The 72,089-nt window shown below is 42.4% G+C and overlaps 2 protein-coding genes across 2 annotated transcripts; one reads left to right on the forward strand and one right to left on the reverse strand.

The window, feature by feature from the left end:
* Positions 1-19,764: 19,764 nt before the first annotated feature.
* On the reverse strand, positions 19,765-20,133 carry LOC145126410 (uncharacterized). The gene has a single exon (XM_079061783.1). It carries the CDS (start codon positions 20,131-20,133, stop codon positions 19,765-19,767), a length of 369 nt encoding a protein of 122 aa, XP_078917909.1.
* A 35,815-nt stretch (positions 20,134-55,948) lies between these two features.
* LOC145126412 (uncharacterized) lies at positions 55,949-56,788 on the forward strand. Its single transcript, XM_079061784.1, has one exon. It carries the CDS (start codon positions 55,949-55,951, stop codon positions 56,786-56,788), a length of 840 nt encoding a protein of 279 aa, XP_078917910.1.
* Positions 56,789-72,089: the final 15,301 nt, after the last annotated feature.

The raw sequence follows: 72,089 nt of genomic DNA on the forward strand, positions 1-72,089 counted from the left end.
TAATCCTCTAAGGACTTAATCCATTAAGTCCAATATTGCTTAGATTAATCTTTGCCAATGATTATTATTTAATATCTCAAGTTATTAAATAATTCCCGTGTCCCGATTAATTCCCCAAATCAGGGTTTTATTGGCATTAGGGTTTTCCAAACCCTAATTAGGGTTCCCAATCCAAATATTAGCCTATTTATCAATTTGTTGGGCTTTTAGGTCAATTAGGGTCCATTAGACCCATTAGGGTTTTCACTAAGCCCATTAGGCTTCATTGGGCCCATTAGGGCTTACAAGGCACATTAGGGTTTCAAGCACCCCAAACGAATCATACTCAACGAGGCAAGCACACCGCCACCCGACACGGCGGCCGGTGGCGGCAGGAGGCGGCAGCCACCACCCTACGGTGGTGGTTTGAGTTTCTTTTCATTATTGCATCGTTACAATTTACAACTCCATCCAATTAACAGACACGAACACTAATGACACACACACCCACTAGTAAACACACACACACACAGCCACCTCGTGGTGGCCGGTGGTGGTAAATGGCGGCAGAAAAACTATAACCGGAGGCAACCACCATGGTTGGCTGCCATGGTGGTGTACTAGCTTTCCGGCGACACAAACATCCCAAACACATAACCATTGAACTTGTAACAGTAGCACTCGGACGCTAACACAATTAGAATTCCCGGAAACCCACCCGACATGGCTGCCCTCGAGGTGGCAGCGACAGTCAGGACACGACAGCAGTTCTTCGGTCTCCCCGGAGTGACGACGATGGCGGCCATTGGCAGCAGAAGATGGAGGCAAGGAGCAAGCACAACCTTCAACGGGGAACAACGGCAGCAACGCATGATTCCTTCATCTCTTCAGCTCCGCCATCCGTCAACCGACTGATCGGTCCCTCAGTCACTGGCGTCTCCGACAGCGACGTGGCATGGTGATGGCGTAGGAGCGACAGCAGCGGGCTTGGCAAAGTAGTGGCACGACGGCGGCAGTGGGGAGGGAAGATGCGACTGAGATGACGAAGGGATCATGGCGATGATTGCATCCAGTTGCTTCGGCCTTCGAGACATCCGTCGCAACGTTGTTCGTCGCCGGCCATCTTGGTTCTTCGGTGGCCTGGGTCGGTCGGAGAAGCTAGGTAGAACGGGGTGGCGACCGGCAGTTGGGAGGCACAAGGGGGGAGGGGTGACGGCTGCTGCATAAGGGAGGGTCTAGGTTTAGGGTTTGACTAATAATGTGATTATATACCCGGTTCCTCTTAAAAGTTTGCCATAGTGGCAACATCAATCCCTCCATGCCCCTTTTCTTTCAAATGCCATCCCATATTTACCCTTTCAACCCAATCCATGGAAATCCCTTACAAATTAAGTCTCATAAATTACCAAACAGCCCCCAATATCTTAATTATGACATAATCAGCCCTTCCACCTCATTTCCTTTTTAAATTAAATCCAAATAATTACCACGGAGCCCCTGTCTTCATAAATATTATAAACTGAGACCGAAAATTACACTTTTAACCATCAACTTCCAAGTTATACCAATCAACTCCTCGAAACCCACACCCTGCGTATAATTATTGATTTAGGGCTATTATACATTCATTAATTTATTTATTTATTTAATAAATACACAGGGTGTTACAACTCTCCCCCACTTAAATTAGATTTCGTCCTCGAAATCATTCCTTACCATTTCTCATGCACCAACCCACTCAAGTAACATGGTCACCAACCTGGGCACACCCTAGCCCTTCCCAGGGTCTCCATAACCAATCTCCACAAGCTCTAAAATCATTGGATGAACGAATCTCTCGTAACAAAATCACAAATACTAACACCGCCGAAACACTGGAACTGCCCGAACACTGGTCTGTCTGAAGCAGTACGCTGCTACATAACTTCTTCCCAAAATCTATCGAGACCCTCCTGGTCTCAATTCATTGCATCAGTCGTCTGAAATACCAGGTTCCAGTCCGACTGCGGAGTCAATAGGACTCCCACTTAGTCGTCTCACATGACTTCTGAATGAAATCCTTCACTGGAACTAGTTTCCACTAGTTGTCATGCCACTGTGACTCTAACAACCTCGTGATCCAACCGATCAGGTCCATAAGTCGAATCCTGATGTCACCAAATACAGGCTAAAAGCGATTTCTACCTAACCGATGGTAGCCTTATATCACAAGCAATCTTATACAGTCCATTGCTTCCCTGATCCCACAACTGTAGTGGCACTCCTACAGTCGTATCACTGACTCGTCCCGATCCAATCCTTCTAGGTAATTCCAAAATCCAATCCGTGGATTTCCATATCCTTACTACTACACCCGAACTGGTGGGTACTACTGTTCCTTCCGCATCCTAACAACGCGCTCATGCTATCTACCAACCAAGTGAAGGCTGCGGTTACACCCACAGACTTACCTCACTCAAGCACTATCTGCTGCTAGTGAATGCTACGGCAACTCTCGCAGTCTTACAACACTTTCCACACTACCTGATCGCTAGTGAATGCTACGGCTACCCCCGTAGTCTTACAACACTTTCCATACTACCTGATCGCTAATGAATGCTACGACTACTCCCGTAGTCTTACAACACTTTCCAAACCGGGTCGAACACGCACTCGAACTAACACATCACTAAACTTGAGTTCTAACTGGAACTCTAACCTGGTTCCCAAAACCTGCTACCACGTGACCCCGCTATATCAGTACCGCACCCATGCCCGTGGTCAAAGCGTCACAGTAAACCACGAAATCATCTACACCCTCTGGCAGGGTGAGATTCGGTGCCTCGCACAAACGCTGTCTGAGAGCCTCGAAGGTTGTCTGCTGCTCGGGCCCCCAACGAAAGGCCACTGACTTCTTATTCAATCGGGTCAAAGGAACCGCAATCTCGAAGAAGTCCTGTAAAAATCTCCGATAATAACCCGCTAGACCCAGGGAACTCTGAATCTCAGGTGGAGACCTCGGAATCTCCCACTGCATATCGGCCTCTATCTTGGCCGAATCGACTAGAATACATTTCTGGTTGACATGGTGCCCAAGAGATTGCACCCCGCGCAACCAGAACTCACGTTTGGAGAACTTTATAAAAAGTCTCTCCCCCACTTAGATTCGACTAAGTCTTTACAATACATTAAAGTTGGAGAATTCTTAATCCTTCTTACTTTCGATCGATCGATCTGATGACTACCAGACCCTTCCAACTAGTACTCATTTACTAGCCAAGCCCAAATGATCACACGCTTCTAATAACGAGATGAAAACTTTCTGAATCCTAGGGAAACCAACAGTCCCTAATGCTCAAATGATCCCACACCCAAATCTTGAAGTCCAAAGATAGATTCTCCAACTAATGTCTCAACAACGAGCTACTTCCCTTGGCGCTTTCTTCTGCCAATCAATAACGGTTATTAAAACCTCTGAATCCTGACAATGCTGAATAACCATCATGTGGGACCCTGTCCGCAGACCTCCCATATCATACCCTTCTTCCTAAGGTTCTCCAACAAATCTCCCGCTCTCGGCTCTAGAAATCATATCATTCAGGGCCTCGCACCCTGACTCACTCACCAGCTCGATCATCCACAACTGAACTGCAGTAGTTGAAACAACCTCTGCCCTAAACCGGGCTATACTCCCAAGACATAGTCTACAATCCCAAAAGGGCAATAGATCGTATAATCAATCCTTATCGTCCGATACAAGAGATCCAAGGCAAAATGGACCTCCAAAATACTTATGCCACATCGACCCACCTGCTCTTACCAGCACTAAACCATTGTCGCCAATCCCGACGACCAACTAACCCCAAGTTAGAATACAACCTGATCCTGGGGTCACAAGCCTGCTTAATCCTTCGAGCTCGTAAACTGAAAGGGGGCAATCCTTTCCCTAGAAAACGACATTCCAATCCTATCAATAAACCATTTTTAATTCCAGTTGCATAACTCCAGCTGAACACAATCATTACTCCTTTCCGGAGTCCCCGCGACTCACATTCTGGCCTCGAGCAAAACCCCCGAAGCCTCAATCTAGCATCGCATGTGTTAGACTCTCCCGCATAACCCGCAGACTGTAACAAGTACAGAACACCTCACTGATCCCAAGTAATTGCAGCTCTCTGCTCCTCAGAATACGTCCCGGTAACAAGTTCCCACCAGTCCTTTGCCCCGAACCTCAGCAGGTTCAGAGCGTGCCTAACCTCCTGGTCAGTAGGAAATGAACATGTGAAGCAACATCCCTCCACATCAGATGGCCACCTCATGGCTATAACCGGGTCCTAAACCCTACCGAAGGTCGGGGCTTCGCGTTATCGAAGTCCCGATACTGGAAAGCCCGACTGGCTCCTCCCCTTGCCGACGTTACAGCTGTTGAAGCTGCTACGGCAGCCGTTTCAACAATGACTGCATAGCGCTTATCGAAATACTCAACCATGGCGGTCTTGAAAGACCCGATCATCTCCTGAAACTGTCCCCGGACCATCTCGATCACCTCCTCCCGGATGATCCCACTGACACGATCCTGCGACAATACTGGCCTATCCTGGCTGCCAGCTCTTGATTTTGACCTGGATCTGGTCTCAAAACGTCTCGTAACCACCATTCTGGTAATACACCAGAAAGATCTCAAAACTGTAAGCCCGAAGCTTAGTGAGTTACCCCCAAAATACCAACACCATACAAACATAACCATATCATATAACAAATACAGAACAACATGCATACTGAGCCTTCAACCTGACTTGACCGCCTCGCAGGCCTTCAGTCTATTTGGACCGCTCGCCGGGCCTTCGGTCTGACTGAATCCCTTTGCAGGGCCTTCAGTTTATCCGGGCCGCCCTGGGTATGTTGGCCTACAGCACAAGCAGGACCGCCTCAACCCAACCCCAACCAAAAAAACATGTGCACATAAATATCATACGCTAGCTCATTTCATATAACAATCAAACCGATCTAACAGATCACCAATCGTAGCAACATCCCCAATAACCGGGATACAGACCTAACTGGTCACTAACATAACATCATCCTATAACCAGGACAATCATGTGCACATAGATATCATATAACACTAGCATGTATACATATAACAGTCAAACCGATCTAACAGATCACAAAGCATAGCAACAATCCTATAACCAGGATATCGACCTAATAGGTCACTGTCACACCCCCAAACCAAGGATGGCGGAAACGTCCGGGGGTGGAGGACTTCATGTATAGTATCATAACAACAATTGTAATAGTAATTCAAGCAAACACAACCAACATATATATAATTGAAAAAGTTACATCATTGTATGAATTACATGTTTACGAATCAATTACAATATGTTGACAAAATATGAAATAGTAGACGCCTTAGCGTCTCATCCTCAAAAGCACTTGATTACATGTTTAATGATTTCCTGAGAATACAAGTTGTTTGAAAAAGTGTCAACACAAAGGTTGGTGAGTTCATAAGCTTTTGTTTGGTATTATTAAAAGCCTTTCGTTTGTGAAAGTAGTATTTGTGTTAGAAAATCCAATATTTTCCTTAATGTGTAAATGTAGTCTTAAAACCCAAAGACCGAAATGTACAAGTAATTTGTCATATTTATAGTAAAACAATGCAAGTTTAAATCGACATAAACTTGTTAAATTTTAATGAAGTTCCCGTAAATTCCAACGTTTATTAATACTTTATGTGAGTTATTATAACCATGCTATGACCTAGTTGGCCTGAAACGACGTTCTTCAAGCGTCGGAAATGTTATGACATTTGTCACCCCAGACCTGCCGGTCTAGCTGTTGCATGCAGCTTAGGTATGGGTTTGTCAAACCCAATATAGATCTATACACAAGTATCACGCTCTCCCTCAAGGAGACTCTGGTTACAATACAGGACTTAATGGTAATTTGAAGTAAATGTCTCACAAAGTCATTAACGGAATTACGCGTTATGAAAACTTGGTACCGTATGGCCGTACCTTGCTTAATGAAAATATCCTTTGTATAAATGTACCCTTTTTAAATGTATTTATTATGTAATGTATCATAAACTATACCTATTATAGTTTATCAACCAAGGGTAGTACGTGGTAATGTATGCAAACTATATTCAAAATAGTTTATTAAATGTTTGAATGTATCGATTGTACTTTGATTATAATCACTTGTTATTCTTTATATTTTATATGACCAAATCCATTTCTAAACTGATGTGTGTCTAAATATTAAGATAAAATGTCATATATTGCAATAACATATAATCACATAAAGATATACACCTTGCTCAACATGTTACAAGGTGAAATGAAATTAACAGCAACTTTTCGTTGAAAAACAGTTTCTGTTACTGTTCTTAGAAAATTTATAAAAAAATCATCAAAGCTCCAAATCCAAATCCGCAAATTTTGAGAGTTTGGAATATGAGTCTAGTTTGTTCGTAAATTTTACCATGATTTTTAGTGATCTCTAACAGAGGTGAAAATGTTCATAATCACAGACTGGTCCGGGTTTGCCTCTGAAATGACAGGCAGTTTTGTAAAAATCACCATAAATTGTAGAAAAATCATATGGAGATGTGCAAGTAGCCATTTTAAAGCTAAGAGTTTGAACTACTTGCACCTGGAACAGTTTTGAAAACTAAAATATTTAAGTTGACCAAAACAGTCCGTGATTAACGTCCATCTTTTCTGATGTAATCTGTTAGAAAAAGTTTAATTGTGTTCTTGATGATTTTACTTGTATTCCCCCCTTAAAACTTAAGAAAAACATGTAAATGTAGGGGTATGAACTCACCCTTGAAGCGTGAGTTCCATTGGTACGGTATTTGCATTCCTTTGAGAAACGATAATAAACATTCCGAGTGAACCGCAAATTCATAATTCTTGAACCTTGAAGTATTACCAGGACCGTTTTGTAATAGGTTTACAGTATAAGGATTGTTTGTAAATTATTTTATCCAAAGGGGGACTGATTGGGTAAACATAATTTCAAAGGAGGGGTTAATATTGACAATTGGAATCAAAGACTTGGGGTTTGGACTGAATTTGCAAATTATTTGTAAAAAGGGTTAAGTTTTGATAGTTTAAATAATGGGTTTTGTTTTTCGTTTGACTGTTGACCGGGTCAAACCCGATACCCGTTTTCATTTCGGGTTGAAGCTCCATACCCGACTCGGATCCGATATTTAGCACATTAGGGTCTTTTAAACCCATTCCAATCAGTTTGATCGCGTATCCAGATCTAAAGGGAAATCGTGTTCTTCACAGCCGACTCGAAGAACACAATGAATCGGACGGATCGAACACCGATGAATCGGACGGATCGAGTAAAATCATCGGTCGATTGGGGAAAGATCGAACACTTCGTCGGCTGATTGGGAAAGATCGAACACTTCGTCGGCTGATTGGGGAAGATCGAACACATCGAGAGGGGAGAACAAGAAGGCTCGTAGGCGCGATTTCGTCGATCGACCGCGAGAAGGTTCATCTCCGGGGTTTGACGAGGCGAAGAAAGAAGATGGGGAGAAGCAGCGAGGCTACTTTCGTCCTCGTCTGGCTTTGAGATGCGAAAGAGGGAAGGGTCCGATGGAGCAAAGCAGTCCGCGACGGCAGGGGTGGTTTGGACCTGCTGTGAAATCGGCGAAGGAAAGTGAGGACCAAGAGGGATGCGAGGGGCTTTCTGGAAGTCCATGGTGGAAATAGGGCAGCAGGTGGGGGCTTTGGTGGATTTTGCTCGACCGAAGAAGGGGATATGTGCGAGAGGTGACGATGGCTGGTCGGAAATCGTTAGGGCAACGGTGGCAGTTCCGATCAATAACGGGTAAAAGTTTCTCTCTTTTTTTTTTTTTTTGGATTTTGTTTGTCTGTTCACAGGAAAGGGGTTGTAGGGGTGGTAGTGTGCAGCAGCGATGGGGAAGATGAGTGTTCACTATGAGCGGAGGATTGAAGGGGTCGATGAAGGAGAATCCGTTGTTCTTCAGACAGTAAAATTGAGCGGGTATCTTCAAAGGATGGGAATGGGATACGATGACGGATGATGCCAGCGACATTATCAAAGCGGGAAGATAACCCATTAATGGCATGAATGACAAGATTTTTATCAGGAACCTTTGCTTGAGGGTCGAGATTCTCCAGTAGGTCGGCAATAGACTTGACAAATTCAGGTGGGAAGAAGCTGGATCGAATGGGAAGGATGAAGCAGCAACAACAATGGTGTTCAGGGGTGTTTGGCTGGTTTGATAAGGAAAAGAAATGGAAGCATCGGGGTGAGGCTGTTGGTCGACGTTCAACAGGTGGGATGATTGTATTGATTCTGTTTATTTGTATTTGAAAAAATGAAGAATGGAAGGATTGTTTTGAGTCTGTGTATGTGTATTTGATAATTGAAGAATGGATGGATTGTTTTGAGTCTGTGTATGTGTATTTGATAATTGAAGAATGGATGGATTGTTTTGAGTCTGTGTATGTGTATTTGATAATTGAAGAATGGATGGATTGTTTTGAATCTGTTTATGTGTCTTTGATATTTGAAGAATGGATGGATTGTTTTGATGGGAATCAATGTATGTAAAGGTGCTTGGGATCCTCTGATAGATTGCAGGAAACAAGGAAGAAAAAGGGAAGGAATAAAGCCATTCCCCTACAGTGTCAATTGGCTGTCAATGTTTATATTCCTATATTTGAAATTGGATATATTATTAGAAGTATTGGTGTATGCATGTGTATAAGGTATTTGGTCTTTAGGATTTTACACAATATGCAACTTTTAAGTGTATATTTATTTTGAATATATACACGTTACATATCCTTCATGTATTTGGATGTTTGCAAAGGTAATTAACACACACTCATTTATATATATATTTATATATATATATATATATATATATATATATATATATATATAAATTTGAACTTAATTATATTAACCATGTAAAATTTATTAGTTTGTTTAAACCTCGGCTGATTAAATTAAAAATACAATTACCTATACTTAAGAGACCCCAATCTACGTGCAATTGGTCTCTATTGCATCACGGCCCACGGGGGTTTGATCGTCGAACTAAGACCGAATTGTACCGGTTTTTACATTATCCCCTTGTTGAAGGGAATTTCGTCCCGAAATTTAAGAAAGAAGTACCTTAAGAGAAAAGTTGTGGTTCTTTTTTTTTTTTTGGTATCAGTTTCATTATATTACGATATTAGATACGTATGTTTAGACTAGTTTTGTGAAACTTTGCCCCATTGGGTTAGCTCATTATTTTCAAACCAAATTAATCATCAACCGTCTTAACCACTTAGGATGTTAATGATGTATACCGTCGTGGGGAACATACGATGCTTTGATTAGGGATAATCGACTACAAGATAAGTTTTGGCATGGATGAAAAATACATATGGACTTGTTTACGGTTTACAATATTGTTAGGTTTTCATATTTAGCGGTATGAAGTTGGTTGATAGCGACAAGAATGATTGATTTATTCTACTTTGCTGATATGGGAATTAAGGGTTTAATCATTTCTTCGTAAATTTGAAATGCTAAAGTATGACCTTGTTAGAATTATAACCGAGAAGGGAACTGAATACAAAACATGTTTCTCTTCCAGAGGTTATATATGTATGATAAAACTAGATTGTCTTTATACGGTTGAGGTCTTCCTTAATGAATCTGCAACTCACTAAACCTAATTCTTACTCAAACATAAATTTAAAATGCTGAAACACAAAAGAAATTTACATAAATATTGGTAGTAATGTCAAAGTATGATGTTTACAAAGAAGTTATATGAGACGTAACTACTAATGATGTCAAGTTTATTTTATTACAATGACTTGTTGTTATCATGAGAGATGAAGTAAGTTGCCCAAATGAGATGCAAATGTCATATTCTCAGGGGAAACAAAGTTTGTTGCTAAAATGTGATACAATATTTGTTGCTAAAATGAGATACAAGATTTGTTGCTAAAATGAGATACACGATTTGTTGCTAGAATGAGATACCAGATTTGTTGCTAAAATGAGTATACAAGATTTGTTGATAAAACGTGATGTAAGACTCATAGATGTACCAAGTCCCCATTCATGAGTTCATATCCCCAGCCTAATGACCGATTTATGCCCTAGGGACTACTATGTGTATCAAAAACATAGTGTATAAAAAGGTAAAATGCACTCAAGCGAATCGTGCAAGTGAGGAGTTGTCTACTTCTGGCTAGCGTTATCCATGATGACCATATACTCAAATGAGTTAATGATTAGTGTGAACTGATTCCAGGGACTTAAATGTGATAAGACCTCATGAATTTACACTAGTATACACATACAAAGCAGCTTATAGCAACCAAGTTTATACGAGTCAAATAATTATAGCGAACGTAAGTAGTTTAGCTACAACAAGTCATGTTTTCTTTTGCATGATTGAAGACTTGTAGTATGCAGTGAAAAGAATTTACTCTGAGGTATATGGGAACTGATACGTCGCTTAAAAGTCAAGGATTTGCAGGGTAGACATGTGAAGCATTAAATGCCTGCGGCACCCAAGTCAAGATTGTAGCAGTATATACTGATACGAGTGTGAATGGAAGAAGAGAGTTACGGCTCAACGAATATTTATATTTACTTCATCTTTATTTCTTATTAATTAATTCTCCCACTTCACTTATATAAATCCTCACATTCTTACTGCAACTTTTAATTTCTTCCTCACAAATGGATCCACCTGCAGATCATCAAAACCCCATATACGACCTCGATGGGTTTCCGTGCTTTGATCATCAAGATCTTTTCAGGTAAATATACACGTCACTCATTACCCTATCTTTTGCACAGAAAAGTGATTTTGTCTATATAGATCAAAACATGGTTTGGATTTGTAGTGATCAAAATGAGTATTTCATCGTGTTGGATTTGATTATCTTGAGTTTTGTTTTTTTTTTTTTTTTATTCTGACAGTGGTGACATGCTCGACCATCATAATTACGAGTTGTCAGAAAAATTGCCAGAAGGGCTTGATCAGAACGTTTCCACAGTACTTAACCAAGATCAAAACATCATTTCTATAAATGAGTTTCACGATTTGGATCCCCTTGAAGACATAAGCTTATGGGATTGTTGGGAGGATGGTAATTTACCATCGGTTAGTTTCAGGGAAGACTACAAACCCGGTGGTGATGCTACTGGTAGTTCTAGTGCTGCCACCACTGATCACGGTGGCCGTAAGGTGGCAAATAGATTGAGACCATTGGAGTTTGAAGAGATAGCGAAGTACTTTGAGATGCCGATAATCATGGCAGCAAAGGAACTAGGGATAGGGGCAACATTGTTGAAGAAAAGATGCAGGGAGCTAAACATAAACAGATGGCCTCATAGGAAACTTAAGAGCCTTGAATCCCTCATTCAAAATGCCAGGGTAAACTACTCTAATAACCTTCTATTCATTACTCATACATGTATGCATGCACTTGGTAACCAAAGTAGTTTTGGTATTTTCTAAAATTTTAATTATTAGTTTCTTTATAACATAAACATAGGCCTTAGGCATATGCCACATCGAATCAATTGTTTTACTACGATTTTTGATTTATATTTACATAAACTTAACTCATTGTAAATTTCATGAACTCACACGAAAATTGTATTGCATCTACCTAAAATAAACTAGGAGTTGGGATTAAAGGAGGAGGTAGAGACGTTAGCAGGGCACAAGAAGATGATGGAGAAATTGCCCGGTATGGAATTGACAGAAAGAACAAAGAGGCTTAGGCAAGCTTGCTTCAAAGCTATTTATAAGAAGAGAGGACTTAAAAATCCTTAGTCCTTACCTTTTCTTTTAGCCATTTTGTTATAATTAGCGGATTTTAATCTACATTGTATGTGTTTTTCTCTTGATAGATTGATACCCTTTTTAGTTTCATTGTGTTTGTCTATTGATTTTTAATGCAGAAAAGTTTGTATAATTTGGGTATTATAGTTTGTATTATGTATTTAGCTATATTCTAGATTGCCGACACGACTACGCTGACGACTCTATACCAGAGGTCTATATAAATAGACTTATGAATTTAGTAGGAATAACTTGATTATAATCTTGTGATTAGTTCCATGTCTGATCCACTCCTAAGATTCACTCGACATGCCCCCAGTTATGTGTAATTACAATTTTATTAGACTGTTGATCCTAAGGAGTCTACCCTAAGTCCACAACCAAACAAGGAACAAGTCAACTATGAGAAACACGCATATGGACTTGTGAGTTATTTGTAAATTGATTATGGAAATAAAGTTTTTTTTTTTTTTTTTTTTTTTAGATTTGTTGAAACTTCACAAACGTACTTAGGCACATACTAGTCAAACCCCAGATAATGTAGTTGATCAGGCTACATCTTCCCAGACTTGACTATATGTCTCTAAGCCCACCTGTGCTGTCCAACATTCGTAATATTTTTGTTCTGTACTTATGACCCTCGTCTTTGTATGAATGTTGGTAGGTATACTTTAATTAAGAAGAACATTTATTTTCTAAAGGTATATTTATTTGAAAAATGCACAAATCAGAGACTATTAGTCCCAATTGTGTTTATAGTTTGTATATCTTATGTGGTTTGATATACTTAATTCACTATAAACTGTGCTCTGATACCAATCTGTCACACCCCCAAACCAAGGATGGCGGAAACGTCCGGGGGTGGAGGACTTCATGTATAGTATCATAACAACAATTGTAATAGTAATTCAAGCAAACACAACCAACATATATATAATTGAAAAAGTTACATCATTGTATGAATTACATGTTTACGAATCAATTACAATATGTTGACAAAATATGAAATAGTAGACGCCTTAGCGTCTCATCCTCAAAAGCACTTGATTACATGTTTAATGATTTCCTGAGAATACAAGTTGTTTGAAAAAGTGTCAACACAAAGGTTGGTGAGTTCATAAGCTTTTGTTTGGTATTATTAAAAGCCTTTCGTTTGTGAAAGTAGTATTTGTGTTAGAAAATCCAATATTTTCCTTAATGTGTAAATGTAGTCTTAAAACCCAAAGACCGAAATGTACAAGTAATTTGTCATATTTATAGTAAAACAATGCAAGTTTAAATCGACATAAACTTGTTAAATTTTAATGAAGTTCCCGTAAATTCCAACGTTTATTAATACTTTATGTGAGTTATTATAACCATGCTATGACCTAGTTGGCCTGAAACGACGTTCTTCAAGCGTCGGAAATGTTATGACATTTGTCACCCCAGACCTGCCGGTCTAGCTGTTGCATGCAGCTTAGGTGTGGGTTTGTCAAACCCAATATAGATCTATACACAAGTATCACGCTCTCCCTCAAGGAGACTCTGGTTACAATACAGGACTTAATGGTAATTTGAAGTAAATGTCTCACAAAGTCATTAACGGAATTACGCGTTATGAAAACTTGGTACCGTATGGCCGTACCTTGCTTAATGAAAATATCCTTTGTATAAATGTACCCTTTTTAAATGTATTTGTTATGTAATGTATCATAAACTATACCTATTATAGTTTATCAACCAAGGGTAGTACGTGGTAATGTATGCAAACTATATTCAAAATAGTTTATTAAATGTTTGAATGTATCGATTGTACTTTGATTATAATCACTTGTTATTCTTTATATTTTATATGACCAAATCCATTTCTAAACTGATGTGTGTCTAAATATTAAGATAAAATGTCATATATTGCAATAACATATAATCACATAAAGATATACACCTTGCTCAACATGTTACAAGGTGAAATGAAATTAACAGCAACTTTTCGTTGAAAAACAGTTTCTGTTACTGTTCTTAGAAAATTTATAAAAAAATCATCAAAGCTCCAAATCCAAATCCGCAAATTTTGAGAGTTTGGAATATGAGTCTAGTTTGTTCGTAAATTTTACCATGATTTTTAGTGATCTCTAACAGAGGTGAAAATGTTCATAATCACAGACTGGTCCGGGTTTGCCTCTGAAATGACAGGCAGTTTTGTAAAAATCACCATAAATTGTAGAAAAATCATATGGAGATGTGCAAGTAGCCATTTTAAAGCTAAGAGTTTGAACTACTTGCACCTGGAACAGTTTTGAAAACTAAAATATTTAAGTTGACCAAAACAGTCCGTGATTAACGTCCATCTTTTCTGATGTAATCTGTTAGAAAAAGTTTAATTGTGTTCTTGATGATTTTACTTGTATTCCCCCCTTAAAACTTAAGAAAAACATGTAAATGTAGGGGTATGAACTCACCCTTGAAGCGTGAGTTCCATTGGTACGGTATTTGCATTCCTTTGAGAAACGATAATAAACATTCCGAGTGAACCGCAAATTCATAATTCTTGAACCTTGAAGTATTACCAGGACCGTTTTATAATAGGTTTACAGTATAAGGATTGTTTGTAAATTATTTTATCCAAAGGGGGACTGATTGGGTAAACATAATTTCAAAGGAGGGGTTAATATTGACAATTAGAATCAAAGACTTGGGGTTTGGACTGAATTTGCAAATTATTTGTAAAAAGGGTTAAGTTTTGATAGTTTAAATAATGGGTTTTGTTTTTCGTTTGACTGTTGACCGGGTCAAACCCGATACCCGTTTTCATTTCGGGTTGAAGCTCCATACCCGACTCGGATCCGATATTTAGCACATTAGGGTCTTTTAAACCCATTCCAATCAGTTTGATCGCGTATCCAGATCTAAAGGGAAATCGTGTTCTTCACAGCCGACTCGAAGAACACAATGAATCGGACGGATCGAACACCGATGAATCGGACGGATCGAGTAAAATCATCGGTCGATTGGGGAAAGATCGAACACTTCGTCGGCTGATTGGGAAAGATCGAACACTTCGTCGGCTGATTGGGGAAGATCGAACACATCGAGAGGGGAGAACAAGAAGGCTCGTAGGCGCGATTTCGTCGATCGACCGCGAGAAGGTTCATCTCCGGGGTTTGACGAGGCGAAGAAAGAAGATGGGGAGAAGCAGCGAGGCTACTTTCGTCCTCGTCTGGCTTTGAGATGCGAAAGAGGGAAGGGTCCGATGGATCAAAGCAGTCCGCGACGGCAGGGGTGGTTTGGACCTGCTGTGAAATCGGCGAAGGAAAGTGAGGACCAAGAGGGATGCGAGGGGCTTTCTGGAAGTCCATGGTGGAAATAGGGCAGCAGGTGGGGGCTTTGGTGGATTTTGCTCGACCGAAGAAGGGGAGATGTGCGAGAGGTGACGATGGCTGGTCGGAAATCGTTAGGGCAACGGTGGCAGTTCCGATCAATAACGGGTAAAAGTTTCTCTCTTTTTTTTTTTTTTGGATTTTGTTTGTCTGTTCACAGGAAAGGGGTTGTAGGGGTGGTAGTGTGCAGCAGCGATGGGGAAGATGAGTGTTCACTATGAGCGGAGGATTGAAGGGGTCGATGAAGGAGAATCCGTTGTTCTTCAGACAGTAAAATTGAGCGGGTATCTTCAAAGGATGGGAATGGGATACGATGACGGATGATGCCAGCGACATTATCAAAGCGGGAAGATAACCCATTAATGGCATGAATGACAAGATTTTTATCAGGAACCTTTGCTTGAGGGTCGAGATTCTCCAGTAGGTCGGCAATAGACTTGACAAATTCAGGTGGGAAGAAGCTGGATCGAATGGGAAGGATGAAGCAGCAACAACAATGGTGTTCAGGGGTGTTTGGCTGGTTTGATAAGGAAAAGAAATGGAAGCATCGGGGTGAGGCTGTTGGTCGACGTTCAACAGGTGGGATGATTGTATTGATTCTGTTTATTTGTATTTGAAAAAATGAAGAATGGAAGGATTGTTTTGAGTCTGTGTATGTGTATTTGATAATTGAAGAATGGATGGATTGTTTTGAGTCTGTGTATGTGTATTTGATAATTGAAGAATGGATGGATTGTTTTGAGTCTGTGTATGTGTATTTGATAATTGAAGAATGGATGGATTGTTTTGAATCTGTTTATGTGTCTTTGATATTTGAAGAATGGATGGATTGTTTTGATGGGAATCAATGTATGTAAAGGTGCTTGGGATCCTCTGATAGATTGCAGGAAACAAGGAAGAAAAAGGGAAGGAATAAAGCCATTCCCCTACAGTGTCAATTGGCTGTCAATGTTTATATTCCTATATTTGAAATTGGATATATTATTAGAAGTATTGGTGTATGCATGTGTATAAGGTATTTGGTCTTTAGGATTTTACACAATATGCAACTTTTAAGTGTATATTTATTTTGAATATATACACGTTACATATCCTTCATGTATTTGGATGTTTGCAAAGGTAATTAACACACACTCATTTATATATATATTTATATATATATATATATATATATATATATATATATATATATATATATAAATTTGAACTTAATTATATTAACCATGTAAAATTTATTAGTTTGTTTAAACCTCGGCTGATTAAATTAAAAATACAATTACCTATACTTAAGAGACCCCATTCTACGTGCCATTGGTCTCTATTGCATCACGGCCCACGGGGGTTTGATCGTCGAACTAAGACCGAATTGTACCGGTTTTTACAGTCACTAACATAGCATCATCCTATATACCAGGATACCGACCCAACCAGGTCACTAAAGCATAACATATCACCATCCTAACTACCAGGATGTATAAGCATAACATGCAATAATACGATTACAATCCATAAAGGGCCGGCCTTGGTGCCTTAGACCCTGTTGATATAGTGAGGAGAACTCACCTGACACTGCTGAAGTCCTGTAGACACAATCCTACACTGCTGAAGTTCCGTAGACTCAACCCCAGCTGTTGGATGACAGATTCCCGAACTGTCAACACCAAAATAACACCCAATTAATAATTGGGTCCCAACACATAACCATAAATGCATCCTTGGATAATTACTACATTACCCCAAGGTTGGATTTATTCAAGCCCAGGGCCCAACCCATAGGCCCAAATTCAACTGGGAATCAAAGCCCAACATATGGCCCAATTTTTCCAAATTGGGCCCAAGCCTATACATGGTCTTATTCTAAGGCCCAGCATCATATAATCATTAAGGCCCAAACTATGGCCCATCTATGGCCCAATTTTCCAAATTGGGCCCAACTCCTCATATAGGCCTCACCTTAAAGCCCATTAATTATCCAATCATCAAGGCTCAATAGAAAGGCCCAACAATAAACCCAAGTGAAATTAGGTTTTCACATAAAATGACGATTAGGGCTAAGTGTTTCTCACTTAACCCATTAAGGACTTAATCCTCTAAGGACTTAATCCATTAAGTCCAATATTGCTTAGATTAATCTTTGCCAATGATTATTATTTAATATCTCAAGTTATTAAATAATTTCCGTGTCCCGGTTAATTCCCCAAATCCGGGTTTTATTGGCATTAGGGTTTTCCAAACCCTAATTAGGGTTTCCAATCCAAATATTAGCCTATTTATCAATTTGTTGGGCTTTTAGGTCAATTAGGGTCCATTAGACCCATTAGGGTTTTCACTAAGCCCATTAGGCTTAATTGGGCCCAATAGGGCTTACAAGGCCCATTAGGGTTTCAAGCACCCCAAACGAATCATACTCAACGAGGCAAGCACACCGCCACCCAATACGGCGGCCGGTGGCGGCAGGAGGCGGCAGCCACCACCCTACGGTGGTGGTTTGAGTTTCTTTTCATTATTGCATCGTTACAATTTACAACTCTATCCAATTAACAGACACGAACACTAATGACACACACACCCACTAGTAAACACACACACACAGCCACCTCGTGGTGGCCGGTGGTGGTAAATGGCGGCAGAAAAACTATAACCGGAGGCAACAACCATGGTTGGCTGCCATGGTGGTGTACTAGCTTTCCGACGACACAAACATCCCAAACACATAACCATTGAACTTGTAACAGTAGCACTCGGACGCTAACACAATTAGAATTCCCGGAGACCCACCCGACATGGCTGCCCTCGAGGTGGCAGCGACAGTCAGGACACGGCAGCAGTTCTTCGGTCTCATCGGAGTGACGATGATGGCGGCCATTGGCAGCAGAAGATGGAGGCAAGGAGTGAGCACAACCTTCAACGGGGAACAACGGCAGCAACGCGTGATTCCTTCATCTCTTCAGCTCCGCCATCCGTCAACCGACTGATCGGTCCCTCAGTCACTGGCGTCTCCGACAGCGACGTGGCATGGTGATGGCGTAGGAGCGACATCAGCGGGCTTGGCAAAGCAGCGGCACGACGGCGGCAGTGGGGAGGGAAGATGCGACTGAGATGACGAAGGGATCATGGCGATGATTGCATCCAGTTGCTTCGGCCTTGGAGACATCCGTCGCAACGTTGTTCGTCGCCGGCCATCTTGGTTCTTCGGTGGCCTGGGTCGGTCGGAGAAGCTAAGTAGAATGGGGTGGCGACCGGCAGTTGGGAGGCATAAGGGGGGAGGGGTGACGGCTGCTGCATTAGGGAGGGTCTAGGTTTAGGGTTTGACTGATAATGTGATTATATACCCGGTTCCTCTTAAAAGTTTGCCATAGTGGCAACATCAATCCATCCATGCCCCTTTTCTTTCAAATGCCATCCCATATTTACCATTTCAACCCAATCCATGGAAATCCCTTACAAATTAAGTCTCATAAATTACCAAACAGCCCCCAATATCTTAATTATGACATAATCAGCCCTTCCACCTCATTTCCTTTTTAAATTAAATCCAAATAATTACCACGGAGCCCCTGTCTTCATAAATATTATAAACTGAGACCGAAAATTACACTTTTAACCCTCAACTTCCGAGTTATACCAATCAATTCCTCGAAACCCACACCCTGCGTATAATTATTGATTTAGGGCTAGTATACATTCATTAATTTATTTATTTATTTAATAAATACACAGGATGTTACATGGATGAGAAGTTGTTTCTGGATCTACTAGCTTCATTCTGAATCTCCAAGATCGTCCTTCTTAAACAAGCTTCAAAACACACAATCTTCACTCAAAAACAACTCACAAGTTCATACAAGGCACTAGGGTTTCGTGGATTAGGGTTTGGGACTTGGAGGCTGGAAATGAGGCCAGCAAGTGGGGATTAAGATGCTTAAATAGGATGCAAAACCCCGAAATTAGGGTATCATTCTGGAAGACCTACTCACCGAGTCGAGGCTCTCAACTCGTCGAGTAGGTGACTTAACATCCCGCGTCCAATCTCGTTTCTACTCGATGAATCTGCGGCTCCCAACTCATCGAGTAGCTCTTCAAAAGTGAATAAATTATAATTAAATGCGTACCAGGAATCAGGCATTACAGTGTTAAACAATTCTGGAAGAGTAGTGGGCTGTGATTGTTGTTGATTAGAAATAGGTGGGCCAAACCATGTCTAAGGTGGAGTGGATTGTTGTGGTGTCATACCTGCATAGGCCTGAGGCGGTAGTTGGGTTAGTCCAGATGGGTGCTGCAACTGAGAAGAACTGGACCAAAAATATGTTGTTGGGATGGTTGTTGATGAGTGGGCAAAGGCAGTAGGCCGACTTGCTGTTGACTTGCTGAAGCGTTGATAGAGTCGGATAAAGGGTACCACCCGTAGCCCCATCCAGACGACACATGCTATTGACCATTGTGACCAATTCCAGAATTGTGGTGGCCATTATTTAAGCCACCTCTGCCACCTCAATATCCTCTACCACCACGTACGCCATTATTGCCACCGTGATAAGGATGCTGAGAGGCGGATCCAGTGACAAGGGCCAATGGAGATTAGGCATGATCCACTTGAGGGTGATCGTGGTTTCCCTGTTCATTGATTTGGATACTTTGTTCTTCAACTTGTAACATAGATCGAGTGTCGGAAAACGATGGAAGAGGCTTTTGGTGGCAGATCATGCTAGCAACATGATCGAATTTTGATGACAGACCATTGATTGTGTATATTACAATGTTTTTCTCAGGAACCTCAACATCCAAGTTTTCAAGAAGATCAACAAAAGTTTGAATTTTGGTGCAGTATTCAATGACAATAGAGCTCCCCATGGCAATGTTACAAAGTTCAGTGTCTAGTTGCATCGCCTTTGAATCTTTGTTGGCTCGAAAAAAGGTTTTTGAGATAGCATCATAATGCAAACACATTTGGTTTTCGTTTTGATGACATATGAAGAAGAGATGGAGAGAGGGTGACATAGAGCCACATCTTGACAATGTTGTCAATTCGTTTAATTCTTCATCACCTGAAGTTGTTGCATCCTTTGGTTCTTTGAGGTGATGGGCAACACCGAATCCATAGCAATGTGTCTCAGAGAGCGCCCTCCAGGAGTCATAGTTGATGCGATCCAGATCAAATTGATGCACGGATATTAGCAATCACATATGGTTTTTCTGTGTTTGGGGTGATCTTAGGAGCATCTCATCCGGACATGATGAGATAAGGTATGGAGAAGTAGAGAGGAGATATGAACAAGAAGAAAGCCGACAATAGGAGGTACTGGTCGACAGTCGACAGAGAGAGATCGACAACTATTAGAGAGAAAATAGAAGAGTGTAATAGGATTACTCTCATGCCATGTTACGCAGATAACTTTCCCATGCATATCTCATCTTATTAAAACGCTATAAATATGTTTACATATGGGACAAAATAATACAATAATAGGTTATACAAAATACACTCATAAATAATAATAAGCTAACAATATAAACATCAATTGAAAATATATATTTTTTTGGTAAAAATATAAAAGCATCTGGAATATAATCACTTTATGTGGACTGTGGTTGTATGTGAATTCCATTCGAGTGATGGAGTTGACGTGGATAAGACTATACAATGTGTATGAGAAAGGGATGTTAGTCTCTGCACGTGGGAGTGTATGTGCACGTGGGGTGTGGTGGTTGGACTTTGGACTTGCTCTGTTATTATACAATACAACAACAACACAATCCTCAATTCCTCATTTTCCAATAATAAAAACAAAACAATTGTTAAAATAATGCCTTCTATTTTTCTTTACGCATACTTTGCCCCCCTCTACTTTCTCCCACTTGGCATCCTACCCTACCTTCGCTTTTAAGTTCTCATTTTCCACCAATTCCACCTCTTCCTAAACATTTTCATATCATACTTTTTGAAATTTTTTAATTAGTAATCTACTTATACTACATAATTTTTTTTCATTTTAATCAAAATGTTAAAAAAAATCATCAATAACGATTAACATGTTCGATATCAAATCCCACTGATTAAAAAAATAAATTAGTAGATGATTGTTTGAATATGTATAAAATCCAAGTGCCAAGTATAGCCCAACTCACAAATGATCTAAATGCTATTAATATGGAACCGATTTCAGATATATTTGACAATCAAGTGAGCCTTTTATACAGATAATGACATTTCAGTTTTTTTTCCAGATAAATATATTAAAAAAAGTAATAGATAATATGTGTATATTATCTTGAACCTCATTATATACCATTTACAGTGAATGGTTGGTTTTTAATAAGACTGGTGTGTCGGAAAAATGACAAGAGTTATAAGATAAAACATGAGTTTGAGGAGCATGGTTTGGTATATGCAAGAGATGTGACATTTGTCAAACATTTTATTCACAGTTATGCAAGATTGAAAACACGATATGTTCTTTGTTGTTATTTAATATGTTAAGTAATTAAAGACCAATGTTGCGACCACATATCGGTCAGTATTAGAAGTTACATCATCAAGATGTGAACATGTCTATTTGTCAAATTGTGTTAATTTTTAATCTTTGTTTTACATAAAGATTTTATAAAAGTTTATTAATTGAAATTGAACTAAGTTGATTAAGCTGATACTGCCTCAGATTAGTAATGTTTGTTATTCAAGTTAAGTAGTTAAAAAAAGTATGAACTTTTATCACACTTTCATTTTAAAACAAAATTAAATGATCCAGTTCTTATTATTTATTTTTTTGTTGAGTTGAAAAATTATCCAAGAATGAATTCGCTTATTGTCGGTATGTGTAGATGTTACTAATCGTGACTTTGTTCACCCGGTTCGTCATGCCCAATCAAAGAAAAACTAAAATGACTACATCTGGTCATGATTCTGCTAAAACACTAGAATGCCCAATAAAAATGAGTTATTGAAAGATGTATGTGACATTTTTTATTCAATTGATTGAAACGTCCAGCTTATCTTAATTTCAAAGGAAAATCTATTTTAAAGAATATTTTTAGTTTTTCGATGGATTCTAAAAAGTCTTCACACCTGCTTATCCGACTAGGTTTTCTGTCGTGATCAATGATGCCATAATAATTAATTATTGCATTGAATTCCTACAAATATACAAGATGTGGAGGTTTGCTACCAAGTTTTTCGGACACATCTGAATTGGCGTTAAAATCACCTGCTCTAAAAAATAAACAATCCGACCTGAGGAACTACGGACAACAAAAGAATTAGCAACAATGAGAGAAACAGTTTCTAACCTCAACTTCACCCCTTCCTTGGGATTCTTTCTTTAATGATATGCCCTAAGCCCCTTTCGGAAGACCGAAGTCATTGGTGCTTTGCATAAGGGGTAAAAAGTAAGGTCAATACCACAACTTCTTCTCAAGCATCAACATCAAAGTGCTCGAATGCCCTCACTTGAATCTAATGGAGGTCAATGTCCAGGGAATTGATAGAGTCAGACCATCACGACTCTCCTCAAACCCTACCAGCTTTCCAGACCATTCAATCTCCGTCGTTCCATTTTAGCTCACCTCAGCCGAGCATATTTGTTTGCTAGTTTCTTGATCCCATAAATCTTGTACTCAAAGTAACACATAAAGTGTGTCAGTTTGTGGATCACGATCTCACACACTAATCCCTACAGGCGTCCGTAGTAGGCAGGCCTCCGTACCCAAACCAATCATCATATCGATTCTGAGAGAGATTCTAAGCCTAAGCATAGATCTTTCTTTAAATTCTTGGTCTTGCAGGTTAGTGACCGATCAATCAGTCTCTACGACCGATTCCGGTCCGAGAGATGAGATGAGCAAGCTTTCTTTCGGGTGTGAGGACTTGACGATCAAATTCTTGGTGGGAATCATCAACTTTATATTTTTTTTAATAAATTCTTTACTATCTTTATAACATTGTACTTTATCATAATCATATTTTATTCATAAATTAGAAAAAATTATAAAGAAATTCAGAAAAAATAAGGGAAAATTACGAATCGTTTCCGTTAATGATGAACAATTATGGGCACATTCTGACCAATTTACAATGTCTTTGTCGCTGACGTTCGTCAAGCATGCCACGTGGATTGGCCAGGGTCTTCTTCGGCTAATGATTCCTCGATCCCAAAGCCTTCGGAGTATCTTTTTGATAGGTGCCTCTATTTGTATGGGAAATTCCCTTTTGATAGATCTCGCCCAGTCTCCCCCCCCCCTCCTTCTACCGCCACAAAGGGCTTCGACAGGAAAGAAGTTTCGATCCAATCCATCACTTCTTTCATACATTCTATCCGTATTTTTCTATTTGTAAATTTGTCTCGTATATATCTAGACTTTTTAATTCATCATATATATATATATATATATATATATATATATATATATAGAGAGAGAGAGAGAGAGAGAGATGATCAATTGAGAACACCAAAAAGGATGAGAACGCGAGAACAATTCTGAACCACTCAATATGTAAGGGTATATTTGTAATCATGTATTTTCATTAATTAATGAGAAATTAAAATTAAATCTATATTTCCTTAAATTTAGGATTCGTAGTTAAGTTTCCTTAAAAAAATAATTAGTTTAATAGTAATGGAAGGTAAATATCAATTTTGTCAAGTTTTCCTGAATTATTTTTCAAGTATCACATTAATATACCGTTTAATTCATAGAGTGAATAAAAAACAATAATTTTTAAATTTGATTGATTTTGGTATTTAACAATATAGGTTTGTAATCTCTTATAAAAGTGAAAAAATAAAAGTCTTTGTTCTATTCACTAATGAATAATAAATTTAAACAATAATAACGACATATTCATAATGATTAATGTATAAAAATATTTATTATACAACAATTATATCTAAAATGCAGTATATTCATAAATGATTATTGCATAAATAAAAGACTTAAATCACAAAAAACCACATACTCACAAATGATTAATACATGAACAAAAGACTTACACATTAAAAAAATACATCTTCATAAATGATTAATGCATAAAAAAAATGTATATTCGTAAACGATTAATGCATAGAAGAGTAGTGCAACAAAACATTCTTAAATGATTATACAAAATAAGCCATTATAAATGGTTTTTATTCAAAATTCAAACCCAACTATAACAAAATTTTGTAGCCTATTTACTTGAAATTGAGGGATAATGCTCTTCATAATCTTTTAAGTTTAAATTCCACTCTTTTATAATAATAAAAGATTTAAGAATAAAAATGACTCCCACAAAACCAAACCTGCAACAATACTAACAAACTCAAATTAATAAGAGAATAATTAGTAATAGAGCCCATAATGTTTTATAAGGATTTAAGCTCCAAGAGTTCTTACTTCTCAAAATTCTTCATCATTTATTTTAACTCATGGAAATCAAATGTAAAAATCTATTAGGCACAAAGAAACGCAAAGATCGACAAGTAATAATAATAAAAAAAGAACAATCGATTTTGAAAGAATCTATAGCAACCTGTTTCGCACGATAAGGTCTTCATTTTTGGAATCGGAAATATATATGTATATGCTCTGAGCAATTGTCTCTATTACCGACAACCCTGTTGTCATCGTCTTCGTCAATAACAACGCACATCAGTGTTTTGCTCGGCCAAACAAAACTGTTTCTGTTTTTTCTATGGTGGACGAAAATGTTGTTGTGCAGATCAGAGAGGCGATTTTATTGAAGAAACCCTAGGTATATAGAGAGAGAAAGAGAAATACGGTAAAGTGGAAGTAAATGGATGATAGAGTGAGAAATTGTAGGATCATCTAAAGTTGTAGACAAAATTGCAAAAATGGTCCCTGTGGTATGCATTTTTTTGGGGTTTTAGTCCAAACCACGACTTTTTTGGATTGGTAGTCCTTTTGAGCTAGTTTCATTGTACATTTGATCCCTCAGTAAACTGAAATGACTATAATACCCTTGGGATATTTATTTTTTATTTTTCTTTCATTTTTTAAACCAAATAATTATTTATATTTATTTAATTTAAAAATAAGAGGTCTCTCTCTCTCTCTCTCTCTCAAGTCAGTCAAAAGTCAACTCATGGAAATTGCTAAAATCATTTTCTTCGTCATCAAATGTGGTCATAGACAAAATGTGAAACTTTTGCTTCTTCCTAATGTACCCGCTCACCATGTCCAGCACCACCTTGATCAGTTTGGGTTACTGAACTTCCTCATTGTTCACACAAAAGTCAGCTCATACCCCTACCTTGGCCACCATTTGGCAACCAACAACCCTAACCTCTTTCCTGATCAGATAATCAACCCAACTCCATGAGTATCGTACCACAGTTGTGGAGCCACAGACCACCGCAGCCCCACCGGAAACCATCCTCTTCAATCTTGGTCGAGCCCCGCCACCATTCCCTCCCTGTTTGTGTCAAGCAAGCTGCCAGAAACCACCTCACACCACCTCTTCTTGTCACTCTCCTCCGTTTCTCACTTAACCAGAGAAATGGACCACCACAGCCAATGGTGGCAGTCCCTCCGCCTTCCCCCTGTCGTGACCCGCCACCACCATATACTCCGACACCGTTGCTGTCGCTGGCTATTGTTGTGCTTTAGTATGGCCACCGTCTGCCGCTGTAGTTCAACCTCCACGACACCACCAGGGCTCCTCCACCCTCCGCCATCACCACCCACTGCCACCATCTTCACCTCCCATTGCCTCCACTGCTGTGAAATTCCGACGTTTTTGGGTTTGTTTCACCAGAGGAATCATTGATTTGGTTTCCTAAAGAGCTTGTGTGTTTCATCATAGGCAAACCAAATCCTTGAACATAAGGAGTATCAACAATTTATTCGGAGAAGTGAATATTTGATAATTTCATGGGAGAAATTGATTTGGTTTCCAATATGCAAACGGGACACATTTTATCAGTAGACGATGAGAGAGAGAGAGAGAGAGAGAGAGAGACCTCTTATTTTTAAATTAAATAAATATAAATAATTATTTGGTTTAAAAAATGAAAGAAAAATAAAAAATAAATACCCCAAGGGTATTATAGTAATTTCAGTTTACTGAGGGACCAAATGTACAATGAAACTAGCTCAAAAGGACTACCAATCCAAAAAAAATCGTGGTTTGGACTAAAATCCCAAAAAAATGCATACCACAGGGACCATTTTTGCAATTTTGTCAAAGTTATAATTACTAACATGTCTTTCTAGCCATTTGAAAGTTACACTTAAATGTCAATAATTTTAGAATTGACATAAATGACCCGTTTGATAATAGCCTTAGATTTAAATATTTATATGGTTCAGATTTGTTCTCGCATTATAAGTATTATAATGTATTGCTAGTATTTATTAATTTGTCTAAAAAATCAATTTCTTATTTTTTTTTAGTATGTAAGTAAGACTCTCATTAATGATATAAATGATTTATTGAAAATTGAGTAATCTAACTCTTATAAACATAAACGTGGTTGTCAATAAAAATAACCACTTCATTTTTATTTTTATTTTTGTAAAAATGACCACATACTCCGGAATATTATATTCCGGATCACGTAATTTCATTCTGGATATAGGATTCGGAATACAATATTCCGGAGTATTTATGATGTTCTTCTGGATTTGATGCTGGTTGGTGAGATTTTGGTCCGGAATCTGACACCCGTACGTTCCACACTGATAAAGTATATTATTAAGTGGCGGAACCAGGAATTTTGATATGGGGGGCAAACACTGTCAATATTCAAAATAGTAAAAACAAAGAATTTCTTAATATTTAAAGTCATAAATTGTAATATATATATATATATATATATATATATATATATATATATATATATATATATATATATATATATAGTTTAAGCAAAAGTTACAACTGAATCCGCCTAGTCGTCATGTATTGAAATCGATTAATGATATTGTCCTTAAAAACTAGTAGAAACACATCTTTCTTAATAAAAGTAACTAAAAAATTGTTTATGAATTTGATCATCCATGCTATTCCACAACTTATTCTTTCTATACTTGTTGTAGTAACCGAAAAAAATATATTTTATGTAGTTATCTTATCTCAAACATTAAAAACATGATACGGTCCCTTTAGTTGGGGTACAATAACATAGATCATGTTTACAAATAATTTATTTTATACATATAAATCATTTTTTTGGGGATGTTGTAGTACCTCCAACGCCCGATGTAGCTCCGCCACTTAGTGTATTCTGGACTATAGTCCAGAAGGGTCGTACATTCCGAAGTGATATTCTAGAGATCTAGAATTAGGGTATTTGTTTGGTTTTGTTCCATATATGCAATATATTTGTGTGTTTGATACTTTCCATATACGTTCTGGAATGAGTATGTATACGTTATTTTTCAAGTGCCAGTTTCTAGTGGAGGGCAATGTCAGTGTATCGACGGATGTATGCAGTATCTTGCACCAGACTACACATGTTTTGGTGTAAATATATGCAATGATATCAACTTTGTTAGGTTAGTTACGTTGGTTGCTTCCAAGTCCAGTTTACACACTAGTTAAATCCATATATCTTTCCAATGTCCTGGATCAAATATAGTTATGCAGGTTCTTGATGATAATGATGTTAGATATTTTCTTAGTTTTGTTAGTACTATGGCTCCTAACACAGTACAATTGTTTTTGTTAATAATGTTATGGAAAGTGGTACTAATCGATTTCCTGGGGAAAATCGTTCTGTAAATGGTTCTTTTGGTGCTGGAAGTAACCAAATTTGTAATTTATTCTTATGACAACCAATCATGTTCCTTCTTATAATGACTGTATAGATAGGGGTGATTATAGGTCTAAAGGTAAGGTTGTTGTTCATGCTGACCTTACTGTTGATGTTGATGAATCTGCAAATGATGAGGCAAAACTAATGATGTTGGTTGATGATGATAATATAATTCCACACAGAGAGCCAGTTGAACATTTTTAGAGTTACATTGAATTTGATGGGTATGATCATGAAGGTGGAGAGGAGGAAACTGATCTATTACAACCCTGAAAAGCACCAGAGGAAAAGTTTCATTTTTATTTTTCCGATTCTGAAGAAACACAACCCACCCATTGGGGTATTCTTGAACCTTTACCATTTCCCAAATTAGCTCAACAAAAACGTAAAGGGGCCACAATGCACAACTATACTTCCCATGTGAAGTTATATGTAACATCTCAAAACTCATAGAAAATTTTTCATTTTTAATTAGGAAAACATTCAATACATGTATCATAAAGGATCATCAATGTCAATCAGTGTTTTAAAAGGAACATTAGAGTATCATCAAATCACAAGTGTGAAGTCTCTAGTGGATGCGATGCAATCGTGTCGGACCATTCCCTTTCGAATTGGAAGTACCTGAAAATGTTAAACTACAAAATGTAACCATGAAGCTTAGTGAGTTCCCCAAAATACCACATATCATATAAATGGGCCCAACCCAACACATAACTAAATGGGCCCAACCCAACATACATAAATGGGCCCTACCCAACATAATAATGGGCCCAGTCCAACATAAATAATAATGGTCCCAACCCAGCATACAAATGGGCCCAGCCCAACATAAACATGTAAGAGTCACAAAGACAACTGGTAAAATTCAATGGGTCGGCATTGGTGTCTTCGATCCATGAGTACAGTGAGAAGACTCACCTCAATCTGACGTTAGACTAACGAATCACACACCCAATCTGCCTAGACTGAAACTCCCCATACTGAATAACACATCATAAATCCTAATTAGAATTGGGTAACAACCCCAATCACAAGTCTTGGTTCTGATTGACCTACTTGGGTAAAAGGCCATTTTACCCTTCCATAGCTATGACTTACCCCTCCTCGCCTAACATCCATTTTGACCAAAAGTTGGTCTTCTGGGGTTACGCTATGCGTACCCCTTCACTACGCGTTGGGTAGAGTCTTCTAATGGAAAACATGGTTAAACCAAGCTACGCGTTGCGTAGCTAAGATTATGCCCTGCTTATTTATGTTGTTTGCCAACTTTCATGTTAAGACCTTAATACCTTAAGACCAAACGTCCAACTCTAAGATATGAAACTAATGGACATATTAAATGATAAAGCCACAACCTTTATGCCTTTGTATGGCTACAAAGAGTACAAAACCAAACCCTAAGTCTTAAACATGACCCAAAAGCTCAAAAGATCAAGCATGGCTGAATGGAGTGACCAAGATCCCATTTTTGTGGCTCACTAAGCTCAGAAATGATAAGAGACAGTCCTCATGAGGTCTGTAGTTTCTTAAACTTCCTAGATATAAGATTAAGGGACAAAAACTCATATAAACTCACAACTAGCTAGATCTAACAAAAGGATCAGCAAGGTTTAGACTTTATACCTTCTGGAAGATGTTGAAGAAGAGTAGAGTCTAGATCTACAAGCTATGGACTCCAAGCACACATTCTAAGTTATCCTTATTCACTAAAAACACACAAAAATATCACTTCAAAGCTTCAAGGATCACACCAAGGGCTATGGTTTCGAAGTTAGAGAAGGAAATGGTGGAGACAAAGCATGGGGAGACTCTCAAGAGATTAGATCCTTTAAATAGGGCTCACTACCCCTCAATTAGGGTTTGAAATCAGCTCACCTATGCCCTGGGTAACCAAGGTTACACCCTGCATAGGACAATAAGTCCGTGCATGCGCTTATTGATCTACACCCCGCGTAGAGAGGCCTTTTACGCCCCGTGTAGATGGACCATACTAAAAAATTTATTATTATTATTATTAACTTAAGATTGTACCCGGGAACTAGGTGTTACATTATACTAACTCTTCAAAAACAAAGAAGCGCTTAAGCTTAATTTAGGATTAAAAAGTGTTAGTGAAGGATTCCAATATAGAGTGAAAAAATCTACAAAAGACAAGTTTGAAGCTGTTTGCTATATGGATAATTGTGACTGTCGGATACGGGAAACAAAACATAATACTTCTAATCCATTTCAAGTGGTTAAACTATCGGAGAAACACACTTGCTCAAACACACAGCTACGTCCCCATCACCGACAAGCCAATAAAAAGGTATTGGGTCACTTCTTGAAAGGGCGTATTAGCTGATAGTACAGGTAATATGTTGTGGGGGGAAAATACAACAAACTTTAAATGGTCGTCTTTGTGTACATATTTCATACTGGAAAGTTTGGAATGCTAATATGTATGATATAAATCTATTGAGAGGGACCCCTGAAGAAAGCTTTCAAAGATTACCTTTATATTGTTACAACTTAGAGAAGAAGAATCCAGGGACGGTTACACATATAAAGACGAATGATGACAACAAATTTGGATACTTTTTCATGGCTATCGGTTGCACGGTAATATTTTTATATACTGAATTTTATATATTTAATGTCCATACATGTGTGTTCGCTTTAATTAGATTATTTATTACTTTTTAGGTTCGGGCGTTTCAAAGAAGTTTGTGTCCTATTATTATCTTTGACGAAGCGCACATTAAAGGGAAATACTTAGGCACCATGTTCCTAGCAGTAGGCATGGATGGTAATAACCAAATCCTCCATATTGCATTTGATGTCGGGAAAACTGAAAGTGGAGAGTCATGGATTTTGATTTTTACCAAGACTCAAAGAATGTATTGGGGACATGTCGTCTTTGGCTATCATATCAGATAGAGTCAATTCAACTAAAATGGTCATTCAAGCTGTGTTCCTGAATGCATATCACGAACTCTATTGTCGCTATTTGTTGATGAATATGAGAGAAAAGATCGGCAAGCAAGAGAGAACATACATTTTGTTTTGGGATGCTGCAAAGGCTTACCGTGAGTGTGATTTAAAAGAAAGCTTAGGTAGGCTACGTTGTACACTAAACGATGATTGTTGTACATGGTTAGACAAAATCGGTAACGAGAGATGGGCAATGTTGTGTTTTTATGTGGTTGGGTATAATATTATGACATCAAACAGTATCGAGTCCGTCAATGCATTTTCAAGAGACGCACGGAAACTACCAATAACAATGTTGATTGATTTCTTTTGAAAAACTATGCAATAATGGTGGTGCCAGCGACGTAATGCTAGAGGTAAGTGTTTCCCTATATTATAATACTTCCATGATCATTGTAGTGTAATTTATTATGCATGACAACATACACGTAAATGTTTTTTTATATCTAAAAGCAAAAAAGATGTTACTGAGTATGCTGAGAAGGTCGTCGAGAGGAGGATCAACAAATCCTCTACTTTTCGGGTATACCAGATTGATCAAAGCAGATATGAGGTGGCTGACCAAATGAAAAATGGTATAGTAAACTTGGAAAGTCGTTATTGCACGTGTGGGAAATGACAGTTGTCGAGTATAACTTGTACTCATGTTATGATGGTATTCAAGGAACTGAGATATCAACACTGCGGTGCATGGGTGTCATCGTACTTCACAATAAAAACATAACAATTAACATATGTAGAGGTTATGTTTCATGTGCCAGTTCCAGCTAAATACGAAGAACCGGATGAAGTCATGATTGTATTGTCACCATTGATGGACAAACAATAATCCGTACGACCTAAAATCCATAATCGTATCCTATCCCAAGATGAAGACCCGATTCAGAAATACAGTTGTTGTCAAAGGATCGGTCACACAAGCAGAAACTGTGACGCTCCATTTCCTGCAGAGTTAACAAACAATGAATCTTCAATTAGGACCAAGTCAAGTGCCAAAAGGAACATTAAGTCTAAGAGTAGACCTAAAGTTAATACTAGTAAAAAAGGTATCCAACAGTATGATATTGTTGATCTAAAAACATGTAGTGATGTTTGTACGATATCATAATGTTTTACAAAATGTTGTTCAGAAGGATAAACTTGTTTTTGCTATATCTTCAAAAGGAAATTGTTTTAAAACATTGACAAAGAAAACCATAACTCAAACATTAGCGTAATCTACAACATCTATCCACTGTACACTCTCAATCCACCACAAAGCAACACGCTCCTACGTAGTAGGCTGCAACAACTCATTGGGGGGACGCTACATAAAAACAATACGCGTAGTAGGCTACAACAACTCGTTGGGGGACGCTACATAAAAACAATATATAAAGGTTAATCTTAAGTTATTTATGTCATAGCAACTTATAAATTATAAGGTGGACTAAACTACATATATTAGTAACATCGAGAATACGTTGACAATCAGGCGCCTACAAACGCCTCATCCTAGGGTATGCAAGTGCCCAAGGGATAACACCAGTATATGGGAACCAACTATACTACTGTTGAGAAATGTGTCCATGATCCAAATCTATAAAATTAAGATGTCAAACAACTCACCAACTTAACAAAGTTATAATACTTGTTGCTTAAAAACTCCTATTAAACATATTGTACATACCTTAAATGCATAGACAAATCCATGTAGAGTATATGTGTGTCTACTGTCGACTCTTGGCGCATTGGGGTTCAAATGGTCCTCAATCTTATCAAATATAGTACGCATCTATTTGTAAGTGAAATCTCATATCAATCTTCCCCATGGGTACCTATGTCAAAAAATTACACTTAATAAGTATATGTATCATTTTGATATAATGTGGGTAAAAAACTGTATACCTATTAAACTCATCTGAATAGACGAGTGTCATACGCTCATTAGTAACTGGCTGTCGAGAGTATTTCCCCCAAAAACCTTGCTCTAGCATATACAGCTGTAACATCCCAAAATATGGTCCCAAAAATTTCATTTGAAAATAGATAAACTAGTATTTCTCAAATATCATCCATACATCTCAATAAAACCAATGTATCAAATGTCATAAAAATCAAAGTAAAATATCATATGCGGAATCCCAATGGTGTGTGCGATGCAGTCAACCTGAGCTCTTCCCTTTGCAACCGGAAGTACCTAAAACATAAACTGAAAACAGTAAGCACAAAGCTTAGTGAGTTCCCCGAACTACCCCATACCATACACACTAAATCGTACACTGGGCCCCCGCCCGACATCGGACCCCATCCGGAATTGATCCCCTCTCGGTATACAGATCTATTATTCTCAGGCCTCACCTGTCACTGGGCCTCGCCCGCTATACACATACAATCAATATCACATAATCATGCTAACACATATAATGATCATAAACACTAGCATATATTCCAGTCCTCAAGCCTCGCCTGGCATCGAGCCCCACCCGGTATACATAGCAGCACATAACACATGCAAAGATCACACAGACTCCTAGCATCCTAACATAATCAATAAGGGTCGGCATTGGTGCCTTAGACTCGCTAAACCCAGAGAGGAAACTCACCTCAAATGATGAATCTCACAGAAAGAAATCCCTAGCTGCTGTCCTGACGACTCCCCGAGCTATCAGTACAAAATAACACCCAATCAATATCCAATACTCCATACTTGGGGTAAAATGACCATTTTACCCCTGTCCTAATTTGATCCATGACTAAGGCCCAAATCCACAATATAAAAGGCCCAACACTAACTAATCTTCCCAAGGCCCACTTATGGCCTAATTTTCCAAATTGGACCTAAACCCCTCCAATGGGCCTTACCCCAAAGCCCAATAATTTCCTTAGTCCAAAAGCCTAATTTCAGATGGCCCACTAAGGCCCAAAGCAAGTAGGTCCATGAAATGGCCCAAACCGAGGCCCAAAGGTGCGAAGCCCATTCTGACTGAGTACGCACGGCGTACTCAGCTGTACGATGCGCTTACACGCTTGATGGCTTGTACGCTATGCGTACATGCTTATACGCCCAACATACTCCTCTATTAAGCCAACTTTTTCCATTAAGCACTTAATGCTTAGCCCAAAGGTCAAAACCACAAATCTGAGTCCTAATCAATGTCTAGACCCATAAAGCCACTGACTTGGTGACTTAGCATGCCCCAAATGAATCCAAACTCAAAATATAACATTCTACTTTCACGAAAATGGCCCTAACTCATGCATGGATGGATCTAAACCTCAAAAATGGCAACTTTATGACTTAAGGACCAAAATAACACCAAGAGTGGCAACTCTAAGCTTTAGAAACGATATGAACTCATAAGATCTCATCAATGGGACCAAAAGGGTCCAATAACCCAAACCAAAAGAGATATAAGCTAAGAAGCATCAAGTTCAAGACTTTATACCTCAAATGAGTGCCAAATGATGATGGGGTTCTTGATCTATAAGCCTTCACTCCTCTAATGAAGCTTCAAAGATGGTCACCTTCCTTCAAAGCACCAAAATGCACCTCAAAATGGCCTTCTAAGCTCAAAAACACACAAGTGTGGAATTAGGGTTCGAGTGAAGGGTAAGGAGGACAAGGAAGCTGATAAAATGAGGGTTCCAAGTCCATAAGGATGCTTAAATAGTGGCCAACCCTCGGAAATTAGGGTTTTCAAAGTCTTAATGTACGCCCCGCGTACACTTCTGTACGCCCAACGTATACCTCCGGATCCCCGATCAATACCCTCAAATGAGTACGCTAAGCGTACCACTTGGTAAGCCCCGCGTACTCGCTTCACCGCTTGGACGCTAAGCGTACCTTGTTGTACGCCCTGCGTACAACTCAAGGGTCAAAATGGGACAAATTAAATAATGCAAAGTCAAATAGAAACTTACTGAGATTCAAGTGTTACAACAGCAGGGAGACTCTCACCACGTCTTCATTACTTAATTGATGAAGTAAGTTATTAAACATGTGCATAAGGTTAGCTATACTCATCGAACGTGAAAGCGACATAAATGGAAACACACGTTCTCTGAATTATGCAAAACCAGAACTTGGATAGAAATAATCCCCAAACCGCAAGCCGGTGACCAAACATAATGTTTTCCTGTCAAAGCAAACCCGATAGTCGCCAACCGAAAATAAAAACTCTTGTAGGTCAACTGGATCAAAAGTAATAAATTCCTTACACGTAAGATAGTGACATATAAAGGGTGACATTCGACACCCATTGACATGTTCACGTAATCACCAAAACATGAGTGCCTAAACATAACCCCACAAACTGGTCGGTTTTGTAAACACGCCATGATTTCGCGCCCAAGTTCAGGCATGCAGGTTGTAGTGACAACCGCTTCGCATGTTCTATTGTGCTACAATCAAAAAAATAATTAATTAGAGATTTTTGTATGTATGTTCCGGAACGGAATTTCGGACAAAAAATCTGGAACGCCCCGGACCATATATTATGGAATTGGTTCCTTGTATTCCAGACATGATTTTCGGATTTCGTATATGTTCCGAACTAGTGAAAATTAGGATTTTTTATAATAATATTTGATGTAGTATACATGTATAATAAGTACATGTAATCTTATAATTGCCTTAACATGAATAAAGTTCACAGAAACCCTATAATACCTATATAATTGCATAAACTAAACATATTTTAACGTATAATCTAAAATTAATACATATAATTATAAACAAAACTGAAACTTACATATAAAATTGCATTTCATCACTGCTATCAGAAAACATTTTTAGTTTTAGTAATGTCCGGAATGAGATGTAGGGTAATCTGAAACAAATGGCGAAATCTAGTCCAAAACGGGTTAAAAGGTATTTATAGGAGAACGAGATTACCGTGTTGGATCTATTTACTCATTTACCGAATATTAAATCGGATCCGGAGCGGATCATTCCAGATCAAGTAGTGATTTTGCATAATAATAATTATAATAATAATAATAAATAGATTACTCAATTTCCCATGATTTACTTATATAACATTTTTGGCATATGATCGAAAGGAATGAGTAAAACCCTGATTATAGATCATTCCCTTTATATGTGGTGCCACCAACACCGAATTGACCCACCACCAAAACTATCTAAAGTTATTTTCATTAGAACGTCATTACCGATTTTACAAAATTGTCCTCCACCAAACCAGATTACAAATTTACCCCCAAAAGCAAAGAAAATTACGAACTAACCATTAAAGTTTCACCAATCGAACATTCTATGGAGTTCCATCAACTCCTCGATGACCCACCACGAATACTTTCCAGATAAAAACATGACAAAATTTCAAAAATACCCCCAAAACTATAAAATTGCATACATACACACAACGATACAATAAACATTGAAAATTTCAAAAATACCCCAAAACTATAACAAAATTACGGAAGCACCCTCAGTGGGTCATGCATATGACATCCCTATATATGGAGGCTCCAGCAAGTCTCAAGTGACCCACCACCAATACCTTCCAGAAGTTATTATCAGCTCAGCTAAACCTCTCTCTCTCATAAATACCCATCTGTTTATTTTGTATAGAGAGATATTAAGTGAAAGATGAGCAACAATGGTGGTGGTGGGCCTTGTGGAGCCTGCAAGTTCTTGAGAAGAAAGTGTGTGAAAAGCTGTGTGTTTGCGCCATACTTTGACTCAGATCAAGGTACAACTCACTTTGCGGCGGTGCACAGGGTGTTCGGAGCTAGCAACACCTCCAAGCTCCTCCTTAGGGTACCTCCGCACCGCCGTCTAGAGGCTGTCGTTTCACTCTGCTATGAAGCTTTATGTAGGGTTAGAGATCCTGTGTATGGCTGTGTTGCTAACATCTTCTCCCTCCAACAACAGGTTTAGTTTCTTCCCTCAACCCATTACTAATTTTCACATGCATATCTATAGATGCTTTGTTGCTTGTACTTTCCCCATCAAACTTGTTCTTTGCGTTCTTAAAATAAACAGATTTGAGAAAGATACGAAACCTGCAATTAATTAATTGTAGAACTAATAAGCTACGTATCAGTAACTTTTATTATTCTGTTGCAGTTAATTAATTGTATAGCCTGTTTTTTTATTCTTAATTGTCGCAATAACTGCTTGAAGGAACACATCGAAAAGCCCCCTCAATTAATTTAATAAGACTTAACAGATAAGAATAAGATTTTCAAAAGCAGATAATTAATTTTGTTGCAACATACAAGTAGGAAACCTTTTTGGTCCTGATTCCTGAAAATTAGCGAAAGCAGAAAAAATATGGAAACACATTACTAAAACGCAAATAAGTGATTACAACCTCTTTTTTTTTTTTTTTTTTTTTTTTTTTTTTTTTTTTTTTGAAAAAAAAGTTATTTGAATTTATGATTTATATTAGAAATTGTGGACAGATCTATTAATTAAAAAAGTTAACAACGATTGTACTTGTTAATCCTTTTTTGGGTTCATGTGCGACGTCTATACTTGTCAGTTTAGATTTCCTTTTGGTTTTTTGCTACTAGTAGAATGCGATCAAACATTTTTAAACCACAATAATTGGCTCCTTTTTATTCTATTGTTTTGGTTTCTTGCAAACTTTGGAGAAAGTGTGATATGATCATGTCAAATTCTTTTGTACAACTCACATAAAATAAAGAACATAACAAGTGATGTGAAAAGAGCTACCAAATATTATAAAATCAATCTTATTCATGGAAGGTGCAGTATTGGGCAGACCAATTACCCATGACACTTGGCAAAGGGAAGAAATTTAATATTTTGTAATTGAAAACTAGTTGTTTTTTTTTAATATTTTTCATATTAATAATAATGAAAATGTTATATAAAACCCTAATTTCTTGATGCTAGAATTTCAGGTTATTAACTTGCAGGAAGAGCTAACATACATTCGTGCTCGAATTTCAATGTTGCAACAATCACCTCTATTTCTTTCCACCATATCGGTTGTTCCTTTCGAACATGCTAAATCTGAACAAACGTCACTTGTATTACCCGAATGCTCCAACAATGACGACACCCTAACAAGGCAAGAACCCCAAGAGAGTGATCTAGAAATGTTAGCTCGAGAACTTTCGACAAAGTATGTGTCTACGGACTAACATTTATAGAGTTAATTTGTATTAATTTCGTTTGGGGTTTTTCTCTAACAAACCATATTAACCATTGTGTTTTGTTTCTTATTCTAAGCTACTTTCGGGTGTTGATATGATGTAAGTTGACATAATTTACGACTTTTAGCATATCGTATTGTAACATCCATGTTTTCTCGCTAGGCATTAAGAAAATAATATAATTGTAATGTTCAACGAGTGTAACTTTTATATGATAAGAGAATTATCAAGTATTATGTGTTCTATCTGTAGTTATATGTAGCATACATGCTTAAAATGATATAATAAAATAAAAAATAAAATACGCATCATAAATAGAATAACAATTAGGTTGTATATCCTTGATGAAAGAGAAAATAGTCATGATGAGGATTCTAGATATATAAGGAACGCTCCAATCTGATGTATATCGAAGAAATTAAAATTCGTTGAAGTTTCACATTCGACTCGATACGGTATCGAGTGTCTTAAATAATGAATCAGAGATAGATCGCTTATTAGCCTAAGTAATCTAAATGAAAGTCAGAGTAATCATAAAACATAGAGAGTACATATAGAGAACGCCTAAATCTCACTTCATGAGAGGAAGTTACGATTTTTCTAATATTTCAGCGTAACTGTGTTAGCACAAAAATCGAATTTTAGATCGGTTAACTTTTAGCTGAAACAATCTAAAAGAGAATCGAAGATCTCGTTAATAGGAGTTCGTCGATATAAGGACAGTAGAGAACAGACATCGGATAAGAGAGTTGTGAATTTTTAACGGATTTTAACAGTCTAAGCCTATGAAAAATAAAACTGTAAAAATAAATTCAAAATTAGCCGATAGAGTCTAAATGAAAGTTGTATATTCCTTCGAGTAAAAGACTCGTCCTTAAGTTAACGAATCCATGAACACAATGAGCAACAATAGACAATTTGCGAGTTAAACCTTCTAATGCTGAACAAGTCACTGATTCCTTAACTGCTGAACCGATACGCTACTGCTATAATTCTGAAGTCCCATAACTTGCCAGACCCACACACAGATAGAATCATTCCACATTTCGCTTTCATCAAATTCAGGTCAATTCTCAGATTTGAGAATTTCTTCTGAATTCAATTTCTTGCATAACAAGTTATATTTCTCCATTGAACTGGGTTTAATTTGTTGCTTGTATTTTTTAGTTAAAACATCTTTTAACATCGTTTTGTTTTCTTTGGACTTAATGTATTCTTCAATTTTCTCAAGTCCAACACTGTAAGCATCACTCATAGATTCATTTAATGAAATCATTGATTCGAACCTATAACATTCTGCATCAATTTCATCTTCTTTTAATTCTAAGAAAGGTAAAATCATTTTATGCAAACTTTTTACTATTTCACAATCAAGATGCAGTTGAGTGATGTTATTGTAAAGACGTTTCACAATTAGACAAAAGATATTTTTTTGTTTCGGTACAACTCTATTGTCCCTTTTAAGATTTATTACATTATCATTGAACTTAACCAAATCTAATTCCAAGGCTTCTATTTTCATTCGTCTGTCTTCATTCTTAGATGTAACCTTGCTAAGAGAATCATCTAGATTAGAATTTCTTATGCGAGTTCTCTTTAAACTATCACTAAGATCAAAAACAGTTTCACGTAAATCTATCACGGGAAGTAGGTATGTTAAGAGAATTAAGAATAGAGTGTACCTTATCAATTACATTTTTGCATTCTGTGACATGCTCCTTCACCGTCTTCTCTAGAAAAACATGCGTCTGAAACATTTCCTTCATCTGTAAAGTAACTCTGATTTTCTGAACTTGCACTCTTGACCATGAAACATCTGTCTCCTCTCTTCTTTCCATCATTCACCATAAAGAAATCTCCATGAGTTGGCATGTGAACTTCTTCGTCCTCCGAATCAGTTGACCAAACTTCCACGTTCCCATCATCACTATTGTCCTCTGTCACCACCAAAGCTGGCTTGCTAGAATTCTTGCGAAGTTCTTCAAACTTCTTTACGTAATAAGCTTCATCCTTATTCTTTTCTTTCTTCTCATTCATCTTTCGCAACATGCATTCTTTTGTGAAATGATTATTTTCATGACAGTAGTTACAATCAAAGCCTGAATCACCAAGAAGCTTTATCTCATTGTTTTCATCATTTCTTTGAGAGTTTTTGAAACTTCCATTTCTTGATCTTTCTGAATTTGAACTTCCTTGCTTGTGATTATTTCCAGCAAATTCATTCTTGTTATTTTTGAAACTTGAATTTTTTTAAAGAATTTCTTTGGATTTGTCACCATTAGAACTTTGTCTTCTTTTGTGAGATATTCATCTAAAATATCATATTCAGAATCTTCCACAACAATTTTTGACTTCTTTTGCTTTTGACTTCTTTTGCTTTGGACTTTCCAGTTTATATGACTACCGTAAGGTTGACGACGCACAGTTTATATGACTAGTTCCAGTCCAATGTCATTGGCCGCGTACCAATAACACCAGACTGGGGGGACTTGATGATATATGGTCCATTGACATGGCCTAGACTGCTCCAACGCGCCAGCCTGGCCTGACGCGCTCCTGCCAGCCCTGCCTGGCGTTCCCTTGCTAGCCCTTGCTGGGGACTCCCTTGCCAGCCCTGCTGGGGACTCTCCTGCCGGCCCGGCCAGGCGCTCCCTCGCCTGGCACTCCCTTGCCATCCTCTCCTGGTGCGCGCCCGCCAGCCCTGCCTGGGGCGCGTCCGCTAGCCCCGCCCGGCGCCTCCGGGCGGCCTTGCCCAGCTCCTTGCTAGCTGGGCCTGAATTGGGCTGGCCCAAGGCCAGACCCAATTCCCCTTGACCTAATTGTCCACTATAAATACAATAGTGCCTCCTCCTTGAAGGAGGAATCTTCCCCAGGTGGTTCAGCCACCACTAGACTTCCCCCATGGCTCAGCCGCCACCCTATACTCCGGCCGGGTGGCTCAGCCGCCACCCGCCGCCGTCAGCCACCATACACCACCACTAGCACCAAGATGGTCCTCTCTAGCTAAAGAGAGCCATCTCAGATCTTCTAGCTGATCTAACTTGACCGTCGGAGTCCGCTCCCGGGGCACAGTCCCTGGGACGGCTCCAACGACTTTGCACTGTGATATCCATATCTTCGCCGCAGCAGAAGACCAGAAGAGTCGCCGGAGTTCGATGTCGCATCATTTGGCGCCATCCCGGATTCGAGCAAGTAGCAAAAGCCTCAGTCGCTTTCAAGTTCGTTTTTCCTCAGATCTGATGTGTTTTCATCTCAGGTTTCTTCAGATCTGTTAATTTCTAGTATCATTTGCTCAGATCTGTTCATGTTTGGCATCAATTTGTTCAGATCCGTTTGGCTTTTGCCAAGATCTGTTCAGATCAATTTGCTTCTTGACAAGATCTCTTCAGATCTGTTAAACCATTTTAGATCTCAAGATCTACTCCATTTTTCAGTTCAGATCTTTAGATCCATTTTCGTTTTCAAGTTCAGATCTGTAGATTTGTTTTCGTCTTGAAGCTAAGATCTCAAGATCTGTTGATTTTTTAACTCACCTAAACATTTATGAAACTTGCAAAGACGTTTTAGATCTATCAACGTTTTTGGTTCAGATCTTCAGATCTGTTCGTTTTTTTGTTCACTTAATCACCTCTGAAGTTTAGAAACACTAGCTCAACCCCGTCTTTATTTAAATTTTCGGGGATATAGGAGGTTTTTATGAGCTTTCTTCCATTTACATTCATATTTTGGTATTTTATGGATGCAACTTGAGAGTTGAAGAACTTTTTGGTAAATACTTACTTTATTTTCAGTTTATTTTATAAAAGCAATCAACTTCAGTTTGTGATTTTCTTTGCAAGACTTCTTTGAAGTTGTTTACTCAGTGTTTTCTCTAAAAGCTTAGAGATAGAGACACAAAATTTCTTCCAGATCTGTTTCTTGCTCACATCTTGAGAAGGAAAGAAAGTTTAGGAAGAAAACCCTTTCAGAATCATTTTTTGTTTATGTTTTGGTGTTTTTCAGCAAGTCTGAAAAGAAAAGAAATTTTTGTTGTTTACTGGGTAGAAGTTTGGGAAAAGAACAGAAGTTTTTATGAGTTCTACCTCATTCCAGTTTATCTTGATGGTTTATTGAGCAAGATGAGGGGAAAATAAGCTTCTATAAGCTTTTGTTCTATTTTCAGATCATGATTAGCAAAAAAAATCTTTTAGTTCATAATTTTCTACGAACAAGACCTTCTCAAGTCTGTTTTGTTAATGCTTTGGGTCTGTTCAGTAAGTTTCAAGAAAAAGAAGCTTTTTATCCCATCTTAAGTTCATATGTTATCAGAAAATCGAATTGTTGAAATTTCGTTGAGATTTTCTGCATAGAACTTTAATCTCTGGAACATTTATTTGTAACCATGGCTGGCATGCTTGTACGTTTTACCAAAATGTTTATTTGGTGTTTTCTTCAACCTCTGAGAATATATATGAAAAAAGAAGAGAGGAAGGAGGTCTTTATGAGTTTTTACCATCCATTTTTCTGTTCATATAATATCCAAGTTCATTTCAGATATGGGTTTATGTGTACAAGTTCATTTAAGTTGTGAACACAGCTATGTTACTTGTACATTCCAAAATCCATCACATGGTGTTTTTACCTCAAAGTTTTACCTTACCCTTCTAAAAATTTGTTGCTTAGTAAAAAAAAATAAAAAATAAAAAGGGGAAGAGAGGGGTAGAGAGAAGTTCCGTAAGAAAAGTGGTACAAAAGGAACAAGAGGATGCATACAAAAATAAAAAACAAGTGTATATGCACAGGATTTACAGCTCATGCTTACAAGATATTACAACAAATCCTATTGGTTATCATCTCAAAAGCTGACAAACAATAAAAAAGGGAGGGGATACCATATACAGTGCATGCAGTGTACATCAGAAAACAAAACCATTAATGGTTCACAGTATAGGCATGGGACCCACCTGGTCCAATCCACGCACACAAAAGCTGCATAAAAGTCAATGGACCACAGGAGGGGCCCACTATGTCCATCTCCTCCGTTCAGGGGGTACGACCATCGTCGATCGCTCCATCCTCGAGAACCACCAGTTACCACCCGATTCGTTCTCGTACGAGGGTCAACATCACCGGCAATCCCAGACCATCAGAGCTCAAGAATAATCGATCGTCGGCCCCCTATGTCTTCCTGATTCACCACCAACCACCGCTCCTTCACCGACCAGCAGCACTCCTGGCAGCAACCTCAGGGCAGATCTTCCCGGTGGCCTCTGTCTTCATTGGTTCATCTCTGAGAAGTGAAGATAGCGCTCCACCGGTTGTACAACTTCTCCAACACACACAACCTAGCACCCGTGGAGCTCTGATCGCGGTCTATCCGTCGATTCCCGGCAACAGCTACCCGCCTCTTTGTTCCCCACTACCACCGGTAAATGAAGTCAAAAGCAACATCAATCAATAATGATATCTGGATTACCTATCGATCGCTGCCATCTCCGTCGGACCACACACCAGCGGACATCTTCAAGATCTAATGTCGCCGGTCCAATCGCTCTCTCGCCAGGCCGTCGACACTCAACAAGCATCACCTCCAACAGCGATCAACGAACTTTTTCCCGATCATTTCTACCAACTGAAGCCAAACCCATAGCGCCTCACGCCACCCTGCTTCCTAATCGGAGTCACCACTGGTCACGGGACTCGTGACCCCGTATACCTCTACATCCGGTGACCTCCAGGCGACGCTACAGACCCGTCATCGACGAGCCATATCACCAATCACCGATCGACCTCATCCTCCAAGCCAATGCTGCCGCCAACTGGAACCAAGAATCGCCAGGCAACCACTCCTATGGCCGCCGTCGGCTGCTTCTGTGTCGACACCGTGACCACCGGATCGCCCATATCCTCCAATCGACGACCCAGCAACTCCAAAACGAACCACCTGTTACCTTCGTCACCATCGACGAACCGGAACAATTTCTCCATCGGAGCAATCAACCCCGAGTACCGCCAATTGCTTCTGACCCAGTTGAGAAGCCTCCGAAAACAGCTATCGACGACCCTAGAAAAACGTTGCTGTCGGAGCTGTAACTCCGTTCCACTCTCGATGGTTGTTCTCCAGCGACGAACCAAAGATCGTTCGCCATTGCACTGGGTGCAATTTCAGCGAGAAGACAACCTCAAACCTGTTCGTTTGACGTTGAGTCCCAAACGACGGGTCTTCTGTTTCCAAAATTTGAACAAAATGTTGGGCATACCCTAAATCAGTATTTGGGCTGATTAATCAAATGGGTTGCCAATACTTGGGCTCACAACTTGTAATTGGGCTACTACTTCTCATCTTGGACTCATAAGCTACAAACAGGCCAAGTAATTCATTGACATTTTAATTGGGTTGTCTCAATAAGCATCAAATGGCCCAGTAAGCCCAACTTTAGAAGAGACACTGCGACCCACACCCCTTGGAATTTTCAAAAAAAAAAAAAAAAAGAGAAATTGGGCTAAGTATTTTAAATGGACTCTTAATAGTCTAATTTTGGGGTTTTTGGGGTAAGCAATCCTTTTTGGGCTCAGCAGCTTTTGGGTTTCATCAATTTTTTGAGCCTCCATTAAATTATATTTTAATGGGCTGGTTCAACAACAAAAACCAGCAACTTTACACTCGCACACCGCAAGCCCCGCTCAGCAAATACATTTTAGAATACGCTTGGTATTTTCAAAAAAAAAAGGAGGGGGAGAAGAGTAGTACACTACTACTGCTACTCGTGAAGCATTTCGAAATAGCCCTCAACAATTGTGTTGCTCGGCTATCAGCAGCTGTGTTGACCAACTTCAGACAGTCTTGCCACTCAGCTCTCACCACTCATGTTGATTGGCCCTCGCTAGTCTCGCTGCTTAGCCCTCAGCAGTTGCGCTGCCTGGCTCTCAGCGGTTGCACAGCCTGACTCTCAGTAGCGATGCGGCCCAACCCAGCAGCTGCAAGGCCTAGCCATCAGTAGTTACGTTGTTGGACTAGCAGTCGCGCTGCCTAGCTCTCGGCAGCCGCGCCACCTAGTTTTTGCTAATACTTGGGTCGCCTAGCTCTTTCCAGCAGCTATGTATCTCGCCTTTCAGCGGCTATACATCCGTCTTCGCCTCCTCTAAAGAAAAAAAAAGAGGGGGGGGGGATAGTGTTGGTACGACACTATGTAGAAGTGATTTTTATTCCCAAGGGGGAAGAGTTAAAGTACATAAAAAGCTGACACCATGAATGATGGTGTATCCCCGAGGTGACGTTGGTATTCCGGATTGAAAGAGTAGCCGCGTGGTCCAACTCTCGGTAGTACTGTTGCCCAACTCTCAATAGTCGTGTTACTCACCTATCGCTAGCAGCTCGCTGCCCGGGCCTCAACGGCCCTACTGGCCAATTCCTGACAGCAGTCTCGCTACGCACCACTTGACAATAGCTACACTATCAAGCCCTAAGTAGCACCGCCACATGGCTCTCCGCAAACAGCCAAGACAGCGAGGCATCATTTATTAGTACGACTAGCGATGCAGCAAAGCATCAGGTACCATTTCGCTTTAACCCAGACTTATCACACGAGCTAGACACACAGATTGTAGGGTGCTACGCCCAATCATGCGAGGTTCAGTACCCTCGCCTTGAGTCGCCTGGCTTCTCAGCCCGACTCCATTATAGCAGCAAGATCCGCATGCGAGGTTCAGTACCCTCGCCTTGAGTCGTCTGGCTTCTCATCCCGGCTCCATTATAGCGGCAAGATCCGCATGCGAGGTTCAGTACCCTCGCCTTGAGTCGTCTGGCTTCTTAGCCTGACTCCGTTATAGCGGCAAGCTCCGCATGCGAGGTTCAGTACCCTCGCCTCGAGTCGCCTAGCTTCTCAGCCTGGCTCCGTTATAGCGGCAAGCTCTGCATGCGAGGTTCAGTACCTTCGCCTCGAGTCGCCTGGCTCCTTAGCCCGACTCCATTATAGCAACATGCTCCGACCATTCCACGCGACGCTCTTCCGCGTGACTTATCTACGATCGCTGGAAGCCAAGCCCAAGCCATTCCACGCGTTGCTCTCCCGCGTAACATCTCCATGATCATTGGCTGCTAAACCCAAGCTACTCTCCTAAGTCGCGCAACATAAGTCGCGCATCACAAGCTTATTCCACACCATGATCTTGGTGCTTCCTCTCTCACAGTCATCATGTTTCTCTTGTGCTCGGACGATCGATGAAGTGTTATCTACATTACACCATGCAAGAAGGTCATCCCGACAGTGGCCCTGCTACCTACGACCCCACAACATCTCTGTTTCCTGGCTCTCGGAAATGGTATCGCTGTGCAACCCTACCTGTAGCCTCGCCGCGTACCCCACAGCATCTCTGTTTCCTGGCTCTCGGAAATGGTCTCGCTGTGCAACCCTACCTGTAGCCTCGCCGCGTATCCCACAGCACCTCTGTTTCCTGGCTCTCGGAAACGGTCTTGCTATGCAACCCCAACCTATAGCCTCACTGCCCATCCCTCAACAATTCTGTTGTCTGGCTATCGGCAATAGTCTCGTTATGTGACCCTCGCTAGCAACCTAATCGCACAGTTCTTGGAATCTCTTCCACTTATACTATGGTCAACAACCTTATGGTTTATTGGTTTAACAACATAGTCTGACACGGCTACCTACGCTACCCACATCAGACTGGGGGAATCCAGCTAGGTGTAGCCCGAGCAAGAAAGACCCTCAATACAGTTATTAATGCAGACTATGTAGATGGTTACTAGTGGCATCCCATCTCACATGGCTACCACAACAAGCACGACGGATAACAGTCTCAGGGACTGAATGGTCGCAGCAACAGGTACGTTGCGTTGCACCGATCAGCTCGCACTTCTCTCAATGAAGGAGTATCGAGTCAGCTCAAGCTGCATAGGCAATGTTTGGCTCATCGCATAACCCCACGGCTCTCTCGTGGGCAAGGTTCAGTTGTTCTCTCTATTATTTAAATGCTTTGGTTCTTTATCTAGTCCGATTCGATTGTCAGCAACCCAATCGCATCAGACTAGGGGGACTTGACGACGCACAGTTTATATGACTAGTTCCAGTCCGATGTCATTGGCCGCGTACCAATAACACCAGACTGGGTGGACTTGATGATATATGGTCCATTGGCATGGCCTAGACTGCTCCAGCGCGCCAGCCTGGCCTGACGCGCTCCTGCCAGCCCTGCCTGGCGTTCCCTTGCTAGCCCTTGCTGGGGACTCCCTTGCCAGCCCTGCTGGGGACTCTCCTGCCGGCCCGGCCAGGCGCTCCCTCGCCTGGCACTCCCTTGCCATCCTCTCCTGGTGCGCGCCCGCCAGCCCTGCCTGGGGCGCGTCCGCCAGCCCCGCCCGGCGCCTCCGGGCGGCCTTGCCCAGCTCCTTGCTAGCTGGGCCTGAATTGGGCTGGCCCAAGGCCAGACCCAATTCCCCTTGACCTAATTGTCCACTATAAATACAATAGTGCCTCCTCCTTGAAGGAGGAATCTTCCCCAGGTGGTTCAGCCACCACTAGACTTCCCCCATGGCTCAGCCGCCACCCTATACTCCGGCCGGGTGGCTCAGCCGCCACCCGCCGCCGTCAGCCACCATACACCACCACTAGCACCAAGATGGTCCTCTCTAGCTAAGGTGAGCCATCTCAGATCTTCTAGCTGATCTAACTTGACCGTCGGAGTCCGCTCCCGGGGCACAGTCCCTGGGACGGCTCTAACGACTTTGCACTGTGATATCCAGATCTCCATCGTAGCAGAAGACCAGAGGAGTCGCTGGAGGTTGATGTCGCATCAGTCACCAAGGCCAAAGAACCAACACTTGTAACCAAATTTTCTTCTTTTAGTACTTCATCTTCATGAGATTTTAATATACCAACAATTCGTGCAAAAGAGTAATTCTTGAATTGTTCATATGATTTGACAGTAGAAACAATTGTTTTCCATTCTGATCTCAGACTATTCATGAATGTGATCTTTTGTTTAATAGATTCCCTCTTCAACCCATGTTTCAGCATGCGACTTAAAAGATGATGAAACTGATTTACAGTTTTTACAATTGTTTCGTCAGACTTTTGCTCAAAAGATCCATATTCAAACAGAAGTGACGTTTGCAGAGAAGTAGTGAGATCAACCTCTCCAGAATACAATTCTTTTGATCTATTCCATATCTTGTGTGCATAGTCAAGATAGCTAATCAAACAAAAAGTATCAGGAGTAAGAGCAAACCTTATGATTCTCAAGGCTTTCAAGTTGCTAAGTAATTCGTCTTTTTCCACGGAATCAATTTGTTTATCTTCAGCAATGATAGTCTCATAATCATTTTTAGTTAGAACTTCCTCCTTTGTCTTATTATACTTGTGCGTTCCATTTTTTGATTGCTTTCCAGATGCTAGATCCATAAGTTTCAATCCCTAGAACATAATCTTCAAAGTGAAGAGCCCAAACTTCATAGTCTTCAGGAAATAAAATCGGAATTCTCATTGTGGAACCAATACTACTTGGAAGATTGAATGTGACAGAGTGTGAATCATCGTTCGACATTTTGAGTAAGATTTGATGTGAATCAGATTAATGAACTTGAAAAAGGAGTAGATTAAACGACTCAAACAAAGAATTAAAGATCAATCTACAAAACAATTTGCAAAATGCGGAACAAATCTGAAACTCGATGAACAGATTTGGAAGAACACAATGAACACAATGCACAGGAAGAACAGATCTGAAAAAAGTTCAAATAATCTCCCGCTCTGATACCAATTGATGGAACGATTAGATTTACAAATCAAACAACGATACCATTCACAAGAACACATGATGTAAATAAGATGGTCCATCTTGCGCCATGATGGCGCAACAGGTGTATGGATGGCGCAATAGGCTTCAAGTGTGGCGCAAGAACTTCTAGGTTGGAGCAACATCACCATCTTGGTGCAACAAGAACATGCATGGCGCAACAAGGCTATGCTTGGCACAACAAAATACTCCACGGTGCAACAAGAGTACCCCATGGCGCAAGAGGGAGTAGCTTGGCACAAGAAGGAATGCCCTTGGCGCAACAACATCCTTCTTAGCCCTACCCTTTATCAGATGGCGCAACAAGGTCCCCTTGTTTCTCCATATCACTCCCAAGTGCTCCAAACTTCTTCCAGATGCTCCAACCCCCTTTTATATGACCCGTTCCTTTGGCACTTGATCCACTCCTTTGTAAGACGATCCATTCCCTTCTCAAATGATCCGTTCCTTTGTCACATGCTCCATGAACCCCAAGTTCTCCATTGAGTTCCAAGTGCTCCAAATGATCCATGAGCATGATCCAAATGCTCCATGAGCATGATCCAAATGTTCCACGAGAATACTCCAAATGCTCGAGTTACATTTAACAATACTAGCATGCAATTCTAAAAGCTCAAACAATCAAGCATATAAAGGCATCTCTCCTAGCATGAAATCCTTAGTAGATCCTTAGCCCTAATCTAGCATGCAATTCTCATAACATATAACATAACAAACATGTATGGGTATTCTAAGAATCGCTTACTTGAGCTCGGCTGATTGCACGTACCACACCCGAGCGTATACTCGAATCCATCAAACCAAGGCTCTAATATTAACTTGTAACGTCCCAAAAATCATAACCAATTTTTTTATATATAAAATAAACCACCAACCAAACATGTTCCTCAAAAACTGTAACACTCATAAAAATCAAGCCAATTTAAAACTTTTTAAATCATTCAAAACCATTAGTTATTACAAATCTGTTTTCAAAATAGTTTCATATCAGAGTATCCTAGAAATCCAAATCAAAATATGAGGAAGTGTACGGTCACGCCTTCGCCTTCCCGCGGTCATCCGCCGTACCTGAAACAATAATCGATAAATGTAAGCTCGAAGGCTTAGTGAGTTACCCCCAAAATACCAACCTCATATAACCATAATCATATTATATCAACAAATACAGAACAACCATGCATATCGAGTCTACAGTGTGACTGATCCGCCCGCACCGGGCCTTCAGTCTACTTGGTCCACTCTCTGAGTCTACAGTATGACTGGTCCGCCCGCACCGGGCCTTCAGTCTATGTGGCCCACTCTCCCAGCCTCGACACGTCTGGACCGCCCTCTCGGGGCCTTCAGCCTATCCGGACCGCTCGCCGGGCCTTCGACCTGACTGTGTGCCCTCCCGGGTCTGCAGTCTATCCGGTCCGCCCTGGGTACGTTGGCCTACAACACAAAGCAGGACCCGCCTCAACCCAACCCCCCAATCAAAACAACCATGTGCACATATAACAGATAATCACATAACAGTCTATAGACAAACAAACCGATCTAAAAGATCATGTAGCATAGCAACATCCTATAAACAGGATACCGACCTAACCGGTCACTAACATAGCATCATCCTATATACCAGGATACCGACCTAAACCAGGTCACTAACATAGCATCATCCTATATACCAGGATACCGACCTAAACCAGGTCACTAAACATAATACTGTCCTAACTACCAGGACGCAAATCTAACAGATCAATAAACATATCATACAATACCCGGATACATATCCGATAAAGGGCCGGCCTTGGTGCCGTAGACCCTGTTGATATAGTGAGGATAACTCACCTCGTAAGTAGCTCGGAAGGTGGTGTCAAACTCCTCCAAATGTAGCTCCAACTCCAACACCTATATTCACCAATGTCCTTTTCTATAAATATCCAATTTATCAAAATACCCTCAGAAGTCAACTGGTCAAACCTTGGTCAAAGTCAAAGTCAACTGTCAAGGTTAACAGTCCATGTTGACCTTGACTCGTCGAGTACCCTTAGCTACTCGCCGAGTTCCTTGCATAACTTGCCAACCCGCCGAGTCACTCGTGTGACTCGTCGAGTTCCTAGTGTCAGTGGTCGTAACTCCTTGGCCAACTCGCCGAGTTTTCCCTTCATAACTCGTCGCGTTCATACGTGTCCAAAGGTTGGGAAAACCCTCGCCGACTCGCCGAGCCCACGGAAACCTTCATCGGACTCGCCGAGTCATTTATACAACTCGTTGAGTCTACGACAGTCTTCATCGGACCCGTCGAGTCGTTCATACAACTCGCCGAGCCTCGGGCTGGATTACCAGGCAAGCCTACGACGGTCCAATCGTCCCTAGGATGGAATACCCTCGTATCCCTCACATGTTTGGCCCAATCAACCCTCGGGTTGGAATACCAAACACATCAAGTCCAGTCAATCATAGGGTTCGGTCATCCTCAGAATGGAATACCTTAGATTTGAATACCTCCATGAACATAACTTGGGTCTACTCATAACTGGAGATCCAAGGATCTATCCTTGCGTCTCCTCCCCAATCCTCTGGTTCATCACAACCGAGTACAACTCCCATGAACCTTTACAGAACATTCATTCGAATGCGCTCCGACACCTTCAATCCTGGAATCCCGAAATCGGTCTGACTTCCTGGCAGACAACTCTACTGAACCGTTGTCACTTCCATACCACTTACACCCAATCCTGATAATTCGAGGTTCCCACCTGATGACGTGCCTAGGGCAGCACGGCAGAAGCACGAGCCGGACACGCCAACCGGCACTGGCCCAGCAGGCTTAGCGTCCGCTGGCACCCCGCGGGAGTAGAAGGCACAGGCGAAAGGCTCGCACACGCCAACCGGGCCCAGCCCAGCAGACTTAGCGTCCGCTGGCGCTCTCGGGAGCGGAACGCATAGGCGAAAGGCTCGTGCCCGCCTAGAGACGCTCCCAGCTCCAAGACAAAAGAAATGGTCAGGAGACAAGCAGGAGGATCAGACCATTACCGTCAGAGCCAATAAGAGCGCCCTAACGGTTAAAGGCGCATGACTCTCCAATCAGCGCCCCTGATCCTGTCTCCCCAAAAAACGATCTTGTCTGGTACGGATCAGGCAAGGGAGCTAGGTATAAAAGGATACGCTCTCAGACCTACGAGGTAAGCTCTCTGGACTCTCTAAGAGCGCACACCCAAAGACCCTAAACACTCTCTAACTTGACCGTCGGAGCGTTCTTCCGGGAGCTCCTCCCGGAAAGCGGCTGACGGCCTTCTTTCTTTGTGATCTTGCAGAGGCAATCGAGAATCCAAGTGAACAATACCGATCGAGCCAGACCAAGGTCGCATCATTTGGCGCCATCCGTTTGTGAGATCAAGAACACAAACTAAAAGCACGAAAGTGACAAGTGAATGGCGTCCAACGGCAGTGAGGGACAACAGGCAAGTCCCATACGCCTCATGGCAGCGTTTGACGAAACACCGCCGCCTACAGCGGTCAGCAGGGTCGCTACAGGCGAAGGAAGCTCAACGGTAATCACTGACGGTGCCCCACAACCGCCAGTTCACCAGCCAAGAACAACTCCGGTGGGGCCATTTCCAACAACGTCCTTTCAGATGCCACCGTTCTTCGTGCCGCCATTGCAACAAACACAACCGGTTCACTCAGCGATGATTCCACCAGGCCACGTCTTCAACATCCCACCGTCGTTTACAGTGACATTGCCGTACCAGGTGACAAGCGGGCAGAGTTCAATGCTTTCAGTACCACCGTTGGCACAAACCATGATAGCTCATCCGCCACCTGTCTATTCACTGGCCGGCACATGGGCCGGACCAACCATCACTGCTAACAATAACTTACAGCAGACAACAACGGTTAGCCCTATGCACCCTATACACCCTTTCCCCTCCAGTTACCCACTCCAACTACCATTCCAGCCGTATCCCTTTTACGGACCAAGCCCTGGCTACCACACGCCGCCACCATATGGCTTAAACACACAATACCAACCGTCGGGAGCGTCCACCACCCCAGGCCACGAATGCCTTTCCCGTAGTGTGACGTCTCCGTTTGTCAAAGAGTTGTTGGACTACAAAATACCAAACACAGCCAAACTACCGACGCTCAAGACGTATAACGGCACCACTGACCCAGATAGACACATCGACACATATGAATGGACCATGACGTCATTAAAGCTTGATGAAAGGTTTTGGTGCACGTATTTCCCAACTACACTCGACGGCAACGCCGGCACGTGGTTCAAGACGCTACAACCGGGCAGCATTTCCAATTTTGCCCAGCTTAAGTATCTTTTTCTTACCAACTTTATGCAATTACGCAAGTACAAGGGAGACTCTCATTCAATCATAGGCTGTAAGCAAAAGGAGGGTGAAACTGTACGGGAATACTTCACAAGGTTCATAAACGCCACGTTAGACGTACCGGGGCATGATGAGGGGCTCATAACCGGTGCCTTCACGTGGGGGCTTTTGCCAGGCCCTTTATCGCAAAAACTCATGGGAAAGAAGCCTCTAACACGGGCCGAATTGAAGGAAAGGGTGGAACGATATTTGAGACAGGAGGATGGCGAAGCAGCAAAACAGGCCTACTTGAATGCAATGACTACCAGACACCACAACCTGGGTCACATGGATTTCCGAGGGGGAAGTAGGCACTACGGCCAAGCAAGGAGACCACAGGCTCAGTTCCGACCGTTTGCCAAGGATGACAGGCGTGGCCGTCGCCCGGAGGTGTACACGGTGTCGGAGAAGCAGCAGCCAGCCAAATCGCCAAAGAACCGGTACTGCGATTACCACAAAAGTAAGACGCATGACACAACTAACTGTTCGGTATTAAAAAAAGAAATGGAAGAGAAGCAGCTTAAAGGGGACCTGGTGGAAATAGCACGAAGCTTGCGTGCCAAGTTTGACGCTGAAAACGCTAAAAACATACCTCGCGAAGGAGTCCAGCCTAAGGAGATATTCATGATACGGAGTAAGAGAAGCAGGGGAGAGCAACAAACGGAACAAGGGACCACCAGAACCCCGATGCGCACGCTCACATTCTCTGTTCAAGACCCTCGCCCGGAGGGATGGAGGGGCGACGACCCACTGGTAATCCAAGCCTCCATCAGGGATGTAATCATACACAGGGTCTACGTTGACACAGGAAGTTCGGCGGACATCATTTATGAGCACTGTTTCCGGATTCTCCCAGATCGCTAGAAAGACAACCTACGGCCCACGACGGGGAAGCTGGTTGGGTTCACCGGCCATAGCCTATGGCCGCTAAGCACAATTCACCTTCCCTTGACCATAACCAGCCACGATAAGCAGCAAAAGAAAACCGCCCTGATTGACTTTGTGGTCATCCGACATGCGGCGGAACACAATATTATTCTAGGGAGAACAGCTCTCTTAAAGCTATGAGCGGTTCCATCAACCATGCACGGAGTTATAAAGTTCGATACTCCAACGGGCGCAGCCACGGTACTGGCCACTCCACCGAAAGAATTATAATGCTTTACAATTATGAAACCAGCAGAGATAACTAAAGAGGCCAAGAAGCTGAGACGCGACCCCGCAAAAGGAAAGGAGGTGATCAACGCGGAACACCCTGACCAGCCAGTCAGTATTGGATGTGATCTCCCAAGTCGCGTAAGAGGAGCGTTGGTCGACTTGCTCAAGCGGTATAAACACGTGTTTGCATGGACCCCCACGGACATGGTGGGGGTACAAAGGAAAGTCATTGAGCACAAACTTGTAATTAAACCAGGAGCAAAGGAGGTTAAGCAAAAGAAGAGGGTCCAGGGTGGGGACCGTAATAGGGCAATCAACGCCGAAGTGGCCAAACTAGCAGAAGCTGGAATAGTAAGGGAAGCAATATTCCCGACGTGGATCGCCAACCCAGTCATGGTCCGCAAGCAAGATGGGTCATGGCGAATGTGCATAGACTTTTCCGACTTAAACAAAGCATGCCCTAAAGACTGCTACCCCTTCCCAGAAATTGACCAGAAGGTAGAGTCATTGCAAGGATTCAAGCTGAAGTGTGTTTTAGACGCATATAAAGGGTATCACCAGATCTTGATGAGCAAATAGGATGAGGAAAAAACGGCTTTTTACACGGACCATGGCACCTTCTGTTACACTAAGATGCCTTTCGGTCTAAAGAATGTCGGGGCTACATACCAGCGCCTAGTTGACTCGATCTTTGCCAAACAAAGTGGGAGAAACATTGAAGTATATGTGGACGATATGGTGATCAAGAGCCCGCACGAAGACAAGATGTTGCAAGACATCGATGAGACTTTCCAAACCCTAGAGAAGGTAAAAATGAAGTTAAACCCGGCTAAGTGCACGTTTGGGGTGGAAGAGGGGCAGTTCTTGGGGTACTATGTCACCAGGCAGGGCATCCAGCCCAGCCCGACCAAGGTGGACGAGCTCATTGAAACGCCAACCCCAAGCACCCTCAGGGACGCGCAGGGCCTGAACGGGAAGCTTACAGCTCTGAGCAGGTTCATCTCAAAATCCGCTGACAAGGCCATGCCGTTGTTCCACACGTTAAAAGGCTGCATCGAGAAGAGCAACTTCCAGTGGACGAACGAGGCAGAAGTAGCGCTCCAGAAAATCAAGGAGGCATTACACAAGTTACCCACGCTGGCCAGTCCCGTCCCGGGGGAGACGTTGCAAATGTATCTTTCGACCTCAAACGAAGCAATATCCTCAGTATTAACTGTAGAAAGGGAAGGAGAACAGAGGCCGGTGTATTTTGTAAGCAGGGCATTACAAGGGCCAGAACTCAACTACCCCCCTGGAAAAGTTAGTCCTGACACTCATCTACGCGGCACGACGACTAAGGCGGTATTTTCAAGCACATCAGATCAAAGTGCTAACAAACTGCCCCATCATACAAATACTGCTTAAACCAGAGACGTCGGGCCGGCTAGCGAAATGGGCAATCGAATTAGGGGAACATGACATAAGTTACCACCCGAGAACAAGTATTAAGGGACAAGCGTTGGCCGACTTCCTGCTAGAAATCCCAGACGAGGGGGGCCCTGCCAAGGAGAAAGTGTTGGCAGTTGAAGAAGCTCCGCTCGACAACAGTTCATGGACATTATATACGGACGGAGCATCCAGCAGGGAAGGCTCGGGGCGGGGCTAATCCTGACTAGCCCAGAGGGGGAAGAAGTGACCTACGCCCTCCGTTTTGATTTTCACACGTCAAACAATGAAGCGGAGTACGAGGCTCTGCTCGCGGGATTGCGACTAGCCAAGCAAATGGGGGCAAAGGCTGTAACAGCCCTGACGGACTCAAGGCTAGCAGCGAACCAGTTCAATGGAAGTTTCGAGGTGAGAGATCAGAGAATGGGAAGGTACGTGAAGACGGTGAAACAACTAATCGAGTCGTTTAAGCAGTTCACAATAAGGCAGATACCTAGAAGCGAGAACAAGAAGGCGGATGCCTTAAGCAAATTGGCATCCACGTGCTTCGATCACCTATCGAAGAAAGTCTTGGTAGAGGTGCTCCGAGAAAGAAGTATAGATGAACGGCAGGTGAATACCCTAACGACCACTGGACCAACGTGGATGACACCATTTAGGGAATACCTGCAAAGAGGGGTGCTCCCGGACGATCACGGCGAGGCCAGGAAGATACTTATAAAAGCGCCCTCATATGCATTAATAAATGGAGAGCTATACAGGAAAGGGTTCACAGCGCCATGGCTAAAGTGTGTAGACCAAGCCAAAGGGAGAGAGATGCTACAGGAAGCACACGCAGGCAAGGTGAGTGCACACGAGGGGGCACGGGCCCTAACAGGCAAAGTACTACGAATGGGTGTATACTGGCCCACAATACAGCAAGATGCGCTAGAAATAGCCAGGAGATGCAGGGAATGCCAGTCGTACGCCCCAGTCCAAACAAACCCCCCCAGCACCACTGCATAACATATCTAGCCCGTGGCCGTTCTATCAATGGGGTATAGATATAGTGGGCCCATTCCCGGAAGCACCAGGAAAGCTGAAATACATGGTGGTGGCCGTGGATTACTTCACAAAATGGATTGAAGCAGAGCCGTTAGCGTGCATCTCAGGGAGACACATGATAAAGTTTGTATGGAGGAATATTATAACAAGGTTCGGGACGCCTAAAGTACTCATCAGTGACAACGGCCTGCAGTTTGCCGAGAACCCATTCAAGGAGTGGTGCGCCACTAAAGGGATAAAGCAACGGTTCACGTCAGTAGCGCACCCACAAGCGAACGGGCAGACGGAAGTGTCCAATCGAACTATTGTGAATGGAATTAAGAAAAGGCTGGGCAGAGCAAAAGGGAACTGGCCGGAGGAAATACCAACAGTGCTATGGTCATACAGGACCACACCACGAACAAGCACGCAAGAAACCCCATTCAGCTTGACATACGGGACGGAAGCCATGCTCCCCATGGAATTAACAGTGAGTACGCTAAGGGTGGCTAGCACAGATGAAGAAAGCAATGCACAGGACCTGAGGGTAAACCTAGATATCCTAGAAGAAAAACGCGAAAAATCAGAGATGCGCCAGGCTGCATACAAGCATGCAACAGAAAGGTATTACAACCAAAGGGTAAAGAAGAAATCGTTCAAAATGGCCGAGTATGTTCTAAGGAAAAACGAAGCAAGTCGAGCCCAACCCCAAGGCAAACTAGGCCCAGCGTGGGAAGGCCCTTACAAAGTCACGGAAACAAAATGGAATGGCGCGTATGCCTTAGAAACGATGGAAGGAAAGCAGATTCCAAGAACGTGGAACGCCAGGAATTTGAAAAAGTTTTTCTTTTGAAAAGAGAAAAGTATAATCCCAGTCGATCGATACGCTGCTTAGTGCGGCACATCCCAAGTGCTTAGTGTACACAAGTCCATGCTTAGTGACATGAGTTTCATACTTAGTGTATTTGTAGTCCATGGTTAATGTAATGGGATTATTCAAATGCTAATCTTTAATACTTAGTGTATTAACTCTTAACGATTGAAAATGTGCATGTAGAGATCCATTCGTTGGGTACTAAGAGTACCGATACTTAGCGTATCGACAATGACATAGGCGAAGCAGAACGCCTAGCGCATCAGAGCGCTATGTTCTTTTCAATATATATATATATATATATATATATATATATATATATATATGAAAGAGAGTAAGCAACAAACAAATAGCGCTTAGAGTTCGTGATTACACACATAAAACAGAGAATATTGTTCAAAAGCCCATACGTTATACAAACTAAAGGCACCACATGGCCATCAAAAGAAACATACAAGACAGAAACTAAAACATGCAAAGAAATTTTCACGCCCCAAGAGGGGTAGCACACGATGCCGGAGCGTCTTCAACAACATCATCCTCGCCACATGTGACTTCGTTTCCCACAACAGCCACCTCACCTTCTCCAAGATCACCATCACCACCCTCGTTACCCTTCCCAGCATCGACCTCAGCCACCGGCACAATACCCTGACCCATTGCACTTTCCGGAGTACCCTCTGAACCAGCAAACGAGCACAACTCTCGGAGACCTCCAACACCCAATTCACCCAGACCCAACAAGGACGCATGATCCATACTGGCAAAAGATAACAAAGCGTCATTCACACTAACCACGGGACCGACAGAAGCGGCATCAACACCGACATCTCCACCACCAGCACTAGCAAAGGTTTTCTGAACAGACTCAACCTCGACCATAAAAGCAGCATGCCGGATGAGACTTATCGCGTTAGTAAAGTCCGGGTGCTCAATCAATTTATCAACAATTCTAACAACACCAACATGCACCAGCCAATCCAAATCCTGACGGGAAGCGTCCAAATCCGATTGCAATGACGAAATAAGCTTATCACGATCAGCAGCATCGCGTTCAAGACTTTCCACATGGATCATCAAACCTTCATTCACTTGAGTCAGGGAGTCGACCTTAGCTTCCAAGACAGCCCTAGTTTCGTCAAGGACGGTCTTCTCAGAGGATAGCAATTCACATTTTTGCTCAGACAGACGGAGGTCCTCGCCAAGCTCGCCAAGGCGACGTTCCAGCCCCGTCACGCGTGACCCACAAGTAGCGTGGACGGCCTCCATCTCTCCAAGAGCATGAACACGACGGGAACATGGCCTACGTAGCAGCATAGGCCATGTTATGAGCGAGCGTAGGATTACCCATAGCCTCCATATTGCCAACAGCAGCCGGAGGAAAAGCATGGCGAGAAAATTCCAAAGCATTGTTACGAACAGAGAGTCGGGAATCGTTGCGGAGATCCCAGGAAGGAACAAAAACAGGAGACTCAGTAGAGCTGTCTCCAGAAACACCACCTAAAGGAACTGAGACTGACCCAGGGCCACTAGAACCTTTAACCGGGGAAAACTTTGGGGAAACCAAGGAAACACCTGGAACGGGAATAGACGAGAGAGCAGGAACAACAGGCTGTTCAGCCGCCCCGACGACCCCTTCGGACTGTTGCGTGTCGTCATCAGGGATCACGACCACACCGGCCGGCGTGGAAGTCATAGAGCTCAGCAGACGAGAGAAGTTGCGCCGGGTATGAACCCTTTTGGTAGCGGTGGGCGCGCCGGTAACCGGCTCACCCATGGCTAAGACAGCTTTTCTCTTCGCTTGCATTCGCTGGACATCCGTGATAATCCCCTCTTTGTTGTCTTCGCTACCCTCCACGGAGGAGGAGCGAGCGCTACCCAGGGGCATGACAGCAGAGATTGGGCGGGCGCGTAAAGGATCTCCCTCCGACGCTGACGAGCCTGCAGGAGGGGCGGAAGGAGCAGCAGTTAAGGCAAGCTGGTCCAGTCGGCGGGGTGGAGGAAGCCAATCAACCAGATCCACCTCACGGTACTCTAACTTGCCACGATAACGCTTCCGTAACACCTCATCCATGGACAGGGAAGACTCAACACCTAGAGATATTAGAACAAGGAATATCAGTCACATAGTAGTAACAAGGGGGAGAAGGGAAAAAGAAGAGTACAGCACCTACCGTCGACAACGGAGAAAAACACCACCATCTTGCCACGACGCCTCCAAGAAGGGGTCATCCCCACACCAGAAAGCAGAGCTTCAGAATAATCCTCAGGGGATACTTGCACACACTTCAGATAATCAGCGACACTTTGGTTGTGAGGGAAGAGCTTGGGGGTGGTATCGGCAAAAGCATTTGCACGGTACCGGCCGCTTCCGACCAACTCCTGGTCTACCCATAGCCACTTGTCTTGCCAATTCTTAGGGTTCCGCCCGTCGGGAACCAAGGCGTGCCCCCCTCGCCGGACCGAAAAGGTGCACTTATCCCCAGTGACGCAGAATCGGAAGAAAAACTTGAAAACAAAGTAATCCGGAAGATACCCGTTGGCGCTGCAGATCATCTCAAATGCAACCACTTTGTTGACTGCATTAGGGGTCAACATCTGAAAACTGCAACCGTCTTTCTGAAAGACCTCCTCTTGAAAATCAGTCAAGGGGAAACGGATGCCAGCGTCTAGGGTTTTCAAGTAAACCCCAATCTTGCCAGGGGAGGGGATGAGATACTAGAGCCAGGTGCAGGAAACTCTACACCTTCCAAAGAAGATAAGCCATACGTGACCTCCAGTTGACGATACTCAGTGGCGGAAGGGAGGATACCGGGAAGGTTTGCCATGAGAAAGGAAGAGAGAAGAAGACAAGCTAGAAAAGAGGAAGACGAAGAGGGAAGGAGGAAAGGATAAAGAGAAACCGTTCAAAGGCCCTTATAAAGAAGAAGAAGAAGAGGCGGGATATTTAAATGCCTGACACGGTGACGTAATTGCCAGACATCATGCGCAGTCACGTCGCCATTAACGACGGAACGGCGGGCAAAGGAAAACCGACACGCGTAAGCTATCTAAGTCCGGAACGTCGTAGCTAGCGCTGCAACGCTACGGCTACAGGACTGGGGGACTTGATGACATGCCTAGGGCAGCACGGCAGAAGCACGAGCCGGACACGCCAACCGGCCCTGGCCCAGCAGGCTTAGCGTCCGCTGGCACCCCCAGGAGTGCAAGGCACAGGCGAAAGGTTCGCACACGCCAACCGGGCCCAGCCCAGCAGACTTAGCGTCCGCTGGCGCTCTCGGGAGTGGAACGCACAGGCGAAAGGCACCCGCCCGCCTAGAGACGCTCCCAGCTCCAAGACAAAAGAAACGGTCAGGAGACAAGCAGGAGGATCAGACCATTACCGTCAGAGCCAATAAGAGCGCCCTAACGGTTAAAGGCACATGACTCTCCAATCAGCGCCCCTGATCCTGTCTCCCCAAAAAGCGATCTTGTCTGGTACGGATCAGGCAAGGGAGCTAGGTATAAAAGGATACGCTCTCAGACCTACGAGGTAAGCTCTCTGGACTTTCTAAGAGCGCACACCCAAAGACCCTAAACACTCTCTAACTTGACCGTCGGAGCGTTCTTCCGGTAGCTCCTCCCGGAAAGCGGCTGACGGCCTTCTTTCTTTGTGATCTTGTAGAGGCAATCGAGAATCCAAGTGAACAATACCGATCGAGCCAGACCAAGGTCGCATCACCACCAAAACAGGATCGCATATTATCTGTTGTTGTGGCAATTCAGTGCCTTCAGAGATTACAAAAACTATCGTACATCGAGCCTTCGGCATGACTGGACCGCCCTTCAGGGCCTACAGTCTCCCCGGTCCGCTCGCCGGGCGTTTGTTCTGACTGGGCCGCCTTACCAGTCCTTCAGTCTATCCGAACCGCCCTGGTCCGCTAACCTCCTGTCCCAAAGCTCGTTCATCTACTGAACCCCTATGCCTACGACTTACCGTCGGTCCGCATCGGGTATCTTAGCCTACTGCATAGCGCAGGACCGCCTCAACCCCATCCCAATGCCATAAACGATTAAGAAAAGATCTAACCCGGTTCCCAAAACCTGAATGACGAAATGTTCTAATCTCAACCTTCCCAAACTAACGAATACTCATTCGGCCTGCTCCCAGTCCCCAACTAGAGTATTACCCGATCCAAGAAGATTAATCCTAGAGACACTCCGAACTGATGAGACCACCAAATCCTCTGCACTCCATCCGATCTCTAATATGAACTTCGGTTCAACCAAAATACACTAGAGTCCACAGTCTACTCCAAAAGCATGTTCAATACTTGGAACAGACCTATTGATTTCTATAGCATAACAGTCTACTGAATACCCGAACATAGATCTACAAACATATACAGAGTCTTCAGAATGAATGGACTGCCTTACCAGGCCTTCAGCCTATCTCGACCACTCTCAGAACCTTCAGCATGTCTGGACCGCCTCTCCGGGCCTTCAGCCTGTACGGACCGTTCTCCGAGTCTTCAGCCTGACTGGTACGCCCTACCGGCCTTCAGTCTATCCAGACCGCTCTAAACTGTTGAGCATCTCCCTGGGCCATCCCTCCTTGTACGCCCTACTCGTGCTGAATGTACTGTCGAGCCCTGGCAGCTAACAAAGCCCTCAACGAATGATGCTCCATATGAAAATTCCTAATGCTCCCCCATTTGGGACACTAACCACTATCTACTAGTGGCGAAAACAAAACACTACTAAACCGTCCTAACCAAGCATTTTCATACTTCACCATAGAACGATGAATCCTGGATGAATAATCTCCGCAAAACAACTCTCCTGGCATGGAGCAACCGAACTTCAGAAGAAACCCGAATCCCAGTGACACTTCTGCATCTCCAATTCACAGTTTATGGCCCTGGAATGGGGGTCCTATATCCTAACTTCTGATCACCAACACCCCTGGATACTAACCGTCTACAATCCTTGTTACTAAATTCCGCAAACCCTCCTATACCATATGCAGAAAGGGACGGAAAATTCACCACATAAATATAAGCAATAAGATACAGATAGAAACATACCAGCAGCTGCATCTGGCGCTGTCCTGGCCTCCTCTGCAGTAAGCTGGAAGGCACGTCCCTGAGCCTTATGGGGCTCTGCTCTACCCTGTCCCCCGCCAGTAATCCTCAATGTAGCTGGCGCTGGAGCCTGTACTGGTCTAGCAACAAGTTGTTGACAGTTGGTCTTCACGTGACCAACTTGATGGCAGTGATAGCAAATCCTCATGTCCTGAACCGGGGCCACCTGGCGACAATCCCTCGCATAGTGCCCCTCCTTTCCGCACTTGCGGCATGCACCCCCGGGCCTACAAACTCCGGAATGACCCTTCCCACACTTCTCACAAGTGCGGATGCTCTGTCCTCCAACCCTGGAATCAGCGGTCTTGGACCGCTTTGGCGCCGGTTGCGACTGTACCGGGGCCTGCCTCTGCTCTCGCAACTGTAACTCAATCTCTCACTCACGCCGCCTGGCAGCCTCCTGTAGCTCCAGCAACGTATCACACCGCAGGGTAGCAACGAACTGTCTAATGTCAGTCTTGAGCATGCTCAGATAACGTGTCATCTGAGCCTGCTCGAAAGCAAATTCCGGGCAAAACATTGCCCTCTCAGTGAACATACGGGTGATCTCCGTCACCGAATCTGTATCCTGTCTCAACTCCAAAAACTCCTGAGCTAGCCGCTCGTGCTCGACTCGTGGAAGGTAGCGGGAGCGGAACATATCCCTGAACTGCTCCCATGTAACAATAGCTCTCTGCTCATCCGAATACGACCCAATCATCAGTCTCCACCAGTCCTTTGCCCCAGACCTCAGCAGGTTCAGGGTACATCTGACCTTCTGGTCAGTAGGACAGGAACATGTGAAGAAGCACCCCTCCATGTCAGATAACCACCTCATAGCCTTGATGGGATCCTGAATCCCATCAAAAGTAAGGGGCTTCGTGTTTTCGAAGTCCCGATATTGAAAAGCCCGACTGACTCCCATCCCTGTCGTTGTTACAGTTGTAGTAGCTGTCGCGGCAGCCGCCTCTGCAAGGGCTGCATAGCGATCATCAAAATACTCCACCATAGCGGTCTTGATAGACCCAAACATCTCCGGAAACTGAGCCCGGAACATAGCAGCAACCTCATCATGCAGGATCTCCCGGATCCTGGCATCCATCTCGTCTGGCCTCATCTCGCCGATAGTCTCGGGTGCTGTCGGCGCCTCCTGGCCTCCGTCTCCTGCTCCTGATCCTGACCCGGATCCGATCACAAAGCGTCTCGTAACCACCATTCTGAAAACATACCCAACAGGTATCAAATAATCCACATAATAACAAGGGACCAACTTCTAACTAAACCCTAGGGGTTGTGACTTCCTTGCTACACGTATGGGTCCTGTGCTTTCAGTAGTACGGGCCCATACTACCTTCCACACCTACCCATATTTGTCCTAAGTATCATCACAACGCCTTAACAATACACTCAAATATAGTGAGTGCTCAATCCTCACTCCTAGAGGAAATGCTAAATATCTCATAACTGGCCTACTGGCCTCGCACAACCCACCCATCCATGAAACTTCCACCAGCCCTGCAGCATTAGTGTATGCTAGCCATACATAACGTTGGACCCCATAGACTTTCGAATATCCACTCCTACCCTAAGCTCCCAATCAACAAGAATAGAACATAAGGCCAAATCAAACATTCTCAGGCTATAAGATCTTAATTATGTATAACCGTGATGCATACACTAAGCAACTACAGTAATGATGTCAATTTCATATAAATGAAACCCTAGGCTAGCAGGCATCATGCAATCAGGCAATTCTATCATGCAATTCCTGAAGATCCCTAGCCTAGTACTAGCATGCTGTTCTAACATATCACAATATCAAATAGCCGTATGGTATTTTGGGGTCTACCTACTGGCTCCGGCTGATCCTACACTTCGCATCCTCTTTTACTTATTTTGCAAACCACTTAAAATCATTTTGAAAATCTTTCCTTGATTTGAGACTGGATTCACACGAGTGTTCCTCTAATTCAATCAAACCAAGGCTCTGATACCAACTTGTAACACCCATAAAAATCAAGCCAATTTAAAACTTTTTAAATCATTCAAAACCATTAGTTATGACAAATCTGTTTTCAAAATAGTTTCATATCAGAGTATCCCAGAAATCCAAATCAAAATATGAGGAAGTGTACGGTCACGCCTTCGCCTTCCCGCGGTCATCCGTCGTACCTGAAACAATAATCGATAAATGTAAGCTCGAAGGCTTAGTGAGTTACCCCCAAAATACCAACCTCATATAACCATAATCATATCATATCAACAAATACAGAGCAACCATGCATATCGAGTCTACAGTGTGACTGGTCCGCCCGCACCGGGCCTTCAGTCTACTTGGTCCACTCTCTGAGTCTATAGTATGACTGGTCCGCCCGCACCGGGCCTTCAGTCTATGTGGCCCACTCTCCGAGCCTCGGCACGTTTGGACCGCCCTCTCGGGGCCTTCAGCCTATCCGGACCGCTCGCCGGGCCTTCGACCTGACTGTGTGCCCTCCCGGGTCTGCAGTCTATCCGGTCCGCCCTGGGTACGTTGGCCTACAACACAAAGCAGGACCCGCCTCAACCCAACCCCCCAATCAAAACAACCATGTGCACATATAACAGATAATCACATAACAGTCTATAGACAAACAAACCGATCTAACAGATCATGTAGCATAGCAACATCCTATAAACAGGATACCGACCTAACCGGTCACTAACATAGCATCATCCTATATACCAGGATACCGACCTAAACCATGTCACTAACATAGCATCATCCTATATACCAGGATACCGACCTAAACCAGGTCACTAACATAGCATCATCCTATATACCAGGATACCGACCTAAACCAAGTCACTAAACATAATATTGTCCTAACTACCAGGACGCAAATCTAACAGATCAATAAACATATCATACAATACCCGGATACATATCCGATAAAGGCCGACCTTGGTGTCGTAGACCCTGTTGATATAGTGAGGATAACTCACATCGTAAGTAGCTCGGAAGGTGGTGTCAAACTCCTCCAAATGTAGCTCCAACTCCAACACCTATATTCACCAATGTCCTTTTCTATAAATATCCAATTTATCAAAATACCCTCAGAAGTCAACTGGTCAACCCTTGGTCAAAGTCAAAGTCAACTGTCAAGGTCAACAGTCCATGTTGACCTTAACTCGTCGAGTACCCTTAGCTACTCGCCGAGTTCCTTGCATAACTTGCCAACCCGCCGAGTCACTCGTGTGACTCGTCGAGTTCCTAGTGTCAGTGGTCGTAACTTCTTGGCCAACTCGCCGAGTTTTCCCTTTATAACTCGTCACGTTCATACGTGTCCAAAGGTTGGGAAAAACCTCGCCGACTCGCCGAGTCACTCGACTGACTCACCGAGCCCACGGCAACCTTCATCGGACTCGTCGAGTCGTTCATACAACTCGCTGAGTCTACAACAATCTTCATCGGACCCGCCGAGTCATTCATACAACTCGCCGAGCCTCTTCAGTCCTTTATTCATACAGACGATTTTAAGCCATGCTAAGGCTCCAGATTGTAGATCCAGCTTCCCAATGCATGTTTATCACGTAAGTTGCAAACTTTACGTGCATGCAAGGCTCTAATGACTCATAATGCCAAATCTAAACTTGAAATGGAGTTTAACTCAAAAGGAAGGGTTCATACTTGCTTAAGAATCTTCTTTCAGGTCCACACAAGCTCCTTGCTGCTAGCTACTTGATCTTCAAGTTCCTTTCTCTATGAATCTTCTTCCGAGACTTAAAACACACAAATGGAGCACACACACACGTATTAGGGTTTTGTTGAACTCTCTAGAGGCTGCAAAGGGAGGCTAAGGTGCAAATGATCCTTTAAATAGGGTGCAAAACCCCGGAATTTAGGGTTTCATCCTCCAGCTCCTACTCGTCGAGTCCCTTCTTGGACTCGGCGAGTAGGTCACTTAAGTGCGCGGCCTAACCCGCTGCTACTCGACAAGTTAGGCAACCAACTCGTCGAGTAGACCTTGAATTCATGAGAATTTATCACCATAAATTTATCACCATAAATTGATATTCGAGAATTGGGTCTAAACCATAATCAGGACTTTAGTTTACTAATCCCGACTCCTAGGGTAAAAGACCATTTTACCTTTCCCTTCAATTGGCCCAATTAACCGTGGCCCAAACTCAATGGCTCTTAACGCCCAATAATGTCCCAAATCCAAAAGACACTCAAGGCCTAATATGGGCCCAATTATATAAAGCCCCAAGGCCTAACAATGGCCCAACTCAACAATACGTGTAGCCCAACAAGAGCCCAAAATCCTAGAGTCCAAAAGTGGCCCAAAATCAAAAACCCAAATGGCTCCTGGTTGAGTACGCTCAATGTACCACTTGGGTACACCCCGCGTACAACTCACGACCGAAGGGATTTTATGAGGCTCGAACCCAGTACACATCGTACAAGGAAGTACGCCCGATGTACTGGTCCATGAGCAAATCCTTCTTGGATGGCTTAATCCCTTAAGACCTTCCCGTCTAAACTTCAGATCTACTCTAAAACGACGTCTTAATCCATAAAGTTGGAAGCATTAAGCTTATGCATGGCTTAAATTTCATTTTTAATTAAGTAATCATATGAAATCATTTATCAAACATTGCTAATATTATATTAATTCATAAAACCATTACGTCGTGTCTCAAAACATATCATCGGATAATAGTAATAATCATAGTACAGTCCCAGAAAACTTAAAGCGGAAATCATGCGTGAGTGTGATGTGCCGCTACCGCGCCGGCTCCTTCCCCTTCGCTGAAGAGGTACCTGAAACAAAACTGAAAACTGTAAGCACGAAGCTTAGTGAGTTCCCCCATCATACCATATACCACACAACCACATAATATACATATTGCCAGGCATATCTGGGTGCCCGACCTACTCCTTCGGTCCTCTCGACCGGTGACCTTGCCTAACATATCTGGGTGATGGACTACCCGTTCGGTCCTCTCGACTGGTGACCTTGCCTAGCATATCTGGGTGCTGGCCTACCCCTTCGGCCCTCTCGACCGGTCTATCACATACAGTCCCAAAATCATAATCTAACATAGCTGGGTACTAAACTACCCCTTCGGCCCTATCGACCGGTAACTTGCGGACTATCACCCCCTACTACTACCATCATCACGTAACATCATATTATGCTAGCACATAAAACATAAAGGTAGTAGCAAATTAGATGAATATCACAAAGACAATCATCTAACATACAACTCCTATTGGTGGGCCGGCATTGTGGCCGTAGACCCACCGCTACTGGAAGGTAACTCATCTCAATGTCGTGTAGTGTCGGAACTGTCCTCTGCGTGAAGGTCGGCTCTCCTCGACCCCTCAATCCCTACACGACAACCTTCAAGTCATCAAACCGAACATACAACCCTAACCAGGGTCAATACCAAAACCAGGCAAAGTCAACATTGGTCAAAGTCAACACCCAGTTGACCTGTCTCACCGAGTTGGTCTACTAACTCGTCGAGTCCATACTCTACTAACCCGATCCAACCCCGACTCCACTCGTCGAGTCTAGCAAGAACTCGACGGGTTCTCCTTCATTCAAACCATTGGGACCATCTTCATCCGATTCGCCGAGTTCATCCATGAACTCGTCGAGTTCATCTCCCTCATAAGAATGTGTCTAGTCTATGACTCGCTGAGTTGTATAAACAACTCGTCCAGTCCATCTTCAAAGATTGGGAGATTGCCTTGGACTCGTCGAGTCTGTTCATACACTCATCGAGTCCTATGATTCCCAGGCCCCTTTACGCGTCTAAACAACTAAGGGACTTTCTTCCTAATAACTGGTCCATTCACAGAAAGGATTTGGTGGTCAATACACCGCGACTCGCCGAGTTCCAAGAACAAATCGTCGAGTCCATCCTTGGCCAACACTATACAGTCGATTTAAATGGGTCTTAACACATCAAAACCATAGATCTGGCCTCCCAATGTCCATTTTACACGTAAAGTTCCAAACTTGGTACACATGCAAGAGGTCTTTGGCCCAAAAAGCCATAAAAGATGACCTCCAAAGTGCATGAGGTGTTCATGGCAACAAAATGGGCACCTTTGTGCCATAAAACCCCCCCAATAGACCTGGATCTAAAGCACACACTGACTTCCAACACTAAATCCCGAATACAACCTCTCTAGGGCTTAGAATATGAAGGAAAAGGCCCAAAAATCAAAATCTATAGACAAAGGTTCAGCTTCATACCTTCAATAAGCTGAAAACGAGCTTCAAACTCTGGATCTTCTTGTTTCCCCTTGGCCTCACAAGTTCCTTCCCTCTTCTCAAGCTTCACAACCCACCAAAAGCACCAAAATGGCCTTAGAACACTCAAAAACAGCTAGGGTTTCGATATGATGTCTTCTGGGAGTATATGGGACGATGGAGGCTGAGATAAGGTGTTTACATAGGGTGCAAACCCTCAAATTTAGGGTTTCACTCAAACAGTACCTACTCACCGAGTCGGTCTCCCGATTCGTCGAGTAGGTCACTTAAACTCCCGCGGATCACGACTCTACTCGACGAGTTGCGCCACCAACTCGTCGAGTCCCAGAGAAGACACATGAATTTATTTAATTAAATATGTACCAAGAATCGGGTGCTACAAATCTCCCCCACTTATTTTAGACTTCGTCCTCGAAGTCTACTGCTGAATCTGGAAAGAGCTCGGGGTAGTGCTCCCTCATCTCTTCCTCCGGCTCCCAAGTCCATTCCAACCCCTTGCGGTGCTGCCATTGCACCTTTACCAGCTCCACTCTCTTGTTCCTCAGATCCTTCGACTTCCTGTCAATGATCGCCACTGGCCGCTCGATGTAATTCAGGCTGTCATCCACCTGAATATCCTCCAAGGGTACAACTGTCGAGTCGTCCACCAGACACTTCCGCAACTGGGAGACGTGAAAAGTGCTATGAATCTGACTAAGTTCGGATGGCAGATCCAACCTATATGCCACCTTGCCCACCCGGGATACAACCTGGAAAGGTCCAATGTATCTGGGGCCCAACTTGCCCCGCTTCCTGAATCGGATGACGCCCTTCCAAGGCGACACCTTCAGGAGGACCATATCCCCGACTTGGAACTCCAGGTCTGATCGACGCTTGTCGGCGTAACTCTTCTGCCGACTCTGAGCAGTCTGAAGTCTACTCACAACAGTTATTTATAACTACTGGCCTATAATGCATAAATCACTCATCATCATCATCCGACTATGCTCGGGGTCCACTACCTGTAATCATAAAAAGTTGAGTGGGTCAGGCTTGGAAGCCTAGTGAGCATATAGGGTTTTCAACCCACAATAAATAAATTTATTGTACTTAAACATCAAACAATCAACCAAATTACCCCAACCCCATTATCTTATTTATTTCTTAAGGGTTTAACCTAAGAATCAACTATCACTCCTTCCTAAGGATTCATCTTAGGGAATAGGCACAAGGTCACACCATCACCAGGGTTTATACAACAGGCACTAAGTCCATAGCTGCCAAGGTTTATTCAACATGTGCTAAGTCCATAGCTCTCATTTATCGACAGTATTATTTACATGTATTCCCCCCTGCAATACATGTCAATGGGTTTTTAGAGTACATCAAATGAACATATAGTTCATTACACCTACAGGTTGCGGGTCTGCTAGTGTTCCACAGACTGTCTAGAATAGTCCATGGTTGTCATCCATACTCTGCTGAATGACGGGGGCCCACGTTTGGGTAAGGGCTTTTCTCATATTACACCACTCACGCCAACGTTTGGGTAAGGGCTTCACCCCTCACTATCAACTCATGATTTCATTTCACCACTCACTCTCAACTCATGATCTCATTTCACCACTCACTCTCAACTCATGATCAATATTACTGATCATCTCCTTTGTCCAACTAACCTTTCATCACACCCACTATTTCATCTACCCATGTTTTACCCAACATTTTTCGTAGATAAAAATACATATACAGTTTAAATTATTTAAAAACCTGTATAAATCATTCCTTCAACACCCATCTCAAATAAACAAACAATATATATTCACACAGCACGTATTTTATGTAAAATACTTCATATCTATGTGTAAGGTGAAAGTAACTACACACTCACATGATTTGATGATAATCGGGCAGCAATTCGTTTCCTAAAACGTTCGTTTCTAATAAAACCGGGAGTTTTATTGAGAAACCGGGCTCTGCAAAAGTCGGGCTTCGAAACCGAAAAGATAAATTTTTCGGGCTTCACGGGCACTTCGTGGCATATTCCGGGGCTTATAATTGATACCGGGGCTTCGGGGGGGGGGGGTGATAATATGAAAGAAATATGGAGAAAGGGGCTAAAAATGACAAGTTTTCAAAATACCCCCGGGAGGTCTCGCACCCTTGTATTTATAGGGCCGAGCCTCCTGATCCAATGGCTGAGAAGTGGCCACGCTCCGCGGATCCGACGGCTCGCAGAGGAGGCTCGCACGAGGGCTGCACGTGGGTCGCACCTGCGAAGGCTCGCTGGCAGTCTCCTATTGGACCGAGGTCTACGGGTCCGAAGCCTAGGCACCGTGGCAGTCAGCGAGGGTTCGGTCTCGTGCTAAGAGGGTACGTGTCGCATGGCTACTGGACCGCTTCGGATAAGGCCATGTGCTCAGATGACTCAGCAGCTTCGCCACGTGGCTTCGCATGAGTCACAGATTTCGGACACGTGTCACATTCTAAGCGAGGGTGACGTGGCAATTGTGACTATGCGAATTTTCTCGGTTTTTGTGCAAAAACTTCTAAAATCCATAACTTTCGCATACGAGCTCCGTTTTTTACGTTCTTTATATGCACGCGTAGGTAAAATTACGCTCTACAACTTCCGTTTAGACTTTGTCGGCTAATTTTGATTTTAATTTTTATATTATTATTTTTAACAGACCGGGACAGGAAATCCGTTAAAAATTCATAACTTCTTCATCCGACGTCCGTTTTCGTCAGACTTTTTACCGTTGTACTACTATTTACGAGACCTTCGATTCTCATTTAGGTCGTGTCGGCTAAAAATCACTCGATCTAAAATTCGAGTTTTTAGCTGTCTACTGCTAAGCTGAAACTTCGAAAAATCATAACTTCGCCATACGAAGTCAGATTTGGGTGTTCTTTTTATACCTACTCTCGGTTTAACGAACACTACGAGTTTCGTTTAGATCACTGAGGCTAAAAAGTAGTTTATCAAAAACTCACTTTTTACGACATTCAGCACCGTACCGGTTTATCGTGAAACTTCGACAGGTCATAACTTCTTC

Source organism: Lactuca virosa, chromosome 7 (assembly GCF_052849685.1).
Source record: "Lactuca virosa cultivar CGN04683 chromosome 7, Lactuca_virosa_CGN04683_v6, whole genome shotgun sequence".
NCBI lineage: Eukaryota > Viridiplantae > Streptophyta > Magnoliopsida > Asterales > Asteraceae > Lactuca > Lactuca virosa.

What these genes read in the sequence shown, in the direction of transcription:
- LOC145126412 (XM_079061784.1), top strand. Translation starts at nt 55,949, where the DNA reads ATGGACATTATATACGGACGGAGCATCCAGCAGGGAAGGCTCGGGGCG.
- LOC145126410 (XM_079061783.1), bottom strand. Translation starts at nt 20,133, where the DNA reads ATGTGTTTGCATTATGATGCTATCTCAAAAACCTTTTTTCGAGCCAAC.